The following is a 60,948-nucleotide window of genomic DNA, read 5'->3' on the forward strand; positions in this document are numbered from 1 at the left end:
ATTCAGAATGCTGGGGTTACAGGTGTGCGTCCTCACACCTGGCTTGTTATGCTGGGGTTACAGGTGTGCATCCTCACACCTGGCTTGTTTGTGATGTATTTCAGAGCAACTTAAAGTCATCTGTGGTTTTCATCGCTAAACACCTCAGCACCATATTGTCAACCAGGGTTCACTTTTATTCCTTCTGCTCCTAGAGACTGAACCCAGGGCCTCATGTAGTCACATGATCTACCACTGACTACATACCCAGCCCCCGTTCACTTGAATATGCTAATGTTACTCCTTCTCCCCCCACCTGTGCCTTTTAGATAAGAGTTATATGCAGTGATACCACAAATCACGCAGGTCCTAAATATGCCATTGAAAATCTACCAAGAAAACCTTGTCTCAAAAAAAACAAAAAAAAAAAAAAAAAAAAAGAAAAAAAAGAAAGAAAGAAAAAAAATGTACCAAGAACCTTACTTCAGTGTTTTAGAAGGGCTGTGTTTACGTCATGCCTGTGACAGTAACCAGATGTGTGGCCTCTCACCCTGTAGCACAATGCCCCGATTCCCCAGGGAGGCAGAGGTGCCATCCAGTTTGTCACACAGTATCAGCACTCCAGCACTCAGAAGCGCATCCGAGTGACCACCATCGCCCGCAAGTGAGCATCTTGTTTCCTTCTCTTGAGCCAAGACTAATGGTTTTCCTGTGAGAGTTTTAGCTTCTTGAGTTTGTCCTTCTGAATCTCTTAGCTGGCTCTCCCAGTTCCTCACTGACTCATGGGTCAGCCATCTTTGGGTAACCCAATTGAACCTTTAGACACTTAGCTAGCAGAATCAGCGTTCAGTAGGAGTGTAGTTTATTAAAAATTACTTTTCATTATCTTACTTGCTAGATAAGTAAATCATGCTTTTTGTTAAAGATGTAAACAACATCAGTGCAGTTGGCCCTCTGTATTCATCTGTTTCATAATGATAAATTTAGCCAAACCAGAATGGAAAGTATTTTCAACATTAAATCTGTATTGGACATGTAAGGACTTTAAAAGAACTATTATTCCATAAGCAATACAGAATAACAACTCCTTGTATAGCATTGACATTGTCAGTGCCAATGTAGAGATGAGTGAGCATACGTAGGAGATTGTACTTAAATGTTTACAGAGACCATGCCATTTTATTTATATTTATTTATTAATTTTTGAGATAGTTCTTACTTTGTAGCCCTGGCTAGCCTGGACTCACTCTGTAGATCAGTTTGGCCTTGAAATCGCAGAGAACTGCCTGTCTCTGCTTCCCAACTGCTGGGATTAAAGACGTACACTGCCATGCCCAACTGTACTATTGCCATTTATTTTATATCAGTGAGTTGAGCATTGATGGATTTTGATATCTGAGGGTGTAGGTCCTGCAGTTAGTCCTAGGAGATAGTGAGAAATAACTGTTTACTTATGAATGTCTTTACTTACCCTTCCCAGAGTTAAATCTATGTAAATTTAACTGTATCCCCCTCTTCTGCACTGCTATGCGCCATATATGTTTGGCAGCCTATTTCTTATGTCATCTGTGTTTATCTCTAGGCTGCATGTCTCCTCTCACTTATTTTAATGCTCACATGCTGTTGCATAGTTTCATGGGTTGCCGCCTTTGTTAAAGGGACTTTAAGTGCTACTCTAGCAGTGTGACATTTTGTATTTTATTTTTAGGTTTTTGCACATACAAATATTTTCATCTCTTCTTTTTGGTGATGCTGTTCTCCACATTACTGGGGACTGGGCGCAGGGTCTGTCTCTCATACCCTGACTGTACCACTGAGCTGGCACCCATGCTGCATGGTTCACAGCTGCCTGCAGCTCTCGTGTCAGACCCAACCCCCTGTACACCCCTGTACACACATATGAACATGAAAAATAAATCTTACAAATAAAAAAAAGAGAGGACGGGTTTGAGGGGGGTGGGGAATGCCTTATGGGTGTGCCCACAGACCAGCCTGATGTAGACAATCCCTGATGGAGACTTTCTTCCTAGCTGCTTCTGGGTTGGGTCAGATTGACAGAGCTGACCATCTCAGAGACTGTGCCCACTTTTTATAAAGCCTTTTCTTCCCCCTCCCTCCCTCCCTCCCTCCCTCATCCTCTCTTCTCCTCCTCCCATTCTTTCCTGTTAGGCTGTAAACTTACTATGTAATTGAGCATGACCTGGAGCTCCTTATCTTTCTGCCTCAACCTCTCTCTCTCTCTATCTCTGACTCTCTCTGTCTCTGTCCCCACCCCCTGCCCTGCCCTTGCTCTCTCTTTTTATTTTTGGTTTTTCATGTAGTCTTGGCTGTTCTGCACTAGTGTTGTAGACCATACTGGTCTCAAACTCCCAGAGTTCCTCCTGCCTCTGCCTCCCAAGTGCTGGGGATTACAGATGTGCGCCTCCACGCCCTGCCCCTGCCTTCACCTCTCAAGGGCTAGGTTTACATGCATGGGCCTCTCTGCCCAGATGTGTAAGACCTACCACTTCTCATTGATTTGCAGAGAATATTTATGTATTTTGGATGTGCTTTTTCTGTTCCTGGTGGTCATTTAGCTCTTTTTATCTTTGGTCATCTGAAAAACTCTTATACATATTCTAAATTCATTTTTCCAAGGAGGTGATACTGGGAAGTCATTTTGTAAAGTTGTAAACGCTTAGATTTTTTTTACTTTTGTTTTTTGAGACAAGGTTTCTCTATGTAGGCCTGGCTGTCTTAGAGCTCACTCTGTATGCTAGGCTGACCTTGAACTCAGATCCACTGGCCTCTGCTTCCTGAGTGTTGGATTTAAAGGTATGCTCTACCTCCTGACCTAACACTAAGATTTTTTATAAGGACTAGCCTAGAGGAAGGCACTTTGGATTGAGACTTACTTTTTGGGTGTCTACCGTTGTGTCTGGTGGATTATGGGAAAGCTTTTCTTTTGTGCTTTTAGCCTTCAGACAGCACCTGAGGGTGACAAAAATGACTGTTAAACTTGCTTAATGGAAATGTGGTGCTACCATGTCTTGGACAGAGGAATGCATCTGGGCTTACCTTAGCAGAGATCTAGCCTTTCCGGTAGTTCCTGGTCAGATGTGTGGTAGTCACTCTGCAATTGTCAGTTGGGCAGATGCACAGAGTCAGCTGAGGCACATAGAAGCAGCATTTGACCAGGAAGCTGCAGCAGTCTTGATGGCACGGCTTGGAGTGTTCCGGGCAGAGTCAGAGGAGGGGCCTGACGTGCTCCGGTGGCTGGATCGACAACTCATCAGACTGGTAAGATGGGGAAAATGGCATTGAGTTTACTCTATAGTTTTTTGTTTTTGTTTTTTTGGTTTTTTGGGTTTTTTTCTGAGACAAGAGTTTCTCTGTATAGCCTTGGCTGTCCTGGACTTGCTTTGTAGACCAGGCTGTCCTCAAACTTACAGAGATCCAACTGCCTCTGCCTCCTGAGTGCTGGGGTTAAAGGCATGTGCCACAGTCTATTTGTCTCTTCTACCTTTGAGAAAAGAAAATTTCCACTTAAGCCTATTATTTTTTTAAGTTTTAAAGGTATTTGTTTGTTTGTTTGTTTATATATGTACATGTGTGCACCAGGTGTGTGAGGGACCCTGTGGAGGTGAGAAGAAGGTATTGGACCCCTTGGGATTGAGGTTGTGGGGGTTGTGAGCTGCTGTGTCACTGCTGGGAAGTGAGCCCGTCTTGGGCAAGTGCTCTCAACCACAGAGACTTCTGTCCAGCCCTGAAGCCTATTATTTTATATAGTCAGCCGCAAGAATGTGATGGTTGCTCACTTTAGGCCAAACACTGGATGTGAAAGAAGTATTAAATGTGCATTTTCCCTCTAGGGCTGACATTACAGTTTGTAAGAAACAACATATATGGAACATTTGGGGAGTGGTACAAATCTGTGTGTGTTAAAAGCTGAGTAGAAGAGTCGTTTGTGGTTGCTGTGCCCTATATTCTCTAGGAGATCAAAAAGAGCCTTTAGAAGTTGGCTTTCCTTTTTTTTTTTTTTTTAAGATTTATTTATTTATTTATTATGTACATAGTGTTACACATGCAGGCCAGAAGAGGGCACCAGATCTCATTATAAATGATTGTGAGCTATGATGTGGTTGCTGGGAATTGAACTCAGGACCTTTGGAAGAGCAGCCCGTGCTCTCAACCTCTGAGCCATCTCTCCAGCCCTAGAAATTGGCTTTCAAAAAATAGCGAGTTCAGGAAAAAAACCTCATGTGTTTCTCCAGGTTGGGAGAGAAAGACAGTCAGAGGAAGACAGATGTGGTGGTGTAGGCTGTCGTCCCTGCCCTGGGGAGGTCGAGGCCAGCATGAGCTGGCTGCATATTGAAACTTCATTGAGACCCTGTCTTAAAAGCAAAACAATTAATAACCGAAGTAAGCACAAATAATAATTTAAAAAGGAAAGCTTTATATTAAAAATCACTAGGGTTGGTATAGGTGAGTGGTCGGTAGCTTGCTTAGTGTCTGTAAAGCCCTGGGTCCCAGGAAAAGCTGGGTGTTGGCTAAAGAGGGTTGACTATCAAGAAATGAGGAGAGCTGGGTGTGGTGGTGTATGCCTTTAGTCTCCGCACTGAAGAGGCTAGCCTGGTCTACAAAGAGAGTTCCAGGACAGCCAGAGCTACATAGAGAAGCCTTGTTTAAAAAAAAAAAAAAAGAAAAGAAAAGAAAGAAAGAAAAGAAAAGAAAACAGAAAGAAAAAAGGAAGAGGAGAAGAGAAGAGAACTGGGAGAGAGAAGGGATGGATGGCTTCTACTTCTACGGCTGAGACAGAGGACAAAGGAAGAGGCCCTCCCCCACAGGGCTGGTCAGACCTAGTCAGAAGAACATGTCTGTATATAGCTCAGTGAGTCTTTGGTAGCAGAGAAATTGTCATGGTACTGTTCCCATGGAACTTATAGAAACTTTTTTTTTTTTTTTAAGATTTATTTATTATGTACACAATGCTCTGCCTGCATGTACACCTGTAGGCCAGAAGAGGGCATCAGATCACATTATAGATGGTTGTGAGCCACCAAGTGGTTGCTAGGAATTGAACTCAGGACCTTTGGAAGAGCAGAGCAATCAGTGCCCTTAACCTCTGAGACATCTCTCCAGCCCCGAAACGCTTTAGAATTAGATGAAGTCTGCCATCTGGGGTCCTGGGGAAAGCTGAAATTTTCTCAGCTGAAGCACAAAGGGCTGGGATGTCAGTTGGCTGGGTGTGCTGTAGGGTCTCCGCCCTGTAGAATCTATGAGCACACTGGGACCTTGCCTCCATCTGTCACCCTCTGTTCACAAAGCTCAGGATCACAGCAGCTGGCCAGCTAGCTTAAGGGCTCCATCCATGTCATAGACAAAAGGGCGAGTTAGAGCCACCCGGGCAATAAGCAGCTAACTGGCACACCATGTTACCTTGCCCTCTTGCAGATTCTTGGCATGTATTTGTGATCAGAAGCCAGGGAAGGAGGTGTGATAAGTGTTTCAGTTTCACATTTGTCTTTGGCGTCTTATGAAGTTACTCCTCTGGGAGAGTCAGTGTTTGGAACAGACTGTTCTTACATGGCCACAGCTTTGTGTTAGGGTCAGTACTGAACTGGGTCCTCTCATAAATGGCAGCGTAATAGGAGAGAGGGCGAAGTCTGGTCAGGAGGGCCCAGCATGAGGCAGCTCGTGGAGGGCAGTGGCTGTGGCCTCAGCTTGTGGTGGGAGGAGGTGCCGGCACAGGGGACCAGCGTGAGTTGGAGTACAGGCAGCGAGGAACCTTGATCATTTCTCCTTTAAGTTTAAGAAGAGGCTAATGTGATTTTTTTTCTTAAAATTTTTTCTTTCAGATTTATTTATATGTATGAATGTTTTCCCTGCATATATATGCGTGTACCACATGTGCTTTGGGCCTGTGGAGGTCTGAGGAGGGGTTAGATCTCGTGAACCTGGAGCTGGGAATGACTGTGAGCCACCTTGTGGGTACTGGGAACCAAACCCTGCTCCTCTGCACAAGCAGCGGTGCTCTTAACCCCTGTGCCACCTCTTGACCCCCTGCATGTAGTTCTTAAGAGGGGAATAAGGTAGGCGTGGTGCGTGTGCTGACATGTAGCATCGCCGTGTACGGGAGTCACATGGTCCTGGCATGACGGGAACATGTGGGACAGGGCAGTGGCAGTAGTAATGGAGTGACCGTTTTGGAAGAAGGGAAGAAGCTGAAAGAGTGACTGAAACCTTATGAAACAAGTATACAAAATAACAAATCCAAAAGTCTGGTGGGAGAGATGGCTCGGGGTTAGGAGTGTGTGCTGATGTGCTAGGGAACCTGAGTTCAGTTCTCAGTTCCCATGCTACCTCCACGTCAACTCACAACTACCTGTAATTCCAATGACATCTCCTGGCCTCCTTGGGCACCAGCACACTTATATAAATACATATAAATAAAAATAAAATTAAACAGAAAAACCCAAAAGGTCATTACTGACTTCCGTCTTAGTTGCTTTGCTGTGTAAAACACCAGGGTTTCCTGAAGTGTGAGTTTGACTCACTGCTTCAGGGTTAAAGTCCACGCGGGTGGAGTGGAAGGAGCAGGTGGCAAAGCAGCCACACACATGTGAGATCCCAGACAGAGGCAGGGAGAGCCGAGGATGCTGGGAGTCTTTCCTTTAAAAGCTCAGCGGCCCCTCCGCTGACATACTTCCTCCAGCAAGGCTGCATCTCTTAATCTTCCCCCAACAGTCACCTACCTGGGGCAGACTATTCAGATACCCAAGACTTACTGGGGACAAATCACTACAACTTGCATTTCAGGTGTGGATAACTGCAGGATGGCGGTGAGGTAGAGAACAGGAGGTGGCAGCAACTTTAGAATAAATGTGTCTGTTTGTGAATGCACACATGCATTCCGGTGCCGGACAAAGGCATCGGGTCCTCTAGAGCTAGAAGTGGGTGGTAGGAACTGAAATCTGGTCTTCTATAAGGACAGCAAGGCTTTTAGCCACAGAGCCCTCTTGCCAGCCCACCTCTTTCTCCACTTTTAAAATGTAATAATGTTTCTTGAGAGCTTGACTATGAGCTAGAAAACTTAGTCCAAGGAAAGTGATCGTGTAGTTGGCGGAAGTTTCAGAGTGGGCTTGGGCAACACTGAGGCGGGGATTTGGATGGTGTTGGTCTGTTTCTTGTGCTCACTTGTAGATGGAGTAGTGAGGATGGGACAGGGGACAAGAACTAACCTGTGAGAGTCCAGAGGAAGACAAGGGAGCTTGAACACAGAGCTCACGGGAGGGAGGATGACAAAGAGTAAAGCTATTTTAGCAGCTAAGGGAGAAAGTTGTAGGTTTTTTGTGTGTGTGTGTGTGTGTGTGTGTGTGTGTGTGTGTGTGTGTGTACATGTACTTGTACGTCCGTAGTATACAAGTAGAGGTCAGAGGATGACTCATGGGAGTTGGTTTTCATCTTTCACCATATGGATCCCAGGGATCAGAATGCAGGTTGTCAGATTTGGTGACAAGTGCCTTTCCCTGCTGAGCCATCCTGCTGGCTGAAAGAGATTGTTTTAAGATGTTTGTGAAGCCTTGTGCTAATACTGCTAGAAGCTCAAGAAGATGAGGACTGTGAAAGGACATCAGCGTTGACAGGAGAAGCTAATTGTTAGGAATAGGGCTTTCTGACTGCCCCAGAGCCTGGGTCTCTAGTGGCTGGAGGGAATGTTGGATCAGAAATAAAGGCAAGGCTGGACTTGGTGCATGGCTGGGATGTCAGTACTGGGAAGGCAGGAGGCTAGTGTGACCTGTCTCAAAAAGCATAACTAAGTAAGTGAGTAACTGACCGACTGACTAACAATACATTCTGGTTCAGAAAGGAGGAAGAAAAAGCCCAAGCATGGTGGCTCACGCCTTTAGCCCCAGCACTTGGGAGGCAGAGGCAAGTGGATGTCTGTGAGTTCAAGGCCAGCCTGGTCTACAAAGCAAGTCTAGGACAGCCAGGGCTACAGGGAAACCCTGTCTAGAAGAAGAAGAAGAGGAAGAGGAGAAAGAAAGAAAGGAAGAAGAAAATTGAACAGTGAGATTGACCTGTCATTGTTAGTTTTCTTGGTCTTGCAGGGCTTTCATATGGAGAAGTGACTAAGAGAGCTCACTGAACAGATCTGTGGTCGTTGGGTTGGTTTCAAATTTAGAATTTCCTACTCTTCTCCAAAGAACCCAATTCTGGGGATAAATCGAGGGCCTTGAGCATGCTAACTATGTGTTTTAACAAGACCTGGTGACTTGTCTACTCTTTGTGCCTGAGGAGTAGCACACTGTGTACTTCTTTAGTCTGAGATTTTTCTTTTTTCTTTAGATATATTTAATTTATGTTCATCTGTGTTTTGCCTGTATGTATGTCTATGTGATGGTGTTGGATCCTCTGGAAATGGAGTTACAGATGGTGTGAGCTGCCATGTGGGTGCTGGCAATTGAATCCAGGTCCTATAGAAGAGCAGCCAGTGCTGTTAACCACTGAGCCGTCACTCCAGCCCCAGTCTGGGACTTTTCTAGGTGACACTAACTTGGACTCTTTCTTTTCCTATGTTCTTTCAACAGTGTCAGAAGTTCGGGCAGTATAACAAAGAGGACCCCACGTCTTTCAGATTGTCAGACTCCTTTTCTCTGTATCCTCAGGTAAGAAATTAGTCCTTCAAGATGAATCTAGAAGAATGGATTGTTAGAGCTGAGCTCTCTGTTCTTGGGAGACAAGGAAGACTTAGGGTTTGAGACTGAATAGAGTAACAGGCTATCCCATCTCTTCTGAATCGCTGCTGAAGCCAGCCAACTGTCTGGCACTTGGATAGCGTTTTGTGTGTGCCAGCAGCCAATATCTAGGGCCCTGGGGCTTTCAGGCACCTGCATCCGAGCACTTGATTATATGCAGTAGTGTGAAGGAGCCCTGGGCTGGCCGGTCAGGCTTGGGTACCAGCACTGGCCTTGCTGCTGATGATTGTAGATGAGGTTTGAGGCCTCTGTGGTCTGTTCGCTCATCTTCAGAAGGAAGAGCTTGTCTGGAGTAGTGACTTGAAATCTCTTTAAAGCTGTGAGACTCTTCAAATCCAGTGTGAAAAGCAGGCAGCTATGATGCCTTGCTGCCTTATGCCCACCACCTGGAACCACTGGATACCACTAGAGCCTTCACTCTCTGGGGCCCCTGGGCCGGAGAGGTTCCGTATTTTCCAGGAACTTATTCAAGAGAAAGAATATCTGTTCCCAAAGAAAATGAGTCTGGGGAAAAAGTACATTTGGGGCTTTGAGGGTTGAGAGTCCCACTGTGGTCAGGGAGGGGGAGAAACTGGAGGGTCTGAAGATGCACCCTAAATGGCCAGAGTACCAAGGGAGAAAGAGACTGTGGGGACAGGAACTGCAGGGGTGTATGTGTGTGTGTGAGAGAGAGACAGACAGACAGACAGACAGAGAAAGAGAGACAGACAGACAGACAAACAGACAGACAGAGACAGAGAGAGAAAGAGACAGACAGACAGACAGATAGACAGACAGACAGACAGAGGCAGAGACAGAGAGAGACACAGTGAGAGCGCTCAGGACACAGCTTCCTGGGTGGAATGAGGGTTAGAATGGGGACAAGGAGGACACTGGTGACCCTCATGGCTGGGTAGACAGACTTGCCTACCTCTAGAAAGTCTAGAATATGAAAGTGAGCCTTGAGAAGTAGAGGCATCCCGAGGTTCCAAATACTAAAACCAGGTTCTTAGTAATAACTGTGGCAGGCATTCCTGTTAGCAGAGTCAGCACTTGGCAATAAACCCACCTCTAGTTTATAGGCAAGGAAGCTGAGGGCCTCAAGGAGTACACAGCTTTCCCCACAGTCACCTCCGCTGCTGACTGGTCAAGCAGGACTCTGATCCAGGCTCTCTGGCTCCTGACCGCTACCTTACAATGCTCTGTAGACAAAGTCATGAAAGCCTTTGCAGCCAGGTGCTCCTTCATGTGTGAGCTCTTTAAAAAATAAACCAAGACAAACAAAAGAATTTTAGCTGGAGGCTGGAAAAATGGCTCAGACCAAAGAGTGGTTGCTGCCCTTTCAAGGACATATATTGGGATCTCAGCACCTAATTTATGACTCACAACCAACCACTGTGGCTTCAGCTCTAAGGGCTCAACATCTTATTGTGGCCTTCCTGTGCACTTACATGTGACATACAAACACGCAGGCACACATACATAAAATAAAAATTAAATCTTTAAAAGCTTATCTGGGTCAGGGGATGGTGGTGGCACACACCTTCTTTGATCTCATAGCTTGGGTAACAGAGGCAGGTGGATCTCTGTGAGTTTGAAGCCAGCCTGGTCTACAGAGCAGGTTCTAGAACAGCCAGGGCTACACAGAGAAAAACCCTGTCTTGAAAAACAAAGAAAAAAAATTATCTGGAAGGACTAGAGAGATGGCTCACTTGTTGAGAGCGTGGGCTGTTTTCAGAGGACCTGAGTTCGGTTCCCAGGACTACCTTAGGAGGTATTCCGGAAAACTCCAGCTTCAGCTCTGACACTGGCCTTCCTGGGCGCTTACCCGCACATGCACATACCTCTGCTCCCCTAAGTAAGAATAAAATAAGTCTTTAAGGTGTTGGAGAAGTGGCTGAGCAGTTAAGAGCACTGACTACTCTTCTAGAGAAAGCAGATTCAAGTCTCAGCACCCACATGGCAACTGAAAGTCTGTAACTCAAGCCAGGCATGGTGACACACGCCTTTAATCCCAGCACTCAAGAGGCAGAGGCAGGTTGATCTTTGTGAGTTTGAGGCCAGCCTGGTCTACAAGTGAGTCCAGGACAGCCAAGGCTACACAGAGAAACCCTATCTCGAAAAACCAAAAAAACTCAACCAACCAAACAAAAAAACTGTAAATCTTGTTCCAGGGGATAGACAGACAGACAGACAGACAGACAGACAGACAGACACACACACACACACACACACACACACACACACACACACACACTTAAAAAGATCAAGTCTTTAAAAACACAGTCTTCCCTGGGCATAATGGCACACACCTGTGACCTAGCACTTGGGCAGTGGAGGCAGGAGGATTAGGAGTTCAAGGTTAGCCCAGGCAACATGATCCTTATCTCAAAGAAGAAAACAAACAGATAAACAAAAAGACCCAAAATACCAACAACAAAACCCAAACCATAAAAATGACATTAAAAACAACAATGATAAGACATTTTTTAAAAAAAAATTGTGGCTAAAGAAAGACAAAGTTTATCATCTTGGCCCAAAGAGATCCCCAGTATCCAGGGAAAAGCCAGGTAGGTGTGGTAGCTGTTTATAATCTCGGTGCTTGGGAGTCAGAGATAGGTCTCCAGGGCAAGCTGGCTAACCAGGCAAGTTTGTGTTTCAAATGAGAGAATCTGCCTCAATAAGTAAAGCGGAGAGCGATAAGAGGAAGACATGAACTTGGGCTCTCCACATCTAGGCACATACAGGTGCACATACACACTTGTTTGGCCACGTGTACCAAATACTGGCAAAAACTTATTTATAAAAAAGATTTAGTTTGTGTGTGGAGGCGGATGTGTGGTTATGTGCACAAGAGTGCAGTGCCTTCAGGGAGGGCAATGGGTGGATGCGCTGGAGCTGAAATTATGGGTAGTTGTGAGCCACCTGGCTGGGGCGCTGGGAGCTGAATTCAGATCTTTTGCAGGAGCAGCATCTTTCCAGCCTCCAGGTGATCATCTTAACCCCTTGAGATGTGTAGCTGTGAGGTGTTCAGTACATTCACATTCTGTGCGCCGGACCTCTGAGCCAAATGTGGTGACACATACTTGTAATTCCAGCAGTTGGGGCTGAGGCAGGAGGACCTCAGGTTTGAGGCCAGACACACAAGACCATTATGTCACAAAACAAGCCAAACCCACCTTGAACTGTGTACCCAGTAGGAGACACCCCTGCTCCCCTCCTCTCCAGCTCTGCTGTGGCTTCTCTGTGTCTGCGAACCCACAGACTTCTTCCTCAGAGTCCAAGCTCGTGTTTGAGCGCTCCAGAGTGGACAGGCTCCGAGAGTCCAGCATCACAGATGTTCCTGTTTGTCTTTTGAACACAGTTCATGTTCCATCTGAGAAGATCTCCATTTCTTCAAGTTTTCAACAACAGTCCTGACGAGTCGTCCTATTACAGGCACCATTTTGCCCGGCAGGACCTGACCCAGTCTCTCATCATGATCCAGCCCATCCTCTATTCTTACTCCTTCCACGGGCCACCAGAGGTACGGCGGAATGGACTTTCCTGAAATGTCATAAGGGGTTGGGTTTTCGAGACAGAGTTTCTCTGTGTGGCCTTCGCTGTCCTGGAGTCACTTTGTAGACCAGGCTGGCCTCGACCTCACAGCGATCCACCATCCTCTGCCTCCCGAGTGCTGGGATTAAAGGCGGGCACCACCATGCCCAGCTGAGGGGTTGGTTTTTTGTTTTTTCTTTTTTCCTTTATCAAATATAGCCTTAGAACAGAACTGTGGAAAAAAAAAATCTTTGAGTTTATAGTAACTTTATATTGTTTCCGAGTATTAAAAAAAGAAAAAGAAAGAAAAAAAAAAGGAAAAGCCAACTGGGTAAAGTGGTGCATGCCTGTATTCCCAGCACTTGGGAGGCAGAGGCAAGTGGATCTCTGTGAGTTCAAGGCCAGCCTCATCTACAAAGTGAGTCTAGGACAGCCATGGTTACACAGAGAAATCCTGTCTCGACAAAACAAAAATAACACCCCCACCCTGCCAAAGATATACAAAAGCTGTTTGTGTGGGTGTGTTTAAAGCAAGAATAAATGGGGGAAAAAAGCCAAAACAACTTAAAAACCACACTGTTATGAGTTTACATACTTTTCCCAGTAATTCCAACCCTTGTCAAGTAACTGAGAGAAATATGACTATGAATAAAAAAATATGCAAAAAATAAAGTAGACTACTGTAAGAGAATTCAGGGCTGTTAGAGAGCTTGCTTTGAATGCACGAAACCTTGGTTCTGGCACTGGAAAAAAAAAAGTATCATATGGCAGCCCAAGTACTCAGTAGAAGGAAAACAGATAAGTATTCTAAGGACTAGTCATATAACGTATATAAAACAGTAAGATGTAAAAATGTTACATGGAAAAAAAATGTTACATGGTAAGAAAATAAAATAAAAGCAGAAACTTTTTAGTATAGTAAAGAATGCCCGTGACACACAGTCTGGAGAAAGACAACAGCCTTAAAACCCAACTGAGCAGGGTGTGAGCAAGACACAGGCAAGAGTGGAGAGTGGTAACAGACAGGAAGAGCGAGAAGATGCTGTGGTGGGAGTAGCTGGCACACAGCTTAGCAGGCTCCAGCCGGTGCTGTGGGCGAGGCGAGCAGAAACACCTTAAAAACTTAAGGAATAAAGCATGGTGGCACACGCCTTTAATTCCAGCACTTAAGAGGCCGAGGCAGGGGCTGGAGAGATGGCTCAGTAGTTAAGAGCACTGTCTGCTCTTCCAGAGGTCATGAGTTCAATTCCCAGCAACCACATGGTGGCTCACAACCTTCTATAACGTGATCTGATGTCCTCCTCTGCCTGCAGGGGTACATGCAGGCAGAGCACTGTATACATAATAATAAATAAATAAATCTTTAAAAAAAAAAAAAAGAGGCCAAGGCAGTTGGATCTCTATGAGTTTGAGGCCAGCCAGGTCTACAAAGTGAGTCCAGGAAAGCTAGGGTTACACAGAAAAACCCTGTTCCCAAAACCCAAAAAGATTTTTTTGAAAGATAATAATAAAATAAATCCTAGTTCAGTACACTAGAAGCCTATAAAAATAAAGAACAATAAAGAAATAAGCCAAAATATCGATATTTACTGTTTTCAGCTACAGATTTTCTGAAATGAGTAAGTTGCTTTTTTTATTGAAATAAAAATCATAGGGCCTGGATGGTTAAGAGCACTGTCTGCTCTTCCAGAGGTCTTGAGTTCAGTTCCCAGCAACCACATGGTAGTCATAACCATCTGAAATGTGACCCAGTGTCCCCTTCTGGCATGCAGGTGTACATGCAGATAGAGCACTCATATATAAAAATATATATATATGTAGGTAAACTTTAAACATTTGCATTAAATTCTGTCTTTCAAACAGGTATCCCTGTTCTTTCTAGCTGTAGCTGCATGAGAGTGGTAGATGGCCAGCGATTGAGAGTAGTTCTAGCACAAACAGAAAAGGCTCAGAATATGGTCGGCCACTCTCTCCATCACCCGGGGATAGTGAAGGAGATGGCCTGCTACTTCTACAAAGCTGAGATTTAGACCCACCAGTGTGTGAAGAGGGGAGCCCCGTGCTGGAGCCATCTGTAAATAGCTTCCTGGCTGTTTTGTGGGGTTGGAGTGCCGGCTGTGGCCAGTGGGAAGACCAATGCCATCTGTCCTTTTCCGTAGCCTGTGCTTCTGGACAGCAGTAGCATCCTAGCTGACAGGATTCTGCTGATGGATACTTTCTTCCAAATCGTCATTTATCTTGGGGAGGTAAGATGATGTTATCAGTTTCTTTCTTGACTCCTGCTTTTCTCCTATTATTTACTTCAGTTTATTGTGGTCTGTGTGTGTGAACCTATGGTCAGAGGACACCTTGTAGCAGTCTGCTTTCTCCCTCCACCAGGGGATCCTGAGATCAAACTTAGGGCATAAGTCTCAGTGCTTGGAGGCCTGTCTTCAGGTGGTTCTAGAATTTGTCAGGTTGACAGTTAGGACTTGTCACCTGTTTTGGATGGTGCTAGTGGAAGAATGTCACAAGTGTTGATGAAGGCTTCAACAGCGGTTTTGGTTGTGGTTTTTGTTTTTGTTTTTGGTGTAGACCATAGCCCAGTGGCGGAAAGCTGGGTACCAGGACATGCCTGAGTATGAGAACTTCAAGCACCTTCTGCAGGCACCGCTGGACGACGCCCAGGAGATTCTGCAAGCCCGCTTCCCAATGCCGCGCTACGTCAACACAGAGCATGGCGGCAGTCAGGTGGGTGAGCCATTCGGCCTCCAGTGGATTGTGTTGTTCATGCTCTGTGTCATGGCCAGTAATAAGTAGCTGATTACAGCTTTATGTGGTGGCATAATTCTCCATTCAGGTGGTCTTCTTGCTATGATTTTGTTTAGCTATTTGACGTCCACGCTGTCCTGAGGCGCTCAAACCCAGGACCCTCCTACCTCTGCTTCTTGCATGTGCCTTGCCCTGCGTCGTGGTAACTTCTTGTTAAATGAATATACTGATAGAAAAGTCTAAGATGATCAATATGTCTGGATCATTTGTAGACGAGAAGCCTACAAGATAAAAACAACAGATTTCTAAAAAGAAAAAATAATTTAAACAGAGAAATGTTATAAAACCTTTACCTGTTTTGTGCACTAACACCGTTTTTAATCTTTAAAATGTTTTTTTAAAGGCTCGGTTCCTGTTGTCTAAAGTTAACCCGTCTCAGACACACAATAACCTCTATGCTTGGGGACAGGTAAGAATTGCCGGGTATTTGGGGAGAAGGCCAAGCTGTTTTTATTGAAAGCTTGTTTGAGCCTATGGATTGGACCTGTTTTGCTTTAGGGACAGAATGACTTGGAGTTTTGTTGGAGGTGTGGGCTGCAAGTAACAGATTTCTATTGGGAGTGGGGTCCTACATGTGTGGGTCTCCTACACACAGCTTCTGCGCCGCGGGTAGGATGCGCCTCTGTGCAGCTTCCCTCACACACCTGGAACGTGGCCTCAAGTCTCTCTGGCCTACAGAGCGTCTCCTGCCCCTGTTAACCTATCTCCTCTTCACTTTCAGCCTGACTCCTTTGCTTAATTATTCTCAACATTTCTTTCTCTTTTATTGAGCCTTAAAATGTTTTTAAAATTAAACTTGCTTTTTGAGATAACTGTAAATTTATCTGCAGTTATAAGAAATAATAACAAACGCTGGGCATAATACAGAGATCCCCTGAAGCTAATTTTTGGACTAATGCTTATATTATGAAAAAAATAATTGAATATCATAGGCAGGACATTGTGGGTGATGCATTTTCATCACCACGGTGACCTCTCATATTGTCTTTCCTAACCACCCACCCCGTCCTTAACATCGGCCACTTACAAGTCTGCTGAGTGTTCTATGATTAAAGCCATGTGCTAGTATGCCTGGCTTGGGGTTAACTCCTGAGAAATTGGCCAGAATTTTCCAGTAGAACCATCAGAGCATAGAGATGGCTTTTATATTCATAATTCACTTTCTATAATATTTACAGGGGCATTCAAATGATCTTTTCCATATTGAGTACTTTGGCAGTTGTGTATTTTAAGGAAGTATTTTTGTTAAGCTATCAAGCGTGCGCACACACACGCGCGCGTGCACACACACACGCGCGCGTGCACACACACACACACACACACACACACACACACGCATACACAGGCACCCACACATCATTTTTTAGATGTCTATAGACTCTGTCATGACATTCCAGCTTCATTCCTTGTATTAGTAAACTGCATCTTCTTCCCTGTCCTGCTAGCCGTCTGGTCGCTTTCTTCAGCAGTACCAGTGTTTCACTTCACTCATTTCTCTCTGTCCTTGCTTTATTTCCCACCTGACTGACCTCTCTTCTGACCTCCTGTTTGCTTTAGATTTCTATTACTCTGGTGATAGAGCTTAAATGGTTGGTGGTTGGGCCTGCACAGATGGCTCAGTGGTGAGGACCACTGACTGCTCTTGAGGAGAATCCCAGTTTGATTCCCAGCACCCAGGAGGTGGGTCACAACCGTCCTTAACTTCCGTGGGATCTGGTGGCCTCTTCTGGCCTCCAAAGGCCCTGCATGCGCATAGCACACAGACATGCATGCAGGTAAAACACCTGTACGTAAAATAAGTAAGTTACTGCTGTTCCCTGTCAGCACTGCTGGGGCTGTGTCTCCATGTCTTGCTGTGTGGCACTCACTTTCCCACTATGCAGTTTCCCTGGTTTATTGTTCCTGATTTCTCTGTAGATTCCATTTCGGTTGGAAACATACTTTGTGTGACTTCAGTTCTTTTACCTTTGTTGAAGTTTGTTTTATGATCCGAGGACATGAGCTTCTTGGTATACATTCCATGGTCACTTGAAAAGAACGTGTATTGTGTAGCCGTTTGTGGAATGTCCTGTCGGTGCTCACTCGGTCCTGCCACAGTTGTGGCATCACTGAGTTTTTATGTACCCTTACCGGCCGTCTGTGCTCTTCTCCCAGGCTGTGAGTGGGGTTTCCAGCCCTGCTCTTGGTTTATATAGTACCCTTTTCCCTTCCATTAGTTGCTTCCTCGTGTGCCTTGAGGCTCTGTTTGGTGTGTACATATTTATAATTATTATGTTTTCTTAGTGGGTTGGTCCTTTTATCGTAAGTTATGTCCTTCTGTGGTTCTGATATTCTGTGGCTTTTCTGTTTCTGTGATTGTAGACATTTAGAATTATCCTACCTCTGTCATCATACTTTTTTGCTCAGGATTACTGAATTTTAGGAAAGAAAAATAAATTATCCATATCACTATTTCTAGTTACCTTCTAAGTAACACAGACTAAATGTTTTAGGTATGTAGAAATGTTATTTCTTTAAAAATTTGGCATCTTGCTATAAACTGCCATTTCTATCCAGTCCTTTTTCTCAGTGCATTAATTAAATCATAAAGTATTCTGCTATTACAAATAATACGTGCAGGTGATGCCAGTTATCCAGTTGCCTGTGACACCTTTCTGTTAGAGCAGAGCAGTTCAGAGATTGGTGTGGTGTGGTGCTGGCAGTGGTGTGCCCATGAGGGGATGGAGAACAGGCTGTGGAGGGCTCACAGCTGGAGAGGAGTTCTGGATGGCTTCTCATGGCTCTGTAGGACTCTGAGAAGGGGTGAAACAGAGGACCATATACTCAGGAGGAATACCAGATCTCAGGAAAGGCTTCAGAGAAAAGCTGGTTCTGTTGAATGGCATCAGCTAGGCAGAGGACAGGGCGGAGGAGCAAAGGTGGTGACTGTGAATGCTCCCAGGCAGAAGGGGCCAAGCAACTTGGGAATCCTAAGTGGCTATTGAGGTCTTTGTCAGTAAGCCTTTCTGCTTGCATTTCAGGAAACTGGAGCGCCCATCCTGACAGACGACGTCAGCCTGCAGGTGTTCATGGATCACCTGAAGAAGCTGGCCGTGTCCAGTGCCTCATAAGCTGACAGCACAGCCTGCACGTGGAAGACAGTCCTGTTGGATTGTGCTCACATTCTTGTTATTGTCCTGGCAACATTCCTTTCACCTTTCTGGGAGATTCTAATAAATAACCCAAGGAATTTTTTTATATGTATGTCTTCAGGTATAATTTATTTGTATTCCTTCTCTGCCTGTTTTCCTACACATGAAATGATATGTCATGAATGTTCTGCTAATTGTAGATGTTTACTTACTTTTTGTACCTTAATGTTTTAGAGTCTTTATAAAATCAGAGTTTATGTATTTTTGGCTGCTTGTTTAAGTGAAAATCTTAATGATCATAAAGGAAATAAATCTGGATGAGGACAGCATTGGCTAAAATAATACTATTGCAGACTTTTTATTTCTTTGTTTCCTTGCTTGCTTGCTTGTTTTTTGAGGCAGGGTTTAAATGTCTAGCCTTGGCTGTCCTGGACTTGCTCTGTAGACCAGGCTGGCCTCAAACTCACTAATACAGATTTTATCTCTCTGTATATGTATGTGAGAGAGAGACAGAGACAGAGAGTGCGTGCACGCCCATGGAGGTCAGGAGACAGCACCCTGGATGTGCCTGTCCCCTCCCACCCTGTGGGCTGTGGGTCCCAGGAATAAAACTCAGGCCATCAGTCTTGGCAGCACATGCCTTTACCTTCTGAGCCTCCTCGCCAGCCCCAAAGGGAAGCTGCAGCTGGGGAGACAACTCAGCAGTTAAGAGCATTGATTACTCTTCTGGAAGACTCAGGCCGCTTACAACTGTCTGTAACTCCAAGATCTGACACCCTCACACAGACATACACAAGGCAAAACACCAGTGTACACAAGATGAAAATAAATTGTTTAAAAAAGAAAGCAAATGAGTTCTAAGTAGAAACTGGAAGAGCTGGAATCGGATGTTAGGCCACCTGGCCCGATTACAGTCGTCCTCCTTTTGAGCTCCTGTTTGATCTCCTCTGTCTCTGCCCCATGCTTTAGAAGCATTTACTATGCAAGCAGGCACAACTTAGATGTCAAGAGCTTATGTAGCATTTCCTTTTCCAGAGAGATTTTTACCTAATTTTAGTTGAGTCATATCTTGTAGAAAAGTACATAAAACTGTAAGTAGATTGCAACTTAAATTTCCTCATTGGGGCCTGTGTGTTACAAATTAGCAGAAGAAAGCTTATGGTAATTCCATCTTGGCCAGGTCTTTGCTCCATTAAAATGAGATGACAGCACACCTCCGAGTGACTGATACAGAAGATGGGGCCATACAGCCCCACTTCTGGGTTCCAGTCGGGGCGAGGACTAGAATGCTTTCTGGGTGGGTACACTGAGTACCTCAGTGCACCTCATGAATACTCTGAGCTCTATTTGAGACCAAGACACACTGCCGCCTCCGGCTCACCTCAGGCAGGAGCTGAAGTGGCAAGAAGGGTGGGAGAGAAAAGTGAGTCTTAAACCTCAGCATGGGGTTCAGAGGTGGAAACCGAGATAGCAGATGAGGATTGGTCCGTAGTTCTAGTGGGGCGTGGCTTTGCAATCATTGCCTTAACTAGGGACAGGAAGAGAAAGTTTGTTTCTTGTGTGTAGTTCAGTTCTGAACATCCTAAGGAGCTTGTGGGATACACACACTAGAAGTGCTCAGCAGGCTAACACTCCGGACTTGCACACAGCAGAGACTCTAGAGAAACAGGAAGGCTGTTATAGGTAACATGAACACAGTTGATGAAACTAGGATGAGAGGCAAGTGTGAAATAATACCATTATTTTGATTTTTACAACTTTATTGAAACATTTTACATACAATAACTTCATCTAGCTAGGTGTCCAATCAGTTTTGCTAGATGAGACCTATGTGTTGGCCAGACTACTAAGCTGCTCCCTCCCCCGCCCCCCCACCCGCCCACCCCCGCCCGTATATATCAGTTTGCTTCTAGGTTTGATGTCTGTTTGCTTTTCATTTAACCTAATCTACCCAAAATTTGTATGTATTACCAGTGGTACATCACATTTTAATCTATTTTTTACTCAGATATTTGAGTGGTTTCTACTTTTGTTACTGTGAATAAAATGTATATGAACACTGTGCGCAGGTTTTGTGGCCGTGGCGTTTCATTTCTCTGGAGGGAGTAACTAGGAATGAAGTAGAGTGAAATCGACTGTGAGGCTATGTACCCAGCCGCTGGGCTGGGGAGATGGCTCAGTAGTTCTTCCAGAGGACCCGAGTTGAGATCCTAGCACCCATGTCAGATGACCCATGCCCACCTTAAGCCCAACTCCAGGGGATCTGATACCCCTCTTTTGGCCTCTACATGCACCCATACATATGTGGCATACACTCTCACACACGTAAAAAGAAAAATCTTGAAAAAGAGAACTTGCCAGCGCTGTAAAGACGATATAACATTTTCTGTTCACATCAGTAAGAATTTCAACTGCTCAGCTAGGCTGGGGAGATGGCTCAGTTGATAAAAGTGCTCACAGCACAAACAGGAAGACCTGAGCTTGGTCCCTGGCACCTGCACGGGAAGCCAGGCTCAGAGGGGAGCACCTGTAAGCCCAGGGCGGGGGAGGGGAGACAAGAGGATCCCTGGAGCTTGCTGCTCAGCCAGTCTTGCTGAAGTCAGTGACCCTGTCACACAACTAGGTCAAGTGTGACTAAAGAAGACACTGGATGTCAATCTGACCTTAGAATTTTTCATCCAGTGTCTGGCTTTAATTTTTCTCAACTCTTAGGTCCAATTAATCCACCCTCATTTTGTGATTCATGCTTCTTGTATCCTTAGAAATCCTTACCCATTCCAGGATGGGAGGGAGAGAGAGAGAGAGACAGACAGACAGACAGAGACACACAGAGAGAGAGAGACAGAGAGAGAGGAGGGAGAGAGAGAGGTGGGAAGGGAGAGGGAGAGAGCGAGAGAGCTTGCTTCTAGGTTTATAATTTTAGCTTTTGCATTAAACACACAGTTCCTTTTGAGTTAAATGTTATAGGTGTATATGCCTATAGGTAAACACAAATGTAAAAGGAACCCAGAAAGATAATAGGAAGAATTATTTTGAAGCCACCAAAGAAGCACGCAGGATCAATGGCGTCAGTCGCTTTAGAAGTCAGGTTTGGGAAAGGCTGAAGTAGTCTAGGCAGGTTACCGAGCCCACTCCTGGTAAACAGCTCAGGCTAACGCTCACAGTGTTCAGCCCACTGGCATGCAGACAGGTTATTCCTAGAAGAAGTGTATGAATAAGGAAAGCGGGGGATGGAATCAAAGGCTTTTATTTTTAAAGATGTGTGCACCTTTGTGTGAGGGAGGATAAAAGCCAGCAGGGTGATTAATCGGAGCGGTGGGCGGTAGGTTGTAATTGGGAAAGGATCAAGGGAGCTGCAAAGAATTGGACTTAGAACTTCAGATAAGTACATAGGAAAGAAGTGAGTTGCAAACAGTGTCTTCCAAAATGTGACAGCAGTTAAAGTGAATGGAGTGAAGCCATTTCAAATGCTGCCTGACATGTGAGGGCAGGCATTGCGACTTTGCAAGTGAGGAAATTTCAAGTTGCCCTCTGCTCCCCATCACGTAGTATACAGTGTAGTCGCCAGCTGGCAGCTGAGAGCCTCAACTATGGTCTCCTGAATTAAAATAGGATTAACTGTGAACTACGAGTCCCAAAATGCATCGCGGCCGGAGCAGGAAGTGGCCTAGGGCTGGTTATCCATTGGTGGCCACTGCGAGCACTGTGGGTCTCTAGAGCCATGCGTCCTGACCAGGCCTCGTCCTGGTACCGGCGGATGTCGGTTGTTTATGCACTCGGCGCCTGGTCGGTGCTGGGCTCTGCGTTCTTCTATACACGGAAACAGAACGTATCAGGTAGGGCTCTCCGGCATGGTCGCAGCCGCCACTTCCCGCCCTTCCCCCTGGTTACGGAGGCGACCTTGTGTGCTTGAACTCCCGGGTGTTATGCAAACCTGCTGCAAGCGTGTACTAAGATAATTTGCGGTGATGGAATCTGCAAATACTCCAGGAACTATTAAGTATTGTCACCTGGACATTATTTATTGATTGACCAAGACTGTCATTGTGTTCAGCTGGAACATGCGAATTCCCCTGTTTAGTGCCAGGTATATTCCAGAAGCTCTGACAGTGGTCCAGGTGCGTCTCATTTCCTTGAGACCGTGTAGCATACGGCGAGGAAGCACTTTCAGGCCTTAACAGCAACCAAGGAGTATTAAAATTATCCCAGCTGCCCAGCACTCGGGAGGCAGAGGCAGGTGGATCTCTGTAAGTTCGAGGCCAACCTGGTCTACAAAGCGAGTCCAGGACAGCCAAGGCTACACAGAGAGACCCTGTCTCAAAAAAAAAAAAAAAAAAAAGAAAAGAAAAAAATTATCCCAGTTGTTGGGTGAAACTCCCCAAACCTTCTAATACACGCCGGAAATCGAAGGAACCCGAAAGTCACCTGGTGTAACCGCACGGAACTGGAATGAAAGAGGGATGGAAGGTGCCTCTCAGTGTCTGAAAATACTCCAAACTCAATTGTGGTGTTGGTTGTCCAAGCCGAACCGACTAAAAGCCACTGACTGAAGTGTGCCTTGTGAAAGGAGTGTGTGTGCTGTGTTAGGTATATCTCAGTAAAGGCATTGTGTTAAATCTGCTGGCAGCTCGTGGTCATGAAGGTTGTGTGTGGTTTCAAGGTTCACACGGTCATCAAGTTTGCCATGTTTGTCTCTGCTTTTTCTTTTTGAAAGAAAGATAATGATGCTAGACATCCAATGATATAAGCATACCTTGGTTTATGTTCAAGACTTTAGTGGCTCATGTCTGAATTAATAATTCAGGTTTTCTTTTCTTTAAGGCCAAGGAGTAGGGCAAGAGGATGGCTCAAGGGATGAAACACCTATTTCTACAAGTGAAGACTCTGATTCAACAACGGAGATCTCTGAGCCTATTAAAGGGCTTTATGTGAAAACAGTTGTAAAGTATTCAGGAAACTCTGTTCCAGTTACTCAAAGGATCCTGGACTATCTGAAGTCGTGGACTGGTGGGCCTCGCCCGGAGTCATGATCAGCTGCTGAGTTCTGAAGATAAGGACTTAGCCCCGTACTTAAAAGAGGCCTTGATTTCCATTTCATGTTGTAGAAAGAATGTATTTAATCTAACTTTGTAAAACATGGTTATTAATAATGGGCAACAAAGCTGGGCGTGGTGGCGCACGCCTTTAGTCCCAGCACTCGGGAGGCAGAGGCAGGTGGATCGCTGTGAGTTCGAGGCCAGCCTGGTCTACAAAGTGAGTCCAGGACAGCCAAGGCTACACAGAGAAACCCTGTCTCGAAAAACCAAAAAAAAAAAGGGCAACAAATGTTTTCTTGCAGGAACTGAACACATAATCCAAGAGCTGGTCTTCTATGTTTACGTGGCTAAAAGGTTGATATGAAACCATTACTTTTTAAAATTGTGCGGTATCCGTGCTGTATATGAGCATGGAGGACACAGGACAGTTTGCAGGAGTTGGTTGTCTCCTTCGACTGTGTGATCCCCAGGGATCAAACTCAGATCATCAGGCACCTGCTGAACCATCTCACTGGCCCTGAATTTTCAGTTTTAAAAAGCTACTTATGAGCTGGGTGGTAGTGGCGCATGCCTTTAATCCCAGCACCCAGGAGGTAGAGGCAGGCGGATTGCTGTGAGTTCGAGGCCAGCCTGGTCTACAAAGCAAGTCCAGGACAGCCAAGGTTACAAAGAGAAACCCTGTCTGGGGGGAAAAATCGATTTATGGGCCTGGAGAGCTGCCTCAGCAGTTAAGAGTACTTGCTGCTCTTGCAGGGACCAGAGTTCAGTTCCCAGCACCCACATCAGGCACCTTAGTCATCTGTAACTCTAGCTGTATAGGATCTGATGCCTTTAGCCTTAGCCAGCACCTGCACTCAAGTGCATGTTCCCGCTCACAGGTGTACGCACCCAGGTGTAACTAAAAGCAATAACTACTTAAAAAGTTTGTGCGAGCGCACATGCTTGTACCTGCAGACAAGCACGTGCCACGGCATGGGTGTGGAGGTCAGAGGGCAACTTTAAAAGCTGGTTCTGGTCCTAACCTTCCACCTTGTTTGGAAGACCACCTCTTTTCTGCTGTGCTGCAAGCGTTCAGGAGATTGTGTTGTCTCAGCTGTGGGAGTGCTGGGATTAGACGCATGCCTCTGCGTGAACACTCATGTGGGCAAGCTTCAAACATGGTGACTGAGTGTCCTAGGGTTTCTGTTGCTGCGAAGAGACACCGTGACTGTGCCAACTCTAATAAAGGAAACCACTCAGTTGAGGCTGGCTTGCAGTTTCAGAGGTTTAGTCCATTACTGTCATGATGGGAAGATGGCAGTGTGCAGGGAGACACGGAGCTGGAGGAGAAGCTGAGACCTCTAAGTCTTGATCCGCAGGCAGCAAGCAGAGACTGTGTGCCACACTGGGTATAGCTTGTGCATATAAATCAGAGGCTTCCAAGCTCCACCTCCACAGTGACACACTTCCCGAATAGTGCCGCTCCTTATGGGCCTGTTGGGGCCGATTACATTCACACTACTGTTGAGTAGTCTCTCTGGCCCTGATAATAGGATTACAGTCAGCTTCTATATGCTATATTTTCTGCAAATAGCTTAGGTAACATATATTTTTTCATGCTACTATTTGACAGTATTTTAGTTGTCCCACTAAGGTGAGATGGAGTACAATTTCCATGTTCAGTTGGGGCATTTTGAATGCAGCCCTCTACCAGGTACCAGTAGGTACTGGATACCTTAGGAATGAGGATATAACATCTAAGTTAGATAGACTTCACCTTGTTCTTTGGAACTTTCACCTGAGCAACTGTATATGGGTACCTCGTGCTTGATTGGTGTCCAAGGAAGTCCGAAGAGGATGCCAAGTCTTCTGGAACTGGAGTCGCAGACAGCTGTAAGCTGCCATGTGGGTGCTGGGAATCAAAGCTCATACCTACTGAGGTATCGCTATCCTTGTGTAGTGTTTTCTTTGTTTTTTGTTTGTTTTGTGTTTTTTTGTTTGTTTTGGTGTTTTTTGAGATAGAGTCTTTTCTATGTAGCCCTTGCTATCCTGGAACGTGATACGTAGAGCAGGCTGGCTTCCATCAGCTCTGCCTGTCTCTGCCTTCCAAGGGCTGGGGTTAAAGGCATGTGCCACCACACTTGGCTCCTGGGTAGTAGTTTTTTTTACTCCTAGCTATTTGAGACTCTGAAAGACATAGGGATGGATGGGAGAATAAGAATCTCAACTGTTGAGGTGTCTCCTTCCCAGGCCAAATTACTACACTAATTTGAGTGTAGTAGAAGGGTTTGGTGGCTATCAGACTGAATCAGCACAAAGCAGCCTAAAACAGGAAGTGTAGCATGAGATGAGTGGATGAGCTATGTGTGTGCTCGGTAGAGGGCTTTCCTAGTGTAGACAAAGCACCTGGGAGACAGACACACAGACAGAAGGTGGGATGGGGACAGCAGCAGGCACCTTACCCAAACATCTTCCATCTTTAGGAAGTTCCAGAAAAATAAGCGCTGAGGGACTGTGGCATCTGTCAGGATAGAGCTGTGGAAACATCACATGAAGGTTAAAGTGCTAGACTTCTCCTGTCAGGGGCCAGTAGAGTAGTGTAAGAGTAGAACATAAGGGGCTGGAGAGATGGCTCAGTGGTTAAGAACACTGGCTGCTCCTGGGTTAAATTCTCAGCACCCACGGGCTCACAACCCTCTGTGACCCCAGTCCCAGGGGAGCTGATGCCCTTTTCTTGTAGACTCTAATTTTAATATAATTTTAAATTGGGAAGAACCACACTGATAGTATTTGTAGCTCAGTTATTCAGAGAAAGGCCTTCTTTCTAGTCAGATATGAGTCATTTGCAATGAAAGCACAATTATAAACAGTGCTTTCTTAGCAGGTGTGGTGGCGCGTGGCTTTAATCCGGAGGCAGAGACAGGAAGATCTCTGTGCGTTCAGGCCAGCCTGGTCTACAGAGCAAGTCTAGGACTGTCGGGACTCTGTTACATACAGAAACCCTGTCTCAGAAAACCAAACTAAACTAAACCAACCAAACCAAACCAAACACACAAAAAACAAAAAACTGAACCAACCAACCACCAACCAGAAAACTCAGCGCTTTCCTGAATTCAATGGTTCATATCAACTCAGAGGGAGTTACTGTTATCCTAATAATTTTCTCTCTTTTCCCTGGATATGCCCCAGTTTATGCGTAATACTCTCCTCTCAAAAAAAAAAAAAAAAAAAAAAATCTGTGTGCCTGTGTGTGGACGTGCATTTGCATGTGATGTGGGGGCACGTGAAGCCCAGAGGACATCCAGTGAGAGTTGCTGTCTTCTACCGTGTCAGGCCTGGACTCAAACTCAGTTCAGGAGGCTGGGCAGCACTTTACCCCCTGAACCAGACTGTTTCCCTTTGATGTGAAAAACTGAGCAGGGTGGTGGTGGCGGCGTATGCCTTTAATCCCAGTACTCGGGAGCCAGAGGCAGGTGGATGGCTGTGAGTTCAAGGCCAGCTTGGTCTACATAGGTAGTCCAAGACAGCCAAGGCTATGCAGAGAAATCCTGTCTCGAAAAACCAAACCAAAACAAAACAAAGCAAAAAAACCCCACCCAAACAAAAAACAACCCCCCCCCAAAAAAGAAAAACTGAGTACTTGATAGAATGTTCCTAATTTAGATTAAAAAAAAAAAAAAAAGGTTTGTCCAGCTTTGAAGGGCTTCTCCTGCCCCTCTACCTCTTGAGTGTGGGATTTCAGGTCAGTGCCACCATCCTTGGTTCATGTGGTGCTGAGGATTGAATCTAGGGCTTCATACATGACAGGCAAGTACGATGTAAACTGAGCCGTGTTTGTTGCCCCAGGTTAAGTTTTGTTGTCGCTGGATTACCATTGTGCCCCTCAGTACGGTATCAGGAGCAAGGGAAGGAAGCCCTCTTATCTCATTGCTGCTGTTGGTACCTTTGACAATTTAATACAGGCAATTTTGAATTTGATAGCTGATATTTAAGCATACTGCAACAGCCGCCCAGACCCTTAGCACAACTGACTCCATGGTGGAAGTACCATTCAGGCCATAAACCTCAGCGTGTAGACAGCGCCACCTGCCAAAACTAAAACAAAGACCCAGTTCATCAAACGCCACAGTTTTGGGAAAGTTCCTAAATGTAGTAACCTTGCTTTTTGGTGTCTGTAGTTCTGCGTTTGGCAAACTGTCCTTGTTAACTGAAGTGTGTCAACCCTGGATATGTGGTGTGTGTGTGTGTGTGTGTGTGTGTGTGTGTGTGTGTGTGTGTGTGTGTGTACGTGCGCGTGCGCGCACACGCGTGTCTGGGTCTGGGCTATACTGGGATCGTGAACACCCAGTGTAGTCACCAACTAGCTAATAAAGACTTTCTATTGGCTTAAACGCCTGTCTGAGCAATCTCCGCTGGTGGATACCCCATAGACAAGTTTGTAGGCCGTGTAGTTGTTTTTGAGACAGTGTCTCATTCTGTATCCTCTGCTGGCCTTTAACTTCTGGGGTGCTCCTCCTCCTGCAGCCTCCATTGGATCACCATTCTTTGGGAGATTCTGGCCATATGACAACTCTTTGCTTTCTATCAAATGTTTCTCTGAATCTGCCAATCCTGGAAAAGGCTTTTAAATAGAAGACATTCTCAAATGGGTGAACTTTTTTCTGATACCCCCCCCCCTTTTTTTTTTTTAAAGGGAGAGTCTCATCATATTGCCCAGATTGGCAGCCTTGAACTCCCGGACTTTAAACACTTTCCTTCTTCATCCCACGTAGCTGGGATGATCTCCCTCTCTTCCCTCCCTCCCTCCCTTTCTTCTCTTTGTTGTTTTCATTATAAACACACGCTGTACCACTGGGCTACGAACACGATATTTTTTGGTAATGGAAACTTGCTAGAGGAATAGCCCATACAGCTTTTTGTAGCCTTCTAAGCAGCCTTACAGCCTATCCCATTCAAATTTTCTAACATCCCATGACAGGACTAAGCCTTAGATTTGTATTAGGAAGGGATTAGAATTCTAAACTCATATACCTATTTACTGTCGTGACGTGTCTAAGGTAAATTGGCACTTACATAGTTAAATGGCTATTTTAGCAGCAGGTCCTTTTGTATTTAGCAACCAGCTTGCTGCTGAGGCTGGAGAACAAGTGAAGATTTTGAGAAATCTGTGATCAGAGGATTGGAAAAGAGAAAAGCAGGAAAACGACTCAGGGCAAAGTTGAGAAAGAGCCTGGAGCAGAAGTTAAAGTGTGAATGGGCATAGTGGAGTCTGGGCTGGCAGTTTGGGACAAAGGCTAGAGCTTAAGGTCCAGCTCAGCGGCGGATAGGGCGGGGCCAGCCACATGGGCGAGGTGAGCGTGACTGGCGTGGGCGGGGCCAATCGGTGGGTGGGTGTGGCCGGCGTGGGCGGGACCGCGTTCGCTGGAATGGGTCCTCCCGGAGCTCTTCCGGGTGTTGCCGGCAGAGGGCGACGGCGGAGGAGCCACGGGCGGACTCGCACAGTCTGACTGCACGGCTTGTCCCAGTCGCCACAGCCGCCGCCATGAAGGCCGTGGTGCAGCGCGTCACCCGGGCTAGCGTCACAGGTCAGTCGGGCGGGCCGGGCCCGGGAGGAGCAGCCTCTGACCCGGCGACCCGCTGTTCCGTGTAAGGTTTCCCGGTCCACGAGGGTTCCCTGCAGCCCTGAATTCCCGAGCTGCTCCTGGGCAGCGCTGGAGCCGGGGAGACCCGGCACGTGCCCGGCCGCTCACGGGCTCAGGCTCCTCCGTGCTTTCGTTGCAGCATAAACTCTCATCGTCGTCTTCGTCGTCGTCATCATCATTACAATCATCACCATTATCTTTGTCTATATGTGTGTGTGTATGTGTGTGCCACAGACAAGGTGGCAGAAGCTGCGAGCATCCCTAGGGCCTGTTCTTGGATGCACTGTTGCACAAACAACACACTGGCAGTATTTCGGTAGCGGACTCACCCGTTTCTGACCGCCCTGTCTGAAAGGTTGCATTTTAACAACCCCCTCCCCCCTTTTCATATCTTGTCTTTTTTTAAATGAAACTCAGGTGTTGGTAAAATGCACAGACAAGGGATTGCTAATTGTTTGACAGCTGTGTGCAAATACGTGCAGGCATCTTAACTAGGTGCGGAGAGTGCCTTGCGCCTGGAAGTCAGTCCCAGAACCTTTCAGCAACGGGTCAGAACCACAGAATTCAAGATGACCTATTTTTCCTTCCTACTAATCACCGTGAACCAAGATGTTCAGCTGTTAGCCATTGGCTGAATGTGGTAGTCTAGTTGAAACATCCAGGATCCAGGCGATTACTTTTGCTACTGTAGTTATTTGAAAAGTATTAAAAAAATGGAAACGACCGGTGCCATACTCTTAGTCTTCTTAAAAAAAAAAGAAAAGATTTATTTTATGTATATATGAGTGCTCTATCTGCATGTACGCCTACGTGCCGGAAAAGGGCATCAGATCCCTGTATTGTGGTTGTGAGCCACCATGTGGTTGCTGGGAATTGAACTCAGGATCTTTGGAAGAGCACAGTGCTCTCTTAACCGCTGAGGAATCTCACCATCCTCATCTTAGTCTTAAATTAAAAATACAATACATTTATCTATTTATTTTTGTGTGTAACACTGGTGTCCAGGTCAGAGAACAATTTAGAGATGTCACTACCATGTGGGTCCTTGGGGTTCATCTGAGGGCATGAGGCCTGGCTGCAAGTGCTTTTACCTGCTGAGCCATCGCAGTGCTTTAAGGTCTGCTCAGTGTTGCCCCCCACCCCCACCCCTTCCCAAACAGGGCTTTTCTGTGTAGACTTGGCCAGCTTTTAACGCATACTGTTAAACCAGGCTGGTCCCGAACTCAGAGATCCACCTGCCTCTACCTCCCAAATGCTGGAGTTAAAGGTGTCCACCACCAATGCCTGAATGTATTTTAAGTTTATTATAGCAGAACTACAATTTTAGGTCAGATGCCATGGCAGGCACATGTAGGGACAGCTACCCTGAAGGCTGGGGCAGGGGTTCAAAGCGCATTGGACAGCAGAAGTTTCAGCTCAAGTCACACAGTTGTCTTTTTCTTCAAGCCGTTTTATACCAAACACGTGCTTTTGCGTCGACAACATAGAAATCTAAACCCAAGACTCCTCCCCCACCAAGCACCCAAACGACACATTTAGACCCGGGAGCCCACCTTTTAGTCCTGTTTTAGTGACTTTCAAGCCGTTGTGCTAACTTTGGCTTTAGAAGTCATCCTGGGTCACTAAGGAGTACAATAGGTCTAGAGTTTACAGGACACTAATAACATTTCAGCACAAGAAAACTGGAGCGATTTAGTGATTTTGTGGGGGAGAGTCTGTCTACTTGACATGATCATCACCAGCATATTTAAGTTTTGAGCTTTGGTCCCTTAAGGCCTCCATCCTGCTGATCTGGAGTTTGGAGAATGCACCTTTGGTTGTGGGCGGTGGCCCCTTCCTGTCCTCCCAGCACTCTGGGGGCAGAGGTGGGAGTGCACGGACTATCTGGTGAACTGAAGGCCAGACTGGGCTACACAATGAAGCCCTGTCCTACAAAACCAAGGTGTGCGTCTGCCTCCAATGTACGAGGCAGTGCTCTGGCACTTGCGTGAAGTGCCTTATGCTCTTGGGATTTCCCCAGGAAGCCCTTTGACCTCACCTGAGCGTAAGCTAATGAGACAATTCAGGGTAAGAGTGTGTGAGTGACCTGAATAACAGTCAAGTGTCTAGAGGATGGAGTGTCACCTGTAGTTTCCAGATGTGATCCGGGATGTGTGGGAGCAGTAATGAATGGGGCACTATCAGGAAGTTGTTGGAAGGAAGTACACAGGGCGGATGTGGTGGCTTAGCCAGCAGAAAACATTTGGCATCGAGTCTGAGGACCTGAAGAGAGACCCATCTCCTACAAGTTGTCCTCTCATCTCCACATGCATGCTGTGGCACAAACATACGCACACACCCATGTCACACATGTAGATAAATCAATATAAAGATCAGTCAACTGTAATAATGTAAATAAGTCCCTCCAATTTAAACCTAAAGCAGATGTATGTGCAGTGGGTGCAGGTGGCGCCCTGGGCTGCTAAAAGGCGCTAGGTGCATTGCTCAGGAGGGAGCGTGTGCAAAGCCCAAACCAAGAGGAATCCCAGTTTGCCAAACCGTTCCCTATGCTTGCCTGTCTCATTGCTTTGGTACTTAGTGTGCAAAGGAGTAATAGTAGGGAATACTAAAAGTCACACTTTTCTCTAAGCCACGGTGTTTCTGTAAGAGCGTGAAACTCGGTGTGCACTATAAAGTCATAGTTGGTGCAGGCCACAGGCTCAAGTCTGAGTGGAGTTGTTTCGGGCGGTGTCTGTTGGTGTTGCATGGCATGTGCACATGTTGTGAGTTCAGGACCAAGGCTGCAGTGAAGTGCCTTGGTGCAGCATGAGTGAACGCTGCTGGAAGCACCGCTGATACGTTATGTGTTTGCTTTTGCATTAAGTGTTGGTGTTCACACATTCAGACACCTTTTATGGTTGCCAGGCTTTTGTTTGTTTTTGTTTTTTTATTTTCTTTTGCAACCCTTGCCTTTGGTTATGTGATTCCATATGTGATCACAAGCCAAAGCTGAGGAAGCTGGGGTTTAGTGTATGCTCCCTTGTTGGGAATATTTACATATATTATTGCACAGCAGAAGCAAAACACACACACACACAGGTACACACACAGACACACACACATGCACACACACATACACACACACACAGACACACATACACACACACACACAGCAGAGTTCATTCTTCTTTTCCTGACTGGAACATTAGGTCAGTACAAAATGAAATTAAAATCACAACAACAATAATATAATGAGATTGGACAACAAAGATGAAATTTTCAAGGTTGCCACTTAAAATATGGCTTTAATTTCACCATCATAGGGATGAATGTTAGTCTGTGGTACTGTGCCAACATTTGAGACACTGGCTAAAAGTGCTGGGGAGAACATTCAACTATAAATATATACACAGAGATTTTCTTTTCATGATTCAAAAAGATTTAGAGGTCATTGGCTTAGAATGCCCCTTTGGTAATACACTGGGAGGTGACAGCAGTTTCTGAGGTGAGGCTGAACACATAAGTCATAGTGTTTATGGGTAATGAATTTGCCTTTGTAGTAAGCAGGAAAACACATTTGTTTTTATGCCATGAGCATTTTCCGTTCTGTGTTGTCTGTGTTTTGTGTTGCCAAATTTGCTGGTTTACAGGAAAAGCAGGGATCTCCTTTCCGAGACTTAATCTCGCTGAGCTGGAGTCCCTGGAGGAGGAAGTCACTGTTCTGGTTTTCAGATGCATGTATCAGACTGTGGAAAGTTCTAGGCTTCAAGGTTATCCACCTCTCAGCTCCCAGTTGTTCCAGAGGAGAAGCCGGAGTGGATGGGAGTTAATGACTCATATGCTCACTGACTTTGACAAAGCAGTTGTAAGAAGAATGTGATATGTTGAGAACGGTGACTGAAGCGCTTCCCAATGCCTGACTGTGTATAAGTCTGTCCTCCCCTTTGCTTCCTTGTAGTCGGAGGAGAGCAGATCAGTGCCATTGGTCGGGGCATCTGTGTGCTGCTGGGCATCTCCGTGGAAGATTCCCAGAAGGAACTGGAACACATGTAAGATTTGGATTTCTAAGTCACGGGCTTTGCGCTGGCCTCGCGTGCAGCCTCTGTAATATTTTGTGCTTATAAACCGATCCTGCATCACTTTCAACCATTGTTCCGTGCAGATAAGAGAGAGAAGAAGAGTCATGTGCCCAGCCTCGGTCCCCGTCAGCAGTGGTGCGGGACCCACTTTACTTTCTCCCCATGTGCTGTCACCACTGCAGACAATGCTGCTTTCTCATAAGCACTGGCTACCTTCTGTCCTATTTCTCTTTAAAGAGGGGCGAGAAGCAAAATGCCCAGTTGTTCACTGTTGCTCTAAGGACCTGGAACTCAGAGACTCATCTCCTTGCTCCAGGCCATGGACGTGCTCACTCAATGAAAGCCAGCAGGCTGCCTTAATGGAGCCAGCCATTATCTGTACCTGCCTCCCCCCTGGCACCACTTGCTGGGTTCAGGTCAGATGCTGCCCCTTGATGCCCAGAGCCTCACCATAGCTCTGTCCTTGTGTGCCGTTGTTACTACGTCGAAAGCCAGGCTCACAGCCTACTTCTTGCCAAGGTGTTGATGACTAATAAGGGCAGTTTAACAGCATTTGAGGGATATTGGTGTCGATGGAGTGGGTCCCTCAAGAGCTCAAATGGAGTAGAGTGGGAAAGTGGGTAACAATTGGCTCTGGGTCTGATCTTGATCATCTGTTTGATTGGATTGAGGCGTTCCTGGGTGATCAGCAGGCGCGCCTCTGAGTATGTGAGGGCCTTCCCAGAGAGGAGTAGCTAAGGGGTAGGCTTCTTTGTGAGTGTAGATCGCGCCATCCCATAGGCTGGGGTGCACAGGGAATGAAAGGAGAACATGCCAGGCCCGTTAGGACTGCTGTGCTCTCCCTGCCGTAGCAGACAGAAACCCTGAAACCTCCCCTCGGGTTGTTCTTTTAGGCATTTGGTCTCAGTGATGAAAAAAGTGACTGGCAATGGTTGTGATCTACGCTACTGCTGGTGGCTAAGGGGCATAACTCAGCAGAAGACAGAACTTGTCCTTGAAGTAGGGGTAAGGGGCAGGGAAGGACACCCACATAGCTGGTCACTGGATGGCATTGTCCTTGCCTTCAGCATCAAAGAGTGACTCTCAGAATTGAGAATTTCAGCTTTCATGAGGTGGTTCTTGTGTGGCTCTTAAATTAGACTTAGGACCATGACCTGTTCCAGTTCTTGCCAGCTGTCTTTTGTCATCTGTAAGTATGAGGAAAGCCCCCTTATAGGCAAGCGCGAACACACACACGATGGAGTCTGTTTTGTGTTGCCGACACCTGCTCTCTGGACTGTGGTGGATGCACCCAGTGACACTCTGCTGGAAAAGATAGGTTTTTCCTTTCCCAGAAGACATCAACTGCAAATAACCTCTTGGGTGTGGGTGGGACTGTTTGTTCCCGTTCCCTTCTCCATGCCAGGATGTTGTCTGGTTTGAACCGGTGCAGTCCTATGCATGCTGGCCCAGTCTCTGAGAGTTCTTACGGGCATCAGTCCTGTTGTGTCTAGAACTCACCGATTCGTGGTGCCAACCCTTAAAACCTTTCTGCCCGTTCTTCTGCAGCCTTCAGGGGAGGGGCTTGGCGACGTCATCCCATTTTAGGACTGAGTCCTCCAAAGTCTCTCATTCTGCGCCTTGTCCAGTTGTGGGTCCCTGTGTTAAATACCAGCCACTGCGAGAAGAAGGTTCTCTGTGGTGCTTGGATGATGCACCGGTTGGTGGGTAGAGCGGGATGTCAGCCAATCACTTTATTTCTCTGTTCCTTTAACAGAATAGTGTTAGTAGGTTTTGCCCCAGGGCCCATGGCCCTGTCTAGCCCCAGGTTCTTGGCCACTTTAGCAGTGTAAGGGGCAGGGTTCTATCTCAAGGAGTGGGTCATAAATTCAACCAGAAAGTGATTGGTTGTTCTCATAAAATTTGTGTCACTATTGCACCAATGTATGTTGTGGGCTGGTTGCTGTTATAGGTCACGCGCTTGTAGCTGGGCGATACTGATTATTACTTTTCTCCTCCGTGGAGTGACGAATGCTAGTCAGCAGGGTTGAAGTTTGGCTTCTCCATGTTCAATGACATAAATAAGAACTCTCTGCAGCAGCAGGGCCTCAGGTTGTGGAGAGTAAGCAATAGGCTTGGCAGTTGCCTGTGATGTCTGTGGGACCTGTTGGCTCTGTTTTTTAACAATTCAACTTTACTATACAACCCAAATAGCTTATACAAAAGGGAAAAAAGGTTAAAGGGAAAAAAGAGTGAACCTTCCGGTATCTGTTCCACGGGACAGATCCCTAGGTATCTCTGGTCTGGGTGCTGGTCCGACCTGTTCGCTGATCCTCTTTCCGATCCACGTGCCTGGTCTGACCCTGTTCCTCCTCTCTGTCCTCTAGGCCTGCCTGTCTCTCATGTGCAAGGTCTCCCTCTCCCATTGACGGTCGATTAGAAACACAATAGTCCAGGTGAAGTCCCTCTTTGGTCCACTTCCTGAATTTCAGGCCCAGGATGGCTCCACCCAGTCTCTCTCAAGGTTAATCTCAGGGAGTATCCTTGGTGTGTCCAAGGGCAAAGCCCACCAAGACTGCTTTCATTCCTTCCCACAGGACCCCTTAAGCCAACACGCCAATAAGATGTAACCCATTCCTGGCACTGGAGGTTTTACTTGGTAGCATAAGATGTCTATTTGGGGGCACTGCCTCCCCCATTTTTTTTTGTGCCTCCATTTAAATTCCTTTCATATATGTGTATATTTTAGGAAGCTTCTACAGTAGTAGGTTTCCATATGACTTAAATATTTTTTATAGGTTTATTGTTTTATTTTATGTTTTGCCTGCCTATATGAATGTGTACCATGCATAATAAACATTTTCTTTTCTTTGTAATTGTAAATATATATGTTTTTGTTTTAATCCCAAGTGTGGGATTTTTGTTTGGGCTTTAATTTGTGCATAGCTGATAATTGCCTCCTGTGGGGTGTGATCTTTGCTAGTTGGTTTTGTGCAGCACAGAGAGGGGCGTGGTCTAGGACACTGAGGAAGATAAATAGAGATAAGAGAGAGAGAAAGTATGGCCCTCTGGTGGTGGTGTGTTGGGTAGCAATTTGAGAGATCAGAGACTGACAGCGTGGCAGCTTGGAGATACACTGAGTGAAGCGTTTCAGTGCAGCGGCTCGGAGGAGGCTGCTTGCTGTATTTGCTGTTGACAGAGATTGGTGTTGCCCTAAAAGGACACTACTGACCCTGAACAGCCGGGAGAAGTAAAGGGGTCTGCATCCCTCCTTCTCCCCACTAACCTTCTTTCTCATAGCCAGGGCTAAGGGGTTGGGGGAAGGGAGGTAGAGGCTTCAACACACCAAATAAAATAGAGTTAAAAAACAAGTGTCGGGGCTGAAGAGATGGCTCAGAGGTTAAGAGCATTGTCGCTCTTCCAAAGGTCCTGAGTTCAATTCCCAGCAACCGCATGGTGGCTCACAACCATCTATAATGGGATCTGGTGCCCTCTTCTGGCATGTAGGCACAAATGTAGGCAAAATACTGTATAATAAACAAACAAGCAAAATTTTATTTAAAAAATAAAAAGCATCAACAACCATGTGCATTCCTGGTGCCCACAGAGGACAGAGAAGGCATCATATCATATCCCTGGCACTGGGGTTAGGAATGGTTGTGAGTGACAATCCACATGACTTTCCTAAAGGCCTTTTGGGATGGCTGTGCTGGCTCATACCTTTAATCCCAATTCAGGGGAGCAAAGGCAGGAGGATCTTTGTGATTTCAAGGCCAGCCTGGTCTACATATTCAGTTCCAGGACAGCGAAACAAACAAAACAAAACAAGAAAACAAGCAAACAACAATCCTTTGGTGATACTTTCCCTTCCTCACAGTCTCTCTTTCATTATGGCCTTCCGTGCCCTTCCCCATTTTATCTCTTCAAAATACAATGTTCTACTTCCTCTTAGAAGTTTCCCCTCCTCTTCCCTGGTCCCTCACCTAAGCTCTGTGGATACTCTGACTGCAGCACACATGTCAAAAGCTTAAACACTAACATCCACGTATCAGAGAGAATCGTTGTCTTTTGGGGTCTGGGTTACCTCACCTAGATCCATCCGTTACCTGCACAATTCCTAATTAACAGCTGAATAATATTCCATTGTGTAAACAATACCATGTTATCATTATCCACTCATCAGTCGATGGACTTCCAGAATGTCTCCAGTTCCTGGGTACTTATGGCTAGCACAGTGAACATGGGTGAGTGAGCATCTCTGCAGGAGGATGGACATCCTTTGGGTGAGTACCCAAGAGTGCTGTAGCTGGATCTTTAGGTTTGTCTATTTCCAGCTTCCTGAGAAACTGCCATGCGCATTTCCATAGTGGGCACTAGTTTACATTGCTGCCAGCAATGACTATGTGTTCTCCTTTCCCAAATCCTTACTGGCAGGCACTGCCGTTTGCTTTATTGGTCTTGACCATTCTGACTGGGGTAAGATGAGATCTCAAAGTAGTTGTATTTTCCTTATGACTAAGGTTTTTGAACTTTTAAAAGAAGTGTTTCTCAGCTATTTGTGTTTCATCTTTTGAGAACGTCCTGTCTGGTTCTGTACTTTATTTTAAAATTTGATTATTTGTTTCTTGATATTCAGACATTTTAGTTCTATGTGCATTCTGAATACTAACTTGCTGTTAGGTATATAATTAATAAATATTTTTTCTACTGTGTAGGCTGCCTGTTGAATTTAACTTTAAAATATTTTATTGAGAATTTTTGCATCTGTGTTCATAAGGGATATTGATCTGTAATTTTTTGGGTTGGGTCTTTGTGTGGTTTTGGTATCAGGGTGTTAGTGGCTTCATAAAAAGAATCAGAAAATGATTCTTCAGTTTCTGCTTTGCAGGATAATTTGAGAGGTGTTGACATTAGTTATTCTTTGAAAGTCTTGTAGAATTCTGTGCTGACTTCATCTGGCCCTGGGCTCTTTTAGTTCAGAGATTTTTGTTACTGTTTCTATTTCACTAGGGGTTACAGGTCTTTTTAAATTGCTTATCAGATTTTTATTTAACTTTGGTACATTGCTTATAACAAGAAACTTACCCATTTCTTTTAGATTTTTTTCAGTTTGGTGGAATACATATTTTTAAAGTATGTCTTTATGAGTCTGAATTTCTTTGGTGTCTGTTGTAATATCTCCCTTTTTGAATCTGCTTTCTTTATCTTTTTGTTAATTTGGGTACGTATTTGTGAATCTTGTCAATTTTCTTGAATAACCAACATCTTGTTCCATTGATTCTCTGTGTGCGTGCGTGTGTATGTGCATGTGTGTGTGCGTGTGCGTGTGTGCACGTGCGCACATGTGTGTGCATTTCCATTGCACTAAGCCCTGTGTTTCATTATTTCTTCCTGTCTACTCTTTTTGGGCATTATTTCTTCTTGCTTTTCTAGAGCTTTTATGTGTTACTAATATGAGAACTCTCTAGATTTTTTAATATAGGCATGTAATGCTATTAACTTGCTTCTTAGAACCACCTTTATTGTCCCATAGGTTTAGATATGTTGTATTTTCACTTTAATTAAATCCTAGAAAAATTTAAAATAACTTTCTTGATTTCATTCACACAGAATTTTCACTCAGTAGTGCCTTGTTCAGTTTCCATGTGTTTGTGTACTTCCTGCTGTACTGTTGTTGATATCCAGCATAGTCCATGGGGACCAGGTAGGACGTAGGCTGCCATTTCAGTATCCTTGTGTATGTCGAGACTTGCTTTGTATCTTAATATGTTGTCAGCTCTGGAGATCACGGGTGGGATGCTCTGGAGACGTCTGTTGAGTTCATTTGATTTACGCTGTTATTCAGTGCCAGCACTTCTCTGTTTACCTTTTGTCTGGGTGACCTGTCTGCTGGCAAGGGTGGAGTACTGAAACCACCCACCATCACTGACACTTTAGCTGTAGTAGTGCTGCTTTTATGAACTGGTCATGTGTGGTGCATGTCTAGAATTGTAGTATTTTCTTGGTGGAGTTTTTCTTTAATGAGTGTGTAATGCCCTTCTGTATCTCTTCTGATTAGTTTTGGTTTGAAGTCTATTTTGCAATACATTAAAGTAGCTACATCTGCTTGCTTCTTGGTTCTATTTACTTGAAATACCTTTTTCTATCCTGTAGCCCATAGGTTATGTCTGTCCCTGATGTTGAGGTCTTCTTCTCCCCCTCCCCCTCCCCTCCCCTCCTCTCCCCTCCCCCTCCCTTTCCCCCTCCCTTTCCCTCTCCTTCTCCCTCTCCCTCTCTTTCTACTTCTACTTCTCCTTCTCCTTCCTCTCCTTCTTCTCCTTCTTCTTCTTCTTCTTCTTCTTCTTCTTCTTCTTCTTCTTCTTCTTCTTCTTCTTCTTGTTCGTCTTCTTCTTCTTCTTCTTCTTCTTTTTGTTTTTTTTGGGTTTTTGAGACAGGGTTTCTCTGTGTAGCCTTGGCTGTCTGGGACTTGCTCTGTAGACCAGGCTGACCTTGAACTCACAGAGATTCACCTGCCTCTGCCTCCCAAGTGCTGGCATTACACTGCTCCCAGTTGAGGTGTGTTTCTTGTATGCATCAGAAAGAAGAATCCAGTTTTCTTTTTTTTATTTGGTTTTTCGAGACAGGGTCTCTCTGTGTAGCCTTGGCCATCCTGGACTCACTTTGTAGACCAGGCTGGCCTCGAACTCACAGCGATCCGCCTGCCTCTGCCTCCTGAGTGCTGGGATTAAAGGCGTGCGCCACCACGCCCGGCTACAATCCAGTTTTCTAATCCAATCTGTTACCCTATGTCTTTTTATTGGAGAATTAAGACCACTGATGTTGAAAGTTACTTTTTCCCCCGAGATTTCAGCTCTGATGCTGAGAGTTATTAATGAGCATTGTTTATCAATTCCTGTTATTTTATTATTGTGGTGTGTGGTCCTTCTTTGCTTTTCTGTTCTGGGATTGTTATCCTTTGTGTCCTCCTGGTTATAGTTATATTTCTCTTCAAGCTGAAATTGTGTGTGTGTGTGTGTGTGTGTGTGTGTGTGTGTATGTGTGTGTGTGTGCCTTATGCAGAACTGAACTGATGGACAGAAATTACTTAATTTGTTTTATCCTTAAATCTTCTGTTTCTCTTTTGATTGTGATCGGTGGTTTTGCTGGTTATGGTAGCTGGGCTTCTGTGGGCTCCTAGAACACATAGAGATCTGCCCAGGTCCTTCTGGCTTTTAGAGTCTCCATTGAAAGTCAGGTGTTATTTTAATGGGCCTGCCTTCTTTCTTTGTTCTGCACATTTAGTGTTTTGATTATTATATATCATGAGGAGTTTCTTTTCTGTTCCTGTCAGTTTGGGTTTCTATATACTTCTTGTACCTTGATAGATATCTCTTTCTTTAGATGGAGAAATTTTCTTCTGTGATCAAAAAAAATTTTTTTTTCTGTGATTTTGACCTGTGTTTCTTCTCTTTTCCCTCTGTATAGGTATAACATTCATAGGTTTGGTCTTTTCATAGTGCTTCAGGTTTCCTGGATGTTTTGTCTCTAGATTATTTTAAGATTTAACATTTTCTTTTACCGAGCTACCCATTTCTTCCACCTTGTCTTCAAGACCTAAAATTCTCTTTGTCTTTTAATCTGCTGGTGAGGCTTAACTCTAAGGCTTTTGTTGAGGCTGAGTTTTTCTTTCCAGGTGTATTTCAGTTTGTGTTTTCTTTCTTTCTTTCTTTTTTTTAAAGGTTTATTTATTGCATATGCGTGCAGAAGAGGGCATCAGATAACATTATAGATGGTTGTGAGCCAACATGTGGTTTCTGGGAATTGAACTCCAGACCTCTGGAAGAGCAGGCGGTGCCCTTAACCACTGAGCCATTTCTCCAGCCCAGTTTGTGTTTTCTTTAGTGATTTTATTTCTTTGTTAAATTCTGCTTTTATGTCTTGGATTGTTTTCATTATTTTATTCAACTGTTTATATCTTTACAGTCTTTATTAAGGCATATATTTATATACGTTTTAAGGTCTTTGAACATATTTATAGTTGCTATTTTGAGGTCCTTGTCCTGTGCCTCAGCTAATTGTTTTTCTCAGATCCTATTGTAAGAGTTTGCTGGTTTCCGGAGGAGGCATGTTGGCTTGGTTGCTCATATTTGTGTTTTTGGATCAAGGTGTCTAGCGTTTGATGTCTGAAGTATTACAGTTATAAACTGCCTGATGTGGGTGCTTGGAACTGAACTCAGATTTTCTGGAGGAACAGCAAATACTCTTAACGGCTGAGCCATTTCTCCAGCCTCTTAATTATATTTTTACTTAGATTATAAAGTAATGGGCTTCCATAAGGCTTTTTCGTGTATCCTTAGTTTTTGTTAATCAACGTCCTATCCTCCTTCTCCCCCACCGTCTTCACGTAACCTTTAACCCCCAGTATTTTCATCCTTTTCTTTCATATCAAATGTGTTCTACTCATTGCCCCATTAAGACTTTTTTCCTGCCACCTCTCATGGGCTCTTTCTGTCTTCCTGACCTTTACAGACATGGTACAACTTTATTCAGCTATTAAGAAAAATTTCAGAAGGTGGATGGAACTGGAAAACAGTATGATAAGTGAGATAGCCCAGGCCCAGAAATACAAATGTTGGATGTTGTCTCTAATATGTGAATGCCAGCTTAAAATCTGTATATTTGTTTGTTAACTTGGAGCATCTGAAAATGGCTGTGGAGCATATACCTCTATCAATATCCTTTTTGCTTAGGATTGCTTTAGCTATCTAGAATTTCTTTTTCTTTCTTTTTGTTTTTGTTTTTGGCCTCCACATGAATTTTAATATTTTTTTTCTATTTCAGTGAAGACTATCACTACAGTTTTGATTGAGATTTCATTGACTCTGTAGATTGTTTTTGGTACGATGGCCATTTTTTTTTTTTTTTTTTTTTTTTTTTTTTTTGGTTTTTCGAGACAGGGTTTCTCTGTGTAGCCTTGGCCATCCTAGACTCACTTTGTAGACCAGGCTGGCCTCGAACTCACAGCGATCCGCCTGCCTCTGCCTCCTGAGTGCTGGGATTAAAGGTGTGTGCCACCACGCCCAGCACGATGGCCATTTTTACAATATTAATCCTACTAATGAGATATTTTCATTTTCTGCCCCCTTTATGAGTTTCTTTCTTCAGGGTTTTTTTTTCATCAGGGAGGTTGTCCATGTCCTTGGTGTCTTGGTCAGTGTTCTGCTGCTGTAAAGAGACGTCATGACCAAGGCAGCTCTCAGAAAAGAAAGCATTTAATGGGGGCTTGTTTACAGTGTCAAAGGCTTAGTCTGTTATCATGGTGATGAGCTTGGCTTCATGGATGGCAGTAGAGCAGCAGCTGAGAGCTATGTCCTGGTCTGTGGGCAGGAGAGAGAGAGAGGGAGAGAATGAATGAATGAATGAATGAATGTAGGGAGAGAATGAATGAATGAATGAATGTAGGGAGAGAATGAATGAATGAATGTCAGTCCTCCATCAAGGCCACACATACTTCAGTGAGGCCACACTTGCTAATCCTTCTAATCCTTTCAAACACTTTCACTCCCTGGTGACTAAGCATTCAAATAGATGAGCCTATGCCTGGGGAGGCATTTATTTATCAATTAATTAATTTATTTATTATTTACTTTATTTCCCAATCATAGCTCCCTCCCTCCTCTCCTCCCTGTCCCTCCCCCCCCACTCCTCAGATAAGGGGAGCCTCCCCCTACCAACCCACACCAGCACATCAAGTTGCATCAGGACTGAGTGCATCTTCTTCCCCTATGGCTTGGCGAGGCAGCTCTGCCAGGGGGAAGTGATCGAAGAAAAGCAGGCTACAGATTCCATGTCAGAGACAGCCCCCACTCCCCTTCCTAGGGGACCCACATGAAGACTAAGCTACACATTGGCTATATGTGTAGGGGGCCTAGGTTGAGTCCATGCATGGTCCTTGGTTGGGGCATCAGTGTCCATAAGCCCCCTGATTAGTGGGCTCTGTTGGTCTTATTATGGGCTCCCGTCATCTCCGTGCCCTTCTAGTCTTCTTCCACTCTTCTACAAGACTCCCTGTGCTCCACCCAATGTTTGACTGTGAGTCTCAGCATCTGTTTTATCTGGTGGTGGGAGGAGCCTCTCAGAGGACAGCTATGCTAGTTCTTATTGAAACTACCACACTTGGATAAGGCTGTTTCAACATTTTAATTTATTTATTTTTAGGGCTATTGTGATGGGATTGTTCTGCTGGTTTCTTCTCAGCTTGTATAGGAAGGCTGCTGATTTTCATATGTGAATTTTATATCTCGTGACTTTGTTGAAAGTGATGAAATATTCAAGGTCTGATGGATAGAATCATATCATATGCGAGTAGATTCTTGGGCAGTTTCCTTTCCTACTTGTAAACCTTTTATTTCCTTCTCTTGTCTTACTGTTCTAGCCAAGACTTCCACTCGATATTCCACTGTACTGAGTAAGAGTGGAGATGGGGATGGTTGACGCTTTTGTTCATGGTTTTAGTGGAATGTTTTCCCTCATTTAATATAATGTTGACTGTAGCCATAAGGTCCTTCTGAATTACTTCAGAACTTTTAACTGGAAGGAATACTGGATTTTGTAAAAGCCCCTCTCCCTTTTGCTTTTTCAATATAGGGTTTCTTTGTGTAGGCCTGGCTGTCTTGGAACTCATTCTGTAGACCAGGCTGCCTTTGAACTCACAGAAATCTGCCTGCCTCTGCTTCCCAAGTATTGGGATTAAAAGGTACGTGCCATCATGCCCAGACTTAAAAACAAAAAAATAAAAAAACAGCCAGGTGTGGTGGCGCACACCTTTAGTCCCAGCATTCGGGAGGCAGAGGCAGGTGGATCGCTGTGAGTTCGAGGCCAGCCTAGTCTACAAAGTGAGTCCAGGACAGTCAAGGCTACACAGAGAAACGCTGTCTTGAGAAACCAAACAAACAAGCAAAACAAAACAACACCCCAAACAAAAAACAGCTTTTAATTGATTCTTTGTGAGTTCACGTAGTTAGCTCAATCCCCTCATCTCTCCATCTCTTTGTGACTCTCTGCCCTTGCAGCCTTCCCAGCAGAAGAAAATAAGAAACAAAACAAACACTAAAAAAACGAACAAAACAAAACAAAAACCATCTCTTGTGGAAGCTGTAGTGTGCCACGGTATGCCCCATAGTACAGCCTTTTGTCCACACATCTTTACTTGCAAATGTTCATTGCAGTGAGTCATTCGAGGCCTCTGGCTTCTGCTACACCATCAATACTGGATCCACTATCAATACCAGGACCCCCCCCCCCCCCCCCAGATAGTGTGTTGTTTCCTGTGTCATGGAGGTCCTGCAGCTTTGGATCTGCAGAACTGGCCTCTTTGCTTACTCTAGCAGATCATAGATGGGGTAGATGTTGGCGTGGGCCACCTCAAAGCCCTGGATCTGGGCCTGGGTGATGGCTGAGTTCGTCAGCCTGCCAGCTCTTCTGCTCCCTGCCCCTAGGGTCAGCTCTCCAGCCCTGCTGCAGCTAGCTCACCCAATGCCGCAGCCGGCAAGGGGCAGGGTCAGCTCTCTTGTGTTCACACCCTTGGGGCCCAGGTAAGGTTCAGGGCCCACTCTGTGAGGGGCAGGACAACTCTCCCACCTGCTGCAGGCATCTATGGATGAGCACATCTCTCCCACGCCCTGTCACCTCACAGCAGAATGAGCCAAAGTCTCTTTTAATCTACCAAGATGACCATGTGATTTCTGTTCTTGGGACTATTTAATTGATAACATTTGTTGATTTCCATACATTGAACCATCCCTTGCATATCTGGAATAAAGCCGGCTTGGTCATGGTGAATAGTCTTTTTGATGTATTCTTGAATTTGTTTGCAAATATTTTGTTGAGAATTTTTGACTCTATGTTCAACAGGGAGATTGTTCTGTAATGTTCTTTTTATCTTGCATCTTTATTTGATTTTGGTGTCAGGTTAATACTGCCTTTGTAGAAGGCATTTGTGATTATATTTGTTTTCTGTGACTGTGATAAAATATCACAACTGAAAGTGACTTAAGGATGAGAGGGTTTTGGGCTCACAGTTGTAACGGTAGGAAAGGCGTGGCAACAGGCAAGGCCTGGTGGCAGGAGAAGGAAGCTTGACACAGGAAGTAGAGAGAAGGAACAGAAAGTGTGGAGAGGTCACAAACTCTCAAATCCTGGCTCCTCCAATGACGCGCTTCCTTCGGCAAGGCACTTTCTCTTTAAGGTTCTGCCCTACAGGATGCCACCAACTGGAGACCCAGTGTCCAAATATAATGGCCTATGAGGGACATTTCTCATTTAAATTAGAACAGTAATATTTCTTCCTTTTTAAAAATTTTACAGAATAATTTGAAATGCATCAGTGTTAGCTCTTCTGGGAAGGTCTTATAAAATCAACCACTGAATCTGACTGGGTGTGGACAATTTTTAGTTATGGGATTTAAAATTTCAGTTTCAGTTTCTTCAGTATTTCTACCTTCTTGCTGAACTCCTCTTTCATGTCATCTCTCACTGTCCTTGTTCAGCTGTTTGGGTCTCTGAGTATACTCAAAATCAATTTTTGAGTTAGCTGTCTGGAATTTCATCTTATTCACTAGATGCCATTATCATAGAGTTAGTCATTTTTAGAGTCATGTTGTCTTGGTCTTTTGTGTTTCTTGTTTTGGTATTGAGATTTATGCATCTGTCATTATTTCTTTGCTAGAAAAAAACAAAACAAAACAAAAATAAAGACAAAAACAAAACAAGCTGAGCACATGTTTGTAATCCCAGCACTTGGGAGGAAGGCAGATCTCTGTGAGTTTGAAACCAGCCTACTCAGTCTACAAAGTGAGTCCAGGATAGCCCAGGCTGCATAGAGAAACCTTGTCTTGAAAAACAAACAAACAAACAAACAGCTATGTGTTTTGAGGTGAAGTACGTGGCGTGTTCCAGTGGGCTGTAGTTGGACATGGCAGAGTTGAGTGTAATTTAGAAAATAGTTTCTCAGTCCAGGAGTTGAGGATGCCTGGTACAAACTGCAGCTCCTGGATATTACTGCTGTGCATCTGTTGTCCTCGCCAGTTACAGCAGTGGCCCTTGACTCCAGTAACTGTTGGAGGATAAATGACCAAGGACAGTACAGCGTTCACTGGGGTTTTAGTAAGATTGGGATCGAGAGGGAAGTTGAGTGGGCGAGGCTAGAGATGAGTATTAGGTTGAATTTGAAATTAAAAAACAAACAAACAAACAAACCAAGGTGAGTAAGTGTCTAAGCAAGGCTGGCTGTTGGAGTCCACGGATCCTAGAGACTGTTCAAGCTATGGAAGGCTGGGATTGAGTAAAAGAGGGAGAATTAGGATGAAAGAATAAGTCGTAAGAATAAAAGGGACGAAAGTATTCAGGATAAGGGTGAAAAGTATAGAAAACAGTGCTGTACTGTCAACTGGGTAGAGAAACATTCAAAACAACCCGAAGACCTAACTGAGGTAGGTAGCTAAGCAAAACTATCATGAGCCATAAATGCAGGAGTGGAGACCAATTACTAGAAAGTAAGAAACAAAAAGATGTTTATAGAGTGAGTTGCTGGCACAGCTGTGTGGAGCTAGCAGGTGAAAGTCTCAGATCCCTCTGTATGGCACCAGGCTCTCCTGCGTCAGGAAGGGAGACACAGAGCTGTAGTTTGTCTGTAGTTTCTGTGTTCCATGTGGTTATAGTGTGTGCACATGTGGACCTGTGTGTGTGTGTGTCCGTGTACCTCCTTTCTTGGTAGTTGCCTTGGACCACACACTCTACCTTGGCCTCTTCTGAGCCTGGAGGTCCAGTGTGTGTGAGACACAGCACTTCCCTTGCAGTTTCCACTGTTTTCTTACAGTTCTGGTGGCTCTATCCTTAAGGCTACTGGTGACAGCTATGAACTAGAGGGACTGCCCAAAAAGAATCACACAAGAGCCCTTTTGGGCAGGGCTGGTATTGCCCAAGAGTGCAGGTGAGGAGATAAGGCTCCTTAATGTGCCACATCACAGCTCCTGTGACTGACTGAGTCAGCAGTGTGTCTTTCTTTGGAAGTCTGGAGGACGCTGGGGGCCTTATGATTCTTATTTATTTATTTATCTATTTATTTATTTATTTTGGCCTTGTGATTCTTAAGGTGGCTCTCACTGCTCTCTCCCCCCATAGGGTGAGAAAGATTTTAAATCTGCGTGTGTTTGAGGACGAGAGCGGGAAGCACTGGTCCAAGAGCGTGATGGATAAGCAGTACGAGGTGCTGTGTGTCAGCCAGTTCACCCTCCAGTGCGTCCTCAAGGGAAACAAGCCCGACTTCCACCTGGCGATGCCCACAGAGCAGGCTGAGAGCTTCTACAACAGCTTCTTGGAGCAGCTTCGCAAGAACTACAGGCCGGAGCTCATCAGAGGTAGGCGGGCGGGCTCAGGCAGCCCAGTGGCAGGACGCCTAGCAGACTGTGGGAGGCCTTGACCTCACACTGAAGAACAGACAGAGAGCAGTCTAGGTTTTGGATTCAATTCCTCAACACCAAAACATCGCCCCCTCCTCAAATAAAAAGAAACAAGTGAGATTAATTGTAAATTATCTATAATTTATTAATTATAAGATTATGTGTGTGTGTGTGTCTTTGTGTCTGTGTAGGTATGTTGGTAGGGAGGACTCAGGAAGCCAAAAAATCCAGTCATGGGGGGCGGGGTGAGTTGAAGACCCTGAGGAGTTTCCTCCCTTACTTCAGGGCTAGTGAATTTGAAGAAAACTAGGACAGTTGACTGGCTCAAAACTGTTGTGTGTCATGTCCTCAGCAGGCCTTGAACTTGTCCTGCCAGTCCATCAGCAGGGTTGGTGGGGGGAGACAAAAGCCTTCAAGCCTTTGTCTCAGGTTGAGAGGGTGAGGAAGAAGCTGGCCATCTTTTCTTCACTGCCCAGACCTTTATTTCTTTATTATCATTGTATGTAAGTGGGTGTGTTTCTTTTAATTCTCTCCCTTATAAAATGTGTCCATTTGTCATGGAGGGACAAATGCAGCATCTTTCTGCTTTTGTCAAACCCTAGCCTTTGCTTTGTTAGACAGGGGAGTGCAGTTCTGCTTCTTCTGGAAATGGCCCCATTTGGAACTCCGTCATGAGTCGGCTCATGGGTTCATCTCTTGGGTCCTCTGACCTAGCTTCACTGTGAGCATGCTTCTTCATAGAGGGAGCGATTCAGTCAGGTCCTCTGAAGAGTTTCTTCTTTGCAGAGCCAAGGGTTGGAAACTGCCAGCATTGTCTCCCCTGGTGCTAGATGCTCATGGAGTCGTCCCATTTCTGAGAAGTATCTGATGTGTTTCAGGGGGCCACTCTCAGTGAGGAGCATCGACACTGCCTGTGAAAAGCTTGATGGAATGCAAGACAGCTTCCACCCAGGTCCTGAGGCAGGAGTGCTTCACGGCCTCGGAGATGCTTTTAGTTTTGAAGTGGTATGCGTTTTATCCAGAGCATCACATGAAGGGCCTGAGCAGTGTGCTGTCTAAACGATATCGCTTTATAATGGGTCAGCATTTAAACTCATGGGATAGGATCCATCTAATGACTTTTATGAACCGTGATGGGAATTTTTAATCAAAAATTGCAGAGTTTTAAGCAAAATTTGTCTCTATAACTTTTGGACTTTCGGAAGGTTTTGTCAGCAGAGCCGTGCTCTCTTGTGGCCCTAGTTCTTCAGAGTGCAGAGCATGTGGTGCATGTTCCATGCATGGTGCCGCAGTGCATGCAGTGTGTGTTCCATGCATGGTGCCGCAGTGCATACGGCGTGTGTTCCATGCATGGTGCCGCAGTGCATGTGGCGTGTGTTCCATGCATGGTGCCACAGTGCATGCGGCGTGTGTTCCATGCATGGTGCCACAGTGCATGCAGCGTGTGTTCCATGCATGGTGCTGCAGTGCATGCGGCGTGTGTTCCATGCATGGTGCCACAGTGCATACGGCGTGTGTTCCATGCATGGTGCCGCAGTGCATGCGGCGTGTGTTCCATGCATGGTGCCACAGTGCATGCGGCATGTGTTCCATGCATGGTGCCACAGTGCATGCGGCGTGTGTTCCATGCATGGTACTGCAGTGCATACGGCGTGGGTTCCATGCATGGCGCTTCCGATGGCTTCTGAGAACTGACTTCCAGCTCCATGGAAAGCCTTTGAGCCGAAGGGCTGTGGGAATGTAAGCACACTGCTGAACACATTCTCTTTATTTGGGCATCTTCAACTAGTAGTAGTTCAACTAGTTTTGGCGTTTCTTTTCACTTCCTCTGCTTTCATGGTTGACTATTTATTTTACATTTATAATTAGTCCTTCACATTTCCAACAAATGTCCATTGGATCCCGTCCATGTTCTTGGCAGTCAGTAGCCTTGGTTCTTGTGGTAGGTAGTGGCCTGTTGTCTCACCTGGTTTCCCGCTGTTTGTGAGCTGTTGGTGATGTGGCCTCGAGCCCTTTCCCTGGATCGACATAGAATGGGAGCCCGTCTCTGTTGCCCCCACTTTATTGTTGTCAGTATATAGCATATCGAACTACCCCCACCCCCCTGGGTTTTTGACACAGGGTTTCTCTGTGTAGCCTTGGCTGTCCTGGACTTGCTTTGCAGACCAGGCTGGCCTTGAACTCACAGAGATCTGCCTACCTCTGCCTCCCTAAGTGCTGGGATTACAGGCCTGAGCCACTGCACCCGGCTTGCACTACATCTCTTATTAGGGGCTTTAGCTCTTCTGGCTCTGTGTAGAGTAAGAAGTTTCCATTGATCATCGGCTGTGTTTTCACAACAACCCTATCAGATGGTCAAGATGTTACCTTTGTTTTACAGATGAGGAAGCTGAGGTATATCAGGGTAACCCACGGGAGTTAGTGAGCGAGTCACAGAGCCTGAGATCACGTGGGCATCCATCCCTAGAGGCTGATGTTGTGGACACGAGTGATCAGTTCACCATGCGATGCACACCTGGCCTCTCTGGCCTTGCCTCCTATCCTTCTGCCTTCACCATGTCTATGGAGACTCTTCGGCCCTCTGTGCTGTGCTCAGGGAATTCAGGGAAGGGTTGTGAACCTCATGAAGGTTTTGTAAGGGAGCAATATGCCTGGCTTGTCTTTCAACTGAGAATGATGTCTTAAGTCTTCTTCTTACTGCTGCAAGTATTGTAGTGGTTCCACTCAGGCAGGTGTAGTGTTTCCTGTCAGTGAGTGCTGTCCAGTGGGCCTGTTACTTGCTGAGTGCGGAGCACAGCAGGAAGGAGACTGTCCTTGTCTAAAGCACCTCACAGCCTGTGTGGAAGAGAGATGCTGAGTGGGGTGGGGGTTGGGGGGGTTGGAGGGGCTGGAGGGGCTGGAGGGGTGGGAGGGGTGGGTCCTCGTCATGGTACCTGCTCTAAAAGCCTCATGTCCTGTGGAGCTCTTGAAACTCCTGGCACTTATGGGGAAAATGGGATAAGAAGCAAACTTCCCGTGACTTCCTTGTCATTTTCATAAAATTACAGTGGGACTTTCTGCCAGTGGGAACTACGCATGTGCACCTCCCTCTCTGCTCCCTGCCTGCCTTTCTGCTAAGATGGCCTGTGTACAGTTATCTACTCTACTTTTCTCTGCAGATGGTATTTTGTTCTTGCTGTACTGTCCTCCTTGCCTAAGAATCCCACCTCTGCTCTGACGTAGCCAGTGTGGTAAATGTACTCTTTTTTTTTTTTTTTTTTCCTTTGAGACAGGGTTTCTCTGTGTAACCTTGGCTGTCCTGGACTCACTTTGTAGATCAGGCTGGCCTTGAACTCACAGAGATCTGCCTGCCTCTGCCTCCCGAGTGCTGGGATTACAGGCGTGTAGCACCGCAGTTGGCTGTTAGGTGTACTCTTCAGTGTTTATTTATTTATCTATCTATAGACATAGTTTTGCTTTTGCTGTTCAGCTCAGTCTGGCCTTGAACCTGTGCTCTTACTGTCTCAGCCTCTCTTTCAGGGTTCTGGGATTCTAGGTGCGTGACAGCACATCTGGCTTCTTATTCACCATTAGATTTGGGGACGTTCTCACTTCAGAGCCCATGCGGAGCCTCCTGTGAGGAGCGGTGCTCAGGCCTCAGGCAGCGCGCCTTTTCAGGAGCTCAGGCTGTGCCCTTGGGCTTGATTCCTGATACTCTGTGCTTTGGCTCATGTGTTAGATCTTCTCGACTAGCGCGCTGCGTCACGTGTTGGAACACGGCCACTCTGGGCTACTAGTGGCTGGCCATGTGCATAAGTTGGAAATACCTTTCCTGTGTCTCCTCCCCAAACTCTCTGGGCCTCTTCATCTGCTGTAGTGACCCTGGGCACTGGACAGGCCAGCCTCAGAACAGAGTTCAGGCTTCCCCGGGGCCCTCTGGGTCCTGCATTCCTGGAGTCGCTGGGCTGTCTGGGATAGCTTCTCTTTGCATTGGGGCTGAGGCGGGGCTGGGAGTCTGGAGTGCTGGTGTACTTTTGCTGGAGGAACCACGGAGCATATGGCCAAGTCTCTGGGAAACATATAGGCATGCCAAGCTGCACATGTGTGATTGGCCTAAAAGCTCCAAGAGGTTTAGGCAGCTGTAGACAGAAGAGCAGAAGAGACTCCAGTGCTGAAAAATCATTGTTGGGAATATGACAACTCGGCTTCTGTTTTTGTTAGCAGCCTAGACATTTAAGCTGCGACCAGAGGTAAGGGAAGATGCAAACTGTGCTTTCAGAGCATGTGTTTGTGTGACCTGTTGGGAGGTTTCTGGTGTGTTCCAGTGAGCTCCGTAGGCATGCACACCTCCCTTCTCCCTCTCTGCTCCCTGCTAAGATGGCCTTGTGTACAGTTATTTGCTCTCTTTTCTCCTGTGGTCATGCTTGACTGACCTCATCCTCCTGGGCCTCCCTGTACTGCCCAGCTTCTCAGAAGCAGGTGATCCCAGTGTACTTGGGGCTCTAATGTGGTGTTGCCTTCCTCTAGGGCAAGGATTCTGAGAACAGGTGCCCAAGACAGGAAATAGAAATGTCAGGCCTGGAAAGTGGTACAGACTCACTTTTACCACATACAGTTGGTCCCATCAGTCTCTCAGCCCACTGAGGAGGGACATATGGAGGGAAGCTAGCCCTGCGCTGCAGGAAGTCATGTCAAAGTGTGCAGGACCGTCTCCTTCCTTTCACAGCTCATGACCCTGGTGCTTTCTTGCTGCCTGTCTCTTCAGATGACTGCTTAGGGGAAAAGTCCTAGTATACCAGTTTGACAGTCTTCCTCCTCTATTTTAGAATGAGCTAGCATTGGGAGTATTTTCATGAGACGCCAGACCACTGGTTCTCAATCTGTGGGTTGTGACCCCTTTAGGGGTCAAACAACCCTTCCATGGGGGGTCACCTAAGACCATCAGAAGACACAAATTTACATTATGATTCTTAACAGTAGTGAAATTACAGTTATGAAGTAGCAGCAAAAATAATTTTTCCCCTCCTGGTGCACACTACTGCTGCCAACAAAAATAATTTTACAGTTGAGGGTCAGCACACACGCGGAACTGTATTAACGAGCCGCAGCACTAGGAAGGGTGAGAACCAGTGCTCCAGACTTACTGAGTGGCCCCAGGAACCAGAGCCAGTGGTGGCTTCTACAGCCAGCCAGGGACCTCCAGCTTGGGATCAATGTTGAAAGCACATAGAAAGTGGGGCACTCTCTTAAGTTAAGGGCTAAACAGACGTTGCTTTTACAGTCATGGAAAAAAATAAATGTTATACCAACGTGAAGTGGTTGAAAAGAAAGGTTCCACCCTCCCAAGCTTCTGGTTCCAGCACTGAGTCATGTATTGCGGGACCTCAGAAGGCCTCCCAGGCAAACCAGGAGTTACTGCAGTGTTAAGAAGAACTCTCCGTGTGTTCATTCTCTGCAGGTCTCACCTGCCGTGGGCTAAGAGCTAGAGAAGTGTGGGCAGGCAGTAAGGCAGGCAGCAGCTGAGGATTGCCCAGCCCTGTGCCCTGCGAGGGACATCCATTATGTCCAGGCCTCCTGCAGCTTCATAGTGCACGGACAAGGCACTGGGAGCCGCCGGGGACCACGTCTAGGTTTTGCTCTGTGGTCAGTAGCTAATGCTTATGGATTCACTTAATTTCCTACCCTTCTTACTGCTTAAATCATTTTAGCAGCATGAGTGAACTTTCAGCAGATGCTGACTTCAGCAAGGACTGTGAGGCGAAGTCAGGCAGCCATGGTGATGAGATTCATGGGTGTGGCTTCCCTGCCATGTTTAGAAGATACTGCTTCCCAGCAGGTACCTGGTCCTCTGGCTCTCAGACTTGTTCCTGTTCCCGCTCACATGATTTTCCAGAGCCTTTGCTGTAGGGGCTGCATTACAGATGTATCACCTGGCCAAGGCTACATAGAGTTTCTCTGTCTCAAAAAACAAAACAAAACAAAACATCAATTGGGAGTGGGCATGCCACAGTCGCGTATTTTCTGAATTTTGACAAATTGTGGCTTTCTCTAGTGGGCTCCATCTATTTCAAAAAGAACAGCCTTTAGTTGGGAGGCAGAGGCAGGTGGATCGCTGTGAGTTCCAGGCCAGCCTGGTCTACAAAGTTAGTCCAGGACAGCCAAGGCTACACAGAGAAACCTTGTCTCGAAAAACCAAAAAAAAAAAAAAGAAGAAGAAGAAGAAGAAGAAGAAGAAGAAGAAGAAGAAGAAGAAGAAGAAGAAGAAGAAGAAGAGTTTTACCTTAAACATTCATGTAGAGGTTTTTGTTTTGTTTTTGACGTGGCGTTTGTTTCTGGACTCCTAGTTTCATTTCATTGTTCTGTTCTTTTACCATTTTGATTTGTAGTAAGATTTGAAATTGGGACATCCGAATCTTCTTTGTTCTGTTTGTTTGTTTGTTTTTGTTTTTGGAGTCAGGGTTTCTCTGCGTAGCCCTGGCTGTCCTGGACTCACTCTGTAGACCAGGCTGGCCACAAAGATCGGACTGCTTCTGCTGAGCACCCCCTCCGCCACCCCCCGGCCCCCCCAGCCTCTCTGTTCTTGTGATGGGTGTGTGACCAGGGGGTTTGATGCTGAAGTTCAAAGGCGCACAGTCCCGCAGTGGAAAGCTTCCTCCTCTTCTCCCTGCCCCACCTTGCTCCCCCAGCTTTCTAGAGGAAATTAATTTTACTACTTTTTCTCTTTATCTCATGTGTGTGCTGATGCAAACAAATGTGAATGTTTGGCTTTTGATGTAAACGGTAGCATGGGATAAGCCGTCTTTATCTCCATGGTAATGAGCCCCAGAGACTCTTCTCGCACCAGTTTAGCTCCATGCCCTTCCATCTCTTTGCTGGCAGCCAGGCAGTGCTTCTGGCAGGGACATGCCTGGCTCACTGGTGCTTCTCTGGTTGGGCTACTGGACTTTTGAATGCTTGGGTCTTATCCCCCTTTATTCTCTGCCACTTTCATGCATGTGTGCCACATACCTTGATCATATCCATTGTCACCCTCATAACGAAGGGCCAGAGTGGGCCCAGTCGGATCTCCACTGATCAACTCATGGTGTTAAGATCCGTACCTGAAGGGCAGCCAATCAGAGCAAAGGGCAGCTAGGGGACAGCCACAGAAGCATGGAGAAACCTCAGCCCAAGTCCAGACATCTGTGCTTGGCGTCCTTATATGGTTTGGGATGTCATCTTGTGACTAAGCGTTCATGACACAGGAATACCATCTGCCGCCCACCTGGCCACAGGCCAACCAAAAACCATCCTGCGTAACTGCCTAGTAGCCCACCAGTCAGGTTTTAGATTACCCGACTCTTGCTGGAATTCCCCTCTTTACCCATAGAGAGGCCTGTGAGCCAGCATCCAGGGTCACCATTTTGTAAAGTGGTTGACCCCTGCATGCAGTATTTTTGCTCTCTTGAAATAAAATCATTCTTGCTGACTGCATGCGTGAGTGGTGGTCTCTGAGAGGCGATTTCAGACTTAACAATAAAAACTTCTCACAGGACCAGACCCATCACATCCCCCTCCCAAGTTAATGTCCCCATTTTATTATATATATAATAAGTAAAAAAAAAAAAAAAAAAAAAAAAAAAAATATATATATATATATATATATATATATATATATATATATATATATATATATATATATATATATATATATATATATAAAACCCACTGAATCCTTAGTGCTGCTCATGTGCATGGGCTCATCCACTGGGCACAGGCAACCTTCCAGTGGCCAGACTCTACAGAAAAGTGGTTGTCCCTGTCCCAGCATTCATCAACTGCTGGCAGCTCTTCAGCTAGGGGTGGGGTCTCAGCATCCTCTTCTCCCTCCTCCCTTTGAACTGGCTTGATCTTGTACAGGTCTTGTGTAAAGAGCCACTGCTGCTGTGGGTTCATGTGCCATACCAGAGTAGTTTTTGCCTATTAAGAATAGTTCCGGGGCCAGTGAGATGGCTCGGTGGGGCAAGTGCTCGCTCCAAAAGCCTGGTGACCTGAGTTTGAGCCCCAGAACCCACATGGTGGAAGGAGAGACCTGACTCCTGAAAGTTATCCTCTGACCTCAGTGCCATGCACTCATGTACACACACATACCACACTCATCACACTTGTACACACACACACCACACCACACCACACACCACCACACCATACACCACACCACACCACACCACACTAATACAATACAACCCGTAGAGTGATACAAAGAATGAATTTGTACATATACCACTTCTTGTGGAGGGCATATAGCTGGGACAGGCTCTCAGAAATGGGACTGAAAGATGTGCTAGAAGGCTGCTGCACTCACCACCATTTGTGACATCCCTTTTTAAAAAAAATTATTTATTTATTACATACACAGTGTTCTGCCTCCATATGCACCTGCACATCAGAAGAGGACACCAGATCTCATTATTGATGGCTTTTAGCCACCATGTGGTTGTTGGGAATTGAACTCGGGACCCCTGGAGGAGCAGACAGTGCTTTTAACTGCTGAGCCATCTCTCCAGCCCGACATCCCTTTTTTTTTCCATAGCTTTGTCAAGAGTGTATTTTAAAAAATATTTATCATCATTCATCATCACCATCAACATTATTATTATTATTACTAGTGTTCTGTCTGCATGTGTGCCTGCACATCAGAAGAGAGCACCAGATCTCAATATAGATGGTTGTGAGCCACCATGTAGTTGCTGGGAATTGAACTCAGGACCTCTGGAAGAGCAGCCAGTGCTCTTAACCTCTCTCCCGACCCAACACCAACAGAGTGTATTTTTAATTTCTAGAATTTTTTCCATCTGTGTGATAATCTCATTGTAGTTTTAATATGCAGAATGTGATTGAACATTTTTTAAGATTATTTTTACTTTTTCTTTTTCAGAAAACTACTTCTTAATTGACCTTGTTCTTTTTTTTACTTTATTGTTTTACTTTAATCTTCAGTCTTTTCATTTCTTTTTCACTTTTTGTTATGTGGTCTATTTCTTGTCTATTTTCTTGGTTTCTTATTTCATTTAGTTTTTAGTTTTGCTAAGTAGTAAATTTATGGTCTGAAAATGTCAGAATTTTGCATGGCTCCTTTTTCCCCCACGTGTGATCCCACAGCAGAGTTCCCAGCCTTTCTGCTGACATTTGCATGAAACAGGATGCCTTTTCCTGCTGCAGCCACTTTAGTCCAAGATGTCAGTGTCTACCCTGCCTCCAGCGTGGTCTCCCTAGGCAGTGCTCACAACAGTTAGCCTTTCCGGGTAGATGTTTAGGTTGGGAAAGCCGTTAAAGATTATGTGTACTTCTCAACAGTAATTATAAGGACAGCAGTGTGTGTGTGTGTGTGTGTGTGTGTGTGTGTGTGTGTGTGTGTGTGTTTATCTGTGTTCATGTGCAGAGGGTAGGGGAGGAGAAAGCGTTGTGCCTTCTGAGGACGGTTGCTCTCTTTCTGGGGCTACAGGAGTAGCTGCAGATGGTCTCTGGCCGTGGGGCCTCCTTGTTTGGGACATGGTCATGGGTCAGGTCCCTCTGGTTCACCTTTGCTTCTCTCAGGCTATTCCTGCCGTGCCTCCTTTGTCCCCTAAGTTCCGACCTGGGTCAGAACCTTGCTGTGCAGTCCCTCCAAGGCCACCGTGCTCCCAAGGCTGTTAACTATGCTGTAGCCAGCCATCTTGCCCAGGCCTGCCCAGAGGTTCTGCCGTGAGGCTGAAGGACTGTGGGAATAGAGTTGATACCTGAAGCACATACACAAGGAGATCGCCTTTGCTGGCAGCAGCGGGGACATGCACGGAAGTTGAACGTTGCCCTCTGCCTTTCTCAGACCTGGGCAGAAATTCCAGTCCAAGTTCTACGTCACATTCAAGTTCAAAGACAGAGACGTCTGAGCTCAGGAGTCTCTCCCTGGTTCCTCAGCCGCTCTCAGAGGAGGAGTGTCTGTGTTCAGCCTGACACAGGCTCATTTAGCAGCCATGGCCAAGACATTTGCACACCTGTGTTACAGAGGTGTCCTTGTAAACACTGCAGCACTCCCACGTGGGCTCCTGTGCGCCTCCTTTAGCAGGTGGCTTTCTACTTCCTATGAGGTTACCTAGCAGGGTGTTGCTAGGGACCGCAGAACACACACAAAGATGTCGAAGCAAAGTGCAGTGGGCAGAGACATCGCCTAGAGTCCCTGTGTTAGACGAGATGAGCTTCCTTGATGGCTGTGAATTCATGATTCTAGCACCTAAGCTCAGTTAGTTTATCTGCCAGCACAGGTGAATTGTGGCCCTAGGTGTTTGCCAGCCAAATGGTTGTTTCCTGCCAAGCCATGTTTTATGCACTGTGGTTCGTGTTTGAGGGTGGCCACTTTCTATAACCAGACATTTTTGATCTTGGGCCTAGGTATATCCCTTTCTCAAGTACCCTTTGCCATGAAAGCCTGGGCCTGGGCTACCTCTATGCACAGGGGTAGCACAGCCAAGCACTTTCAGCCGGGGATCCTGGGCCTGGGAGAATCTACGGTTCTCCCCCCTTGATCCTTCCATCATCTCCAGTATAGAGTGGAGTTCTATACTCAGGCCTGGCTGTTCATACTCTGAGAAGCTCAGTTACTCATACTGTTCCCATGTGCTGACAAGTAGCTGTCTTCCCAGGGAAGCCTGAGGAGGTGTCGTTCCTAGAGACTCTGGTTTCCGCTGAAGGCTCCTAGAGTCCTTGCCACTGCCAGTCAGCTTGCCTGGTGCCAGGCATCCGTTGCTGTGTTACTGTCATTGTCCCAGTGTGGTGCACTGGTGTCGCCATGGCCTCCGAGGAGGCAGGGATGCTATGAGGCCCTGCCATCTCCATGGAAGCAGGCTCTGCACATGAGGCTAGAGCTGCGTCAGATGCCAGCAGCCTGCCAGCGCCCCTCCCATGAGCTCCGCCTACACAGTCCGGGCATTCAGCCCCGCAGCTTGCCCAGTGGCCATCGCCTTTCCATGGCCTGGCTTTTGAGTCCATTCTTCTTCCCCAGGCCATTTTTTTTTCCCCTGCTTGATTTCTTCATGTCTGCAACCTGTGTGCCCGGTGCTGGGGTTTCCAGCAGTGACTCCTCCTTCCCTGCTTGTGCTCTGAACAGGTCAAGAGTGGAACAGAGAAGAAATCTGGGTGAGGAGAACACTTCCTGGGTGGAAAGGAACTGCCTATAGGAGATGGGCTTGGTACTCTTGTCCAGTACCGCGTTTTCTAACACGAGGCTTGAGAGTGAGCCAAGTCCCAGTGGGCCACGCTATGCTCTGACGGTGGAACTTTCATTTATCCAGGCCAAGAGGCAGTAACGCATGCCCCTCGTTCACTCCATTTTCCTTCAGTAACATTTGTGGTGGTTGTTTTTCCTGGGAAAGTGATTATTGCTCAGATTGACGGTATACTATGGCAGGCAATGGTAGACACGCTGGTAACAGTGACCAAGGCTGATACACCTTCATTGCATCCATGATGACTGGCCACAGATTGGCGCTGTGGGCCTTCTTGGGATGTGGTGAGAGTCAGTCGAGCATTGTCTAGAGGGGCCTGGCTGCCAGCCTCGCAGGCAAATAGTGAATCCTCATGTGAGGGGCTCAGCCTCCAGCCTGGTTGGGAGGAGCCTCGAACAGCTGCTGTTGGAAACCAGCTTGTAGACGCTGGGCCCCAGCTGGGAGTTTTCGTGCCTGAAACATGTGTTGCAAACATGTTTGACACGTGCTTGTCCTGCAGTTCTGGGTGGAACTCCAAGATTTATATTCAAGAACAACTCGATTATATCATCACATGAAACCAGATGTAATTTTGTAGATATGTCCTTGTCTTTTATTTTTAAAAGTGTATTTATTTTTCCCGGCCAGTATAATTTTTCTTGGGGACTTCACCCTTTGATCTGGACTGGAAAAAAATGTCACCATTTTAAGACCTCTTAAAACCTGTCTTTGGATTTATTGTGTGTACAAATGGAAATTCAGATAATAGTTCTGTTCCCAACTGAAGAAAAACAGGAAAAGAAAAATAATTTCTCACTACTTGGAATGAGAACCGTGGTGAAACATGCGCTGCATATCCTGGCAACCGAGACTCAAGGCTGACGATAATTTCCTTCCTCCTGAGTCTGCCTGCAGCTTCCCTGAGGAGTGTACATGGCGAAATTTGCTACTAATTGTAGCCATAATTTTAGCATGCAATTAAACACATGATTTCCTTCCCAGCTGATGTCTTTTTAGCTAGTGTGACACAGATAAAACAAAGGCTCTGTCTATTTGAATGGCCACTTTAGTCACTAGAGATCACAGAAAGTTACTCCTATTTGGGCACACTCGGCTCCCTACCGGGGACCAGATTATCTTGCATATAAAGAAGGGTGGACACCTTGGGTGCTTTTACTACAGTCTCCAGTGTTACGGTCTGTGCGCTGAAGAAAACCAGTGTTGGTGTGTGTGTCCTGCTAAGTCCTTGTAAACCGAGTGGGGAGAGTCAGAAGGGAAACCTGCGGTGTGGTGGTGGAAGCCATGGTTCCTGGAGAAAGACTGTGTGTTGGAGTCGTGAGGCTGCTTTAAGCCCAGTAGGCCAAAGAGTGGGGATTGCTGTGAAGAGCCTTTACTGGCTATGGGGCAAAAATGGCCTCCCTCAGTGGCCAGGCCACTGTTCCTTCCTGCCACCGTCACAGCATGCTACTCGTGTTGTGTGTCCTTCGTGTTTCCAGGTCTTTCTTGCCAGTTCTCTTGGGTAGTCTGTGCCACCTGTGCTGTTTATCTAACCCCCCTCCTCTCCCCTCCCCTCCCCTCCCCACCCCGCCCTTCCCCTTTCCTCCCTCTTCTTCACAGGGCTGGCTAAATTTGACCTATATTGGCCGGCAGGCCCTACTGCCCAGTTATGTTTTGTTTTTTAAATTACTTTGTTGTCCGTGTGGTCTTTGGGCAGATAAACCTGGGGTCTCCAACTTTTGAATTTGTTTGAATTGTTCTTTCAGACGGCAAGTTTGGTGCCTGTATGCAGGTGCACATTCAGAACGACGGGCCGGTGACCATCGAGCTGGAGTCCCCTGTTCCTGGCGCTGCTAGCTCTGATGCAAAGCAGGTAAGCCCGAAGTGTGGAGCCCGCACCGTCTCGTGGGTGCGCGTAATGTGCCAGTCTCTGGAGCAGTCCTCATCTTGAGGTGGAGGAGACACTTCATGGCTGCAACTTCATTTGAATTTAATTTTTCTCTTGTCAAGAATGCGTTTTCACACTGCTACTCCTAAGCATGTGGCAGGTTCAACCATGCAGAGAAAGTGTTCTTAGAAGGGTCTGGTGTAGCTGGGCAGTGGTGGCACACACCTTTAATTCTAGCACTTGGGAGGCAGAGGCAGGCAGATCTCTATGAGTTCAAGGCTAACGTGGTCTGCAGATTGAGTTCCAGGATAGCCACGGCTTCGTAGAGAAATCCTGTGTCAAGGGGAAAAAAAGAGTCTGGTTTTTCCTAAGGGCTGTTCTTGGACTAGGTGTAATGTCACCCAATTGCCACTGTGTGGCAGCAGAGCAGCAGCCCTGGCCAGTGTACCCGGTGAGCATGGTTACCTGGGTTGGGTTTTGTCCAGGGTGTGGGTGGTACAAGAGCCACTCAGGATTCTTTATAAATCTTCATTTTTCTAAAGCAACATCTGACCTGGA

General features: G+C 45.9%; 3 protein-coding genes across 3 annotated transcripts in view; all 3 read left to right on the top strand.

Moving 5' to 3' along the window:
• Sec23b (SEC23 homolog B, COPII coat complex component) overlaps positions 1 to 18,517 on the top strand; it is a 38,427-nt gene extending 19,910 nt beyond the window's left edge. The window contains exons 13-20 of the mRNA XM_051144774.1: positions 537 to 643; positions 3,105 to 3,258; positions 8,550 to 8,627; positions 12,061 to 12,222; positions 14,393 to 14,479; positions 14,808 to 14,963; positions 15,388 to 15,453; positions 18,065 to 18,517. Coding sequence (XP_051000731.1) covers positions 537 to 643; positions 3,105 to 3,258; positions 8,550 to 8,627; positions 12,061 to 12,222; positions 14,393 to 14,479; positions 14,808 to 14,963; positions 15,388 to 15,453; positions 18,065 to 18,154 — 900 coding nt within the window. The 3' untranslated portion in view covers positions 18,155 to 18,517. The remainder of the gene's footprint in view (positions 1 to 536; positions 644 to 3,104; positions 3,259 to 8,549; positions 8,628 to 12,060; positions 12,223 to 14,392; positions 14,480 to 14,807; positions 14,964 to 15,387; positions 15,454 to 18,064) is intronic.
• A 3,316-nt stretch (positions 18,518 to 21,833) lies between these two features.
• On the top strand, positions 21,834 to 23,593 carry Smim26 (small integral membrane protein 26). The gene is made up of 3 exons (XM_051145070.1): positions 21,834 to 22,011; positions 22,213 to 22,221; positions 23,006 to 23,593. Exons 1-3 carry the CDS (start codon positions 21,897 to 21,899, stop codon positions 23,203 to 23,205), a joined length of 324 nt encoding a protein of 107 aa, XP_051001027.1. The 5' UTR covers positions 21,834 to 21,896; the 3' UTR covers positions 23,206 to 23,593.
• A 5,026-nt stretch (positions 23,594 to 28,619) lies between these two features.
• Positions 28,620 to 60,453, top strand: Dtd1 (D-aminoacyl-tRNA deacylase 1). Its single transcript, XM_051144930.1, has 4 exons — positions 28,620 to 28,775; positions 32,770 to 32,860; positions 47,030 to 47,265; positions 60,269 to 60,453. Exons 1-4 carry the CDS (start codon positions 28,733 to 28,735, stop codon positions 60,451 to 60,453), a joined length of 555 nt encoding a protein of 184 aa, XP_051000887.1. The 5' UTR covers positions 28,620 to 28,732.
• Positions 60,454 to 60,948: the final 495 nt, after the last annotated feature.

Source organism: Acomys russatus, chromosome 4 (assembly GCF_903995435.1).
Source record: "Acomys russatus chromosome 4, mAcoRus1.1, whole genome shotgun sequence".
NCBI classification, from domain to species: domain Eukaryota; kingdom Metazoa; phylum Chordata; class Mammalia; order Rodentia; family Muridae; genus Acomys; species Acomys russatus.

Coding starts and splice junctions, on each gene's coding strand:
- Dtd1 (XM_051144930.1), top strand. CDS start 28,733: ATGAAGGCCGTGGTGCAGCGCGTCACCCGGGCTAGCGTCACAG. Junction 32,861..47,029: donor CAGAAGGAACTGGAACACAT/GTAAGATTTGGA, acceptor CTCCCCCCATAG/GGTGAGAAAGATTTTAAATC. Junction 47,266..60,268: donor CAGGCCGGAGCTCATCAGAG/GTAGGCGGGCGG, acceptor TTGTTCTTTCAG/ACGGCAAGTTTGGTGCCTGT.
- Smim26 (XM_051145070.1), top strand. CDS start 21,897: ATGCGTCCTGACCAGGCCTCGTCCTGGTACCGGCGGATGTCGGTTGTT.